The 60948-nt window shown below is 46.2% G+C and overlaps 1 protein-coding gene across 1 annotated transcript; it reads left to right on the plus strand.

Annotated features, from left to right (window-relative positions):
* Positions 1 to 27584: 27584 nt before the first annotated feature.
* LOC136572389 (kyphoscoliosis peptidase-like) lies at positions 27585 to 60706 on the plus strand. Its single transcript, XM_066572918.1, has 7 exons — positions 27585 to 27666; positions 39060 to 39690; positions 41244 to 41355; positions 41701 to 41818; positions 42031 to 42222; positions 51063 to 51253; positions 59348 to 60706. Exons 2-7 carry the CDS (start codon positions 39085 to 39087, stop codon positions 60661 to 60663), a joined length of 2535 nt encoding a protein of 844 aa, XP_066429015.1. The 5' UTR covers positions 27585 to 27666; positions 39060 to 39084; the 3' UTR covers positions 60664 to 60706.
* Positions 60707 to 60948: the final 242 nt, after the last annotated feature.

A 60948-nucleotide genomic window follows, 5' to 3' on the forward strand; every position in this document is an offset into this window, starting at 1 on the left:
CAGCACCAGTAGTAATAGGTGACCCCCTATTGCAGCCCCAATAGTAATAGTGACCCCTTGTGCAGCCCCAGTAGTGATAGATGACCCCTATTGCAGCCCCAGTAGTAATAGGTGATCCCCTATTGCATCAGCAGAAGTAATAGGTGACCCCCTATTGCAGATCAAATAGTAATAGGTGACTCCCTATTGCAGGCCCAATAGTAATAGGTGACCCCCAATTGCATCCCCAGTAGTAACAGGTGACCCTCTATTGCAGATCAAGCAGTAATAGGTGACTCCCTATTGTTGCCCCAGTAGTAAGAGGCGACCCCCCTATTGCAGCCCCAGCAGTAATAGGTGACCCCTATTGCAGCCCCAATAGTAATAGGTGAACCTATTGCAGCCCCAATAGTAAAAGGTGACCCCCTGTTGCAGCCCCAGTAGTAATAGGTGACCCCTATTGCAGCCCCAGTAGTAATAGGTGACCCCCTATTGCAGCCACAGTAGGAATAGGTGAACCCTATTGCATCAGCAGAAGTAATAGGTGACCCCCTATTGCAGATCAAGTAGTAATAGGTGACTCCTTATTGCAGGCCCAATAGTAATAGTTGACCACCAATTGCATCCCCAGTAGTAACATGTGACCCCCTATTGCAGATCAAGCAGTAATAGGTGACTCCCTATTGCAGCCCCAGTAGTAAAAGGTGACCCCCTGTTGCAGCCCCAGTAGTAATAGGTGACCCCTATTGCAGCCCCAGTAGTAATAGGTGACTCCTATTGCAGCCCTAGTAGGAATAGGTGACCCCTATTGTGGGCCCAGTAGTAATAGGTGACTCCCAATTGCAGCCCCAGTAGTAATAGGTGACCTCCTATTGCAGACTCAGTAGTAAAAGGTGACCCCGTAACAGCCCCAGTAGTAATAGGTGACTCCTTACTGCAGACCCAGTAGTAAAAGGTGACCCCTATTGCAGCCCCAGTAGTAAAAGGTGACCCCCTAGTACAGTCCAGATAGTAATAGGTGACCCCCTATTGCAGCCCCAGTAGTAATAGGTGACCCCTATTGCAGCCCCAGTACTAATAGGTGACCCCCTAGTACAGTCCAGATAGTAATAGGTGACCCCCTATTGCATCCCCAGTAGTAATAGGTGACCCCTATTGCAGTCTCAGTAGTAATAGGTGACCCCCTATTGCAGCCCCAGTAGTAATAGGTGACCCCTATTGCAGCCCCAGTACTAATAGGTGACCCCCTAGTACAGTCCAGATAGTAATAGGTGACCCCCTATTGCAGCCCCAGTAGTAATAGGTGACCCCTATTGCAGCCCCAGTACTAATAGGTGACCCCCTAGTACAGTCCAGATAGTAATAGGTGACCCCCTATTGCATCCCCAGTAGTAATAGGTGACCCCTATTGCAGCCTCAGTAGTAAAAGGTGACCCCCCTATTGCAGCCCCAGTAGTAATAGGTGACCCCCTATTGCAGCCCCAATAGCAATAGTGACCCCTATTGCAGCCCCAGTAGTGATAGATGACCCCTATTGCAGCCCCAGTAGTAATAGGTGATCCCCTATTGCATCAGCAGAAGTAATAGGTGACCCCCTATTGCAGATCAAGTAGTAATAGGTGACTCCCTATTGCAGGCCCAATAGTAATAGGTGACCCCCAATTGCATCCCCAGTAGTAACAGGTGACCCTCTATTGCAGATCAAGCAGTAATAGGTGACTCCCTATTGCAGCCCCAGTAGTAAGAGGTGACCCCCCTATTGCAGCCCCAGTAGTAATAGGTGACCCCTATTGCAGCCCCAATAGTAATAGGTGAACCTATTGCAGCCCCAATAGTAAAAGGTGACCACCTGTTGCAGCCCCAGTAGTAATAGGTGACCCCTATTGCAGCCCCAGTAGTAATAGGTGACCCCCTATTGCAGCCCCAGTAGGAATAGGTGAACCCTATTGCATCAGCAGAAGTAATAGGTGACCCCCTATTGCAGATCAAGTAGTAATAGGTGACTCCCTATTGCAGGCCCAATAGTAATAGGTGACCCCCAATTGCATCCCCAGTAGTAACAGGTGACCCTCTATTGCAGATCAAGCAGTAATAAGTGACTCCCTATTGCAGCCCCAGTAGTAAGAGGTGACCCCCCTATTGCAGCCCCAGTAGTAATAGGTGACCCCTATTGCAGCCCCAATAGTAATAGGTGAACCTATTGCAGCCCCAATAGTAACAGGTGACCCCCTGTTGCAGCCCCAGTAGTAATAGGTGACCCCTATTGCAGCCCCAGTAGTAATAGGTGACCCCCTATTGCAGCCCCAGTAGGAATAGGTGAACCCTATTGCATCAGCAGAAGTAATAGGTGACCCCCTATTGCAGATCAAGTAGTAATAGGTGACTCCTTATTGCAGGCCCAATAGTAATAGTTGACCCCCAATTGCATCCCCAGTAGTAACATGTGACCCCCTATTGCAGATCAAGCAGTAATAGGTGACTCCCTATTGCAGCCCCAGTAGTAAAAGGTGACCCCCTGTTGCAGCCCCAGTAGTAATAGGTGACCCCTATTGCAGCCCCAGTAGTAATAGGTGACTCCTATTGCAGCCCTAGTAGGAATAGGTGACCCCTATTGTGGGCCCAGTAGTAATAGGTGACTCCCAATTGCAGCCCCAGTAGTAATCGGTGACCTCCTATTGCAGACTCAGTAGTAAAAGGTGACCCCGTAACAGCCCCAGTAGTAATAGGTGACTCCTTACTGCAGACCCAGTAGTAAAAGGTGACCCCTATTGCAGCCCCAGTAGTAATAGGTGACCCCTATTGCAGCCCCAGTACTAATAGGTGACCCCCTAGTACAGTCCAGATAGTAATAGGTGACCCCGTATTGCATCCCCAGTAGTAATAGGTGACCCCTATTGCAGCCTCAGTAGTAAAAGGTGACCCCCCTATTGCAGCCCCAGTAGTAATAGTTGACCCCCTATTGCAGCCCCAATAGTAATAGTGACCCCTATTGCAGCCCCAGTAGTAATAGGTGACTCCTATTGCAGCCCTAGTAGGAATAGGTGACCCCTATTGTGGGCCCAGTAGTAATAGGTGACTCCCAATTGCAGCCCCAGTAGTAATAGGTGACCTCCTATTGCAGACTCAGTAGTAAAAGGTGACCCCGTAACAGCCCCAGTAGTAATAGGTGACTCCTTACTGCAGACCCAGTAGTAAAAGGTGACCCCTATTGCAGCCCCAGGAGTAAAAGGTGACCTCCCAATTGCAGCCCCAGTAGTAATAGGTGATCCCCTACTGCAAACCCAGTAGTAATAGGTGACCCCCTATTGCAGACACAGTAGTAAAAGGTGACCCCCTATTGCAGACCCAGTAGTAAAAGGTGAGCCCTATTGCAGCCTCAGTAGTAATAGGTGACCCTCTATTACAGACCCAGTAGGAGTAGGTGGCCCCTTATTACAGCTCTTAGTAGTAATAGGTGACCCCAATTGCAGACCAGTAGTAACAGGTGACCTCCTATTGCAGCCCCAGTAGTAATAGGGTCACCCATTGCCACCCTCCGCTCTAATCACTGCTGCAACAGTGTCCGGGCAGGCTGCTAGTGAGGAACTGGACCTGCCATGACATAGCAAAGCGGATCACATGACCGAAGCTAGCTCATGTAATCTGCCTGGATATGCCACTGCAAGTCCTCTTCCTTACTAAAGCCTGTCCGAACACTGCTACAGTGGTGAGTAGTGCTAGGAAACCTATACCCTCCGTTGGAGCCCCTGACTGTGGCTCACAGAGCCCAGTTTGGGAAATGCTGCTTTAGTGGATGTGCAACCAGTTTAGTAGCTAGTACAGGATAAAGACATCAGTGTAGTGACTGGCACAGGGTGGAATCATTGGTGCAGTGACTGGTGCAGCGTCCGAGGAGCAGGACCACAGCCGAGGAGATGGTGGGGTGGATAAGGGCCTTGTCACGGTGGCACTACCATCTCCTACCCTGGGGGTAGCTCGAGACCCAACCAAGTTACTGCAGGGGGAGTGTACAAGGAAAATGCAACCGGAGGTTACCTGCAATCTTCTTGTCACTAGTGACACCACTAGTGAATCTCCGTGACGGAAATAACTTAGTCCACATGCAGGGTAATGTCCGTTCACTGTAACTTCAGCAAAGTTTCAAGGCACAACAATTGTCAGGCTAGAAGGTAGTGTGACAGGGAGGACTTCTCGGGGTAATCCAGACCATCCACAGTCCCAGTTATCTATGTGATCCTGCTCCCAGCGACTCTCTTTCTGCCTCCAACACTCTACCAGTCAATACTCACGCTTCTGGTGCCTTTGTCTCTGAAGCAGTGTTCCTTCTCTCAATCTCTCTCTCTTAGTGCTTAGTGGTAGCTACGGCACGTCCTGGGTAGAGTAGGCCCAGGCCAAACAGAAGCATATCGCTCAGCTTCTTCTATTCTCCACACACAGACCGAGCAATGCCTGTGGGGTTCACTCGCTTGCAGATTGATTAACTGACTCCATATCTTTGCAAGCACTCCTTCAAGAGGACCACTATGACTCTCAATCTACTTGGAACTTGCACACACATATATATCACAATGCACACTACAACTAAGACACTGAGAGGACAATGGCTCGAGACAGACATTTAACATTATGGAGGGGCCCCGCTGGTTCTGGGCCACTACACAGGCACAAGGTGAAGACATCGTTGTAGTGACTGGCACAGGGTGGAGACACCGTTGTAGTGACTGGCACAGGGTGGAGATATCAGTTTAGTGACTAGCACAGGGTGGAAGCATCAGTATAGTGACTGGCGCAGGGTAGTGATATCAGGTTAGTGACTGACACAGGGTGAAGACATCAGTGTAGTGACTGGCACAGGGTGGAGGCATCAGTGTAGTGACTGGCACAGGGTGGAGAAATCAGTGTAGTAACTGGCACAGGGTGGAGACATCATTGTAATGACTTGCACAGGGTGGAGACATCAGTGTAGTGACTGGCACAGGGTGGAGACATCATTGTAATGACTTGCACAGGGTGGAGACATCAGTGTAGTGACTGACACAAGGTGGAGGCATCGGTGTAGTGACTTGCACAGGTTGGAGACATCAGTGTATTGACTGGCACAGGGCGGAGACATCAGTGTAGTGACTGGCACAGGGTGGAGACATCAGTGTAGTGCCTGGCGCAGAATGGAGGCATCAGTGTAGTGCCTGGCACAGGGTGGAGGCATCAGTGTAGTGACTTGCACAGGGTAGAGATATCAGTGTAGTGACTGGCACAGGGTAGAAGCATCGGTGTGTTGATTCGCACAGGGTGGAGGCATCCGTGTTGTGACTTGAACAGGGTGGAGGCATCGCTGGAATGAATGGCACAGGGTGGAGGCATCACTGGAATGAATGGCACAGGGTGGAGGCATTAATGTAGTGACTGGCACATGGTATAAGTATTGCTGTAGTGAATGGCACAGGGTAGAAGCACTGCTGTGGTGAATGGCATAAAGTGGAGGCATCGGTGTAGTGATTGGCACAGGGTGGAGGCATCAATGCAGTGGCTGGCACAGGGTGGAAGCATTGATACTGGACAGAAAAATGTACCTGGCTGCTGCATTCAGCATGGATTGGAGAGAAGAGAGTTTAGTGTGGAGGAGACCGTTCAGTGGTCAAAAGAAGAATGGATCAGCACAATATGGAGTTTTTGATGTATGTACAGTAAGAAACGTGCAGATTCTGGAGGTATCGTTGAGGTGCAGGTGACAGGAGCGGGCAAGAAACTGAATATAGGGAGCAAAGCTAAGGTCAAAGTTAAATAGTACCCCAAGACAGCGGACGTGCCATCTACCACTTATGGTGATACCACACACCAAGATGGAAGGATCAGCTTTAGTTTGGTCAATAGATGATGGAAACAAGAAGCTCAGTTCTTGAATGTTTTGGCTTAACCCTTGGTTTGTGGCATCTTCCTAGCCATTCAGATCCACATACTTGTCATATTAGTTATATTATTGTCTAGAGAGAGAAGAACATATAGAAGTACATGGAGATTTTGGTTTCTCACTAGAACTGCTGAATGGGCTTGAAACGTGTCAACTTTGGTGAGTCGGAAAGGTGCTCAGAGCAGTTGTCACCTCCCATCCCCCACTTATACAGAATGCACTACCCAGCATGGGGCAATAACGAGAGTCTTCTTCCTAAAAGTAAATTGTCCTAAATGCTAAAAAAGCGATGGGATTCATAGAGCCTAAAAAATATAGTACTGAAGTCTATATTTGAGATGTTTTGCAAAAACTGACCATGTCATTGGTTGTACCTGAGACTATAATTTCGCCCTGGATGTTTCATTATGTTGTCCACCTCCAGCATTTTACAGCAGAACATTTCTTTGGAAATCAATTAAGTACAGAGAATAGATTGCTCTCCTCAGACGTCTAATTAGTTTGATGGAAAACAACCAGACAATAGGTCACCATTTGGATCAGCTGCGGGGTGGGGGATGAGATGCGGATGAGATACATATTTGCATAGAATTATAGATAATTATACCGCGCTTCCGTGCCCGAGCCCTTTCCTTGCCCCCTGCAAAATATTCTCTTATCAAAAAAAACAAAAACATTGGCATTGTCGCCTTCCCCGCTGCTTGTCGAGAACGGAGGGAGCTTTGTGTATTGTGAGTCACTCCTTAATGTGAGCATAAAAGGTAGGACATTACCCCAGAGGCCGCCACAAATACACAATGTTCCCAAGATGGAGACTAGACTTGATTGTCTCAATAAGTTTACTTCAACTACTCCAGAGGATCTGTCTGCATCTACTGATAGGCGGCAGTGCCAGGGCCTATATACATCTCAGCCCTCTGTGGGGACAAATGAAATATTGTAATGAGAATGAAGGAGTGTAGATGGGGCCACGAGCGGCTCATTTGTGCAGTAGTCTCTCTTGATCAAGCACTGACCTTACCGTCCTGGTGGCCTGGGGGTACTCCTCTCAACTTTGTGTATCTCGTGGGGAGACTTCTTGGATCAAGTGAAGTTTATGTCCCCCTTAGACATACCACCTTAGCAGGGGGTATGCTGCATGTGCAGTCGGTTCAGGTTCACAAAGGTCCAGCAGTCTCCCCTCCTGATTTTAACTACTTTGGAAAGTGTGTGTGTAGAAAAATAAAAAACAGTCTATACTCACCTCTCCTGTTGTCCCTGGCCGTTTTCCTCCGCTAACTTCCAGGTTAGGTGCTGTCAGGTGCCTGGAGCCCCATGCTGAGGAGCAGCGTAGGAAAGGGTCCTGATGATCTGGGGGCCGAAATCCACTGAAAGGGCCCTGATGACTGGCAGGGGGCTGAAGCGGAGAACAAGCAAAGCAGCATGAAAGGAGAGGGAGTTTCCCTTCCCACAGGGGACTCAGTCACTGAAGAAGCAGATGGCACCAAGGGCTCAGGATGACGACAGCACTGCAAGATACATGAGACCAGCTCAATGACTATTTATTGTGTGCACAGTGAGGGACTATGATGGACCAGTACAGACTGGGAGAGCCCCTCCCCGAGGGGACTGTAGCTAGTTGGAAATTGTGACACTTTATTACGACAGAGAGTGTGACGTTTATTGTTAATATGCGGTGTGATGTGTAAAACATTGTGTAATGGGGTTGGCACATAAATGACAATGTGATGGGGACAAGGCATTTTGGGCAGTGGTGTTATGCCACACAAGAGTGTTCGGGAGATGCATTTCACCAGCAATGGTGTGTTGAGTCCACGATGAAGCACGGCTCCTAAAGTATTGATTATACTCTTCATCTATGGTGCATGAGGCGCGATGTGGCCATGCCGTGGACCCCTGAGGAAAAATATGAAATACATCTATAAGCATGGAGTACTAACGAGGACCATGGTTAGTCATTACCAAAATTCAGAATGCCTTTTCTCGCCAAGGTGTTCCATTTAAATGCACATGTAGCTGCAGGTGTCATAAATGTGACTTCCACCTAAAAATATGGAACGTTTATGTAGAAATAGTGTTTAGAAGGTTGTTGTTCAGTGAAGCATATTTTTGTAAAAAGTGCCTCCACCGCCGTCTGTTACAGCCGCGCCATCCATAACACCACTACCTGCTTCAATATCACCCTTTACATACCACACCCCAAGCCTTGCTGAAGACAACAACCAGTTCCTGCTCACCCCGTAGTTCCTCTCCAGTCCTGACTCCGTCTGTAGGACAAGAGACTCCTGAGTTGACGTCTTGGACAGAGAGGACATCTGCCCTAGGGAATGACTGTAAGACTACCCTCCTGTAGAGACTCCCAGAGTGATTGGGCTTGTGTGGCACAGGGATAGTTCCTTGAAGCAGTCTTTCTTCTGAGGGTCAAGAAGAGCTAAGTTGTAGGGAGGAGCAATGACTGCGTAGGGTGACCATGGCATTATGTCGGGATATGACAGAGAAACTGGAGGCTCAAACAACACAGAATGTCTTATTTAATACTAAATAGGTTTGAAACCAAAAGATTTAACAGAATACCAATTAACAGAGTGATGTAACAGCGGCTTATTGGTTCCATCATAAATAGATCCGCCTTAGGTGTGGGCACACACTCGCCTCCTACTAGTAGTTATAACAACTTAACAGTGCATGCTTTAACCAGGATAGTATAAGCCCTGTTTGATTAGTTCCATTATGTCATCCTTAGCAGGGTGAACACATTTGAGTCTGCTTGACACTTAGATTTTAAGAAAGCGGCCTCTCTTAATAGTTGAGGTGCTCCATACAGCTTGGAGAGCATTCTGCAGTACCCAGCATAGTGCATGAAGGCAGCAACAGTTCTAAACACTGACAATGGTGGGCCATCTTAGCTTTTCTTTACTATATGTCTTAGAGACCGCTCTCTACTTACACTTTTTGTAAAAGTTCAGCCGCTGTGCAACCACCAAAGATGTCCCCTGTAGTGTTTGCAGATTCCTGGGAGTCATATATGGCAGTTTAGCCCTGTTCTTCAGCTGGAATTAAAAATAAATAATAGTAATAATCACTGCTTCTTTTCTCTCTGGCCGCACCAACCTGTCTTGTCCCAAAACACTGCCCCTCACTGCTCTAAGCTCTCTGACTGAGCATTTCTTCCCCACTTTCAGCAGCTTCCTCTCAGCTCAAGTAGTTGTCTCCTTCTGCCAGCAGAGTAGACCTGCGGACCTCACACTCACTCCTCCTGAGCTACTCCAAAATGTACTGTGTTACCAGTCTTCTCAGGTTGGTTTGTGATGTATCTATGTTATGATCTTGGCTCTGGTGCTGTTTTTATGTTATCAGCTTGGCCCTGGTACTGTATTTATGTACAAGGCTTGGTTCTGGACCTGTGTTTATGTTAAGACATTGGTTCTGTTGCTGTATACATGTTATATTAGCTTAGTTCTGATGCTGTATTTATATGGAGCTTGGTTCTGGTACACTATTTTTTCACCCAGCTGTTCTGATTACGGTATGCTGCTCTCTTGATGTTTTCTGGAGAAGAAGAATACAAGTAGGCTGCCTATAAATGCTATATATATATATATATATATATATATATATATATATATATATATATATATATATTGCATATATATATATTTTTTTTTTTCTCATAACGACGGTGCCCAAAAAAATTCTGCACAAGGTGCTACCCAATCAAAGACTGCACTAGTTGCAGACACCAAAAGCAGACACTGAACATAGTGTGAACACAGTCTAAGGATGATTATGCTGTGTCTTAGAATTCTTCACATTGTCAAGATCTCTGCTTGAGGTCAGTGAATGGGGACATTTATATTTACATTGAAAGGCTGAAAAATCCCTGTTCCTTGTTCTGCTCGCACAGTTGATGGTTTGTTACAGTGCGTAAGCATAGACAGCGCTAACGCATCAACAGCAAAGCTCCTCCTGATGTTCTGCACCCAAGACTGATAAGTCTTAGTCTTCATGCACATGCCTGCCAAATATCTTAGATTTGGCAGGACAGTCCTGGATTTTAGGCACTGTCCCACCATCCCAGGAGGCATGCCAGATACTCCAATGTCAGCTTTATCTGTGTCCTCAGACCCTGCAGGGTCACCTCCAGCGTGGGAGTGTGAAGATCTTTATGTTTGAGGTTGGAAGCATTCAGAGAGCACTAAGAGTGAATCTGTACTGTGGGGACATCGCTGGGGGCACTAAGGGGGGATGTTTATTGTGGAGGCATCAAAGGGGGCACTTTTAGGGTATATTCACACAGAATCTGACACATTTTTCCTCGTGGATTTCGCATTTAAAGCACTGCAGTAATCCCCGGCTTAGTTGCGGGCTTCTGCTATGCATTTTCCCTTGGATTTGCATATGTATTTAACCCTGTCAATGGGCAACGTTTGCATACAGAATTTTCAATGTGTTTCCATATAGATCCACGTGAAGAAGTGAAATGACAATTTGTGCGGAATTGCGTTGGTCCGGCTAAATCCGTGTGCAGATCTGCAGCAGAATAGCCTTGGATTTCCGCCATGGTCTTATAGGTGGGATCCACATAGAAATGTCTCCATCAGTTTCCACTATATGAACACACAGAGGGTGTTATGAGAGTGTGCCAGGGAGGCACTACTACTGCGTGAGAGCACAAAGGGAGCACCGCTACTGTGTGTTACTATTGTCATGCGGGCCACCAAGGCTAGTAGGTGGGATTGGGTGGGGTTAATGATAAAAATGTTGCCATGGAGCGCTAGGTGTGCCACGTGGATTGTCCCCCTCGGGAGGTGTGCCTATGCTCATGGCTGTATTACGGATCTGTTTTGTACCAAGCCATAAGACGGCACCTTCAAATCCAGAATCATTTTAATTCCTTCGTGTTTTTTGGCTCTTTTGCGCTCCTCTCATACTCCCCGGACAGAATACAAGCCCTCCGTATAATTAGCGTGAAGATTATGGAGGATTCAGGTTAAGCTCATTTCCTCTTAGGTTTGCATTGATTTTGCTCCCTGCTGTTTCGCAGCCGATCGCGTCCCTGTGACATGACACAGCTATAATAATGGCTTCCATCATCTCGCCATTATTACGAGCCCCCCCCCCCTCCATCCATTAGTAAGAAAATCCTTGCATACTATTTAATAGACAGATAACAAGGGGGCAATTTAATGCATTTAGTGCAAATTATCCTCATCCTGAATTTCCGCTGTGCCGATCCATTTTAAAGATTAGAAAGTTGCTTAGTAGTAATCCTCCCTCCGCGCCGCTTCCCACCGATCTCAGAAAAATCAGCACTTTATGTGAGTTTCTGTCCTGTTATAAAAGCTGTTATTTTTTTTTGCATTGTTTGGTTTCTATAATCTGACCTGAACTAATTTGGTATCCAGTCAGTTGTGGTATTTGTGGTGCCATATCCCTGAGTGGTATTGATTGGTGGTTGAGTGGTGCCTACCAGCCTCCATCTCCAATGTACTGTCTACATACGGCCACTTTATTACAGACTGCCATCTAGTAGCGCATTGGACTCCTTTAACATTCAGAACCGCAGCAATTCATTGTGGTGTAGATTCCATTTTACAAGAATATTGGCCCCTGCGGACAGGAAGCTTCTTGTAGTCTGGCAGTTGCTGCAAAGTAAATGGTATTGGCAAGTTCTGATCAGCTGACAGGAAGGGGTCATCGATTCATGCTGCTTGTGCCAAATTCTGATGCACATGTAGTGACTTTGACATCCGCCATCGCCTCCATTTGCAGGGGTGTGGTAAACGATGAAATTGGACGCTACAGTGTGGAACTGGGTTGTCTTCAGCGATCAATCCAGGTTTAGTTTGGGCACTGACGACGACTGTGTTCGTGTCTGGAGACCTCGGGGTGAGCGTCTCAATCCTGCCTGTGCTGTGCAGTGGCACACTGCCCCCTGCTGGTGTGATGGTCTGGAGGGCCATCACATACAACAGTTGGTCACCCCTAGTATTTGTACAAAGGACAATGACAGCTCAGCAATATGTTCAGGACATCCTGCAGCCACGTGTGTTCCTCTCATGGAGGCTTCCATCAGGATAATGCTTGGCCGCACACACAAGGTCACAGGAATGTCTCCACAACATTGTCACACCTCCGTGGCTGCCCAGTCACCAGATTTATCGCCAATAGAACATGTATGGGACCATCTGGGACACCAACTTCAACAAGTTTACACGATCTAAAGGCTCAGTTACAGCAAATGTGGAGCGATATACCACAAGATACCATACAGAACCTGTATGTCTCCATGCCCACCCATATCACATCTTGTATCCAAGCTAGAGGCGGTACAATAGGGTACCAAAGCCTCCGTGCCTGTCTGTATTACATCTTGTATTCAAGCTAGAGGTGGTACAGCAGGGTACTAGAGCCTCCATGCCTGCTTGTATCACATCTTGTATCCAAGCTGGAGGTGACCCAACAGGGTACTAGAGCCTCCATGCTCACCTGTATCACATCTAGTATCCAAGCTAGAGGCAGCCCAACAGGGTACTAGAGCCCCATCCCCCCATATCATGTCTTGTATCCAAGCTAGAGGCAGTACAACAGGGTACTAGAGGTTTCATGCCCATACATATCACATCTTGTATCCAAACTAGAGGCGGTACAACAGGGTAGTAGAGACTCCATGCTGCCCGTAAGTTTTTTAAGTAGAGAATGAGTCTGGAGCAGAGAGGGCGCATGTAGACATGGATAGACCTTGAGCTGACAGTTCCATGTAGACCCAGTGAGGAGTTCCACCAACCACGGTTACTACAAAGAGAGAGAATGAGGGACAGTTCCAGAATGTCCTGTTAACGACAAGAGCAGAGCAGTTCCAACCAGACAGAGGGGCCAGCCAGTACAGAAGAGCGTGCCGAGTTGAATATAGTAGAGGCAAAGGCATTGTGATTTATTATATTGGGTGACAAGCCAGAGATCCAGTGATTGGTCTTTCTTCTAGCTACATGGTCAGTAGAGGATGCTTTACCATCCCTATGATGGTCCAGTACCGACAGCTCAACCAGAGGAGGCCACTTCGCAGCCAGAGCCCAGTAAGCCAACTGCTGTCTCTCTAACTACCCCTAGGACTATTCTGGCCAGAATCGAGACTCCATCACCGCCTTCCAGGTTTGCTTCAGGCTTGTATCTGCAGGACTGCAGCAAGAGTAGTTACTAACTGTGTATAGGGGCCAATTGAATATGGACATATTTGCTCCCTTGCATTGGCCTGATCTGTGCCTACATACTTTCCCAGATGATACTGTAAAACCCAATGAGTAACCCTGGCCGAGGGTTACTCATGCCTCTGTTTTCCAGCATGGTGTTTGACCCACCTGTTGGCTTCAGTTATTTTGTGTACCTATCCTGCATATGGCAGCCATATTGTTTTTTAACCAACAGAGTTGCAAAACGACTGAAAATGATTTTTAACAGCTTGCCAAGAGTCAAGGACTTGTGCCAGTCAGGAAGGAGCCGACTATTATTTCCGCTGTCGGTTGTCTTTGACTCTGTGAGCCGTACACTGTCCTTCTGACACTGTGTATAGCATAAAGTATTAGCTTTTCCTGGAGTGTTTTTAGATGGTGTATTAGCTGCAGTTACTAGCTGGCCCGGGACTGAACTTCTAGTCAAGGCTTGAAGGCTAGCTGTACGTGAAGCAGGTGGTGGCGTTGTGGATGGCGAGGCGTGACAGACGGAGGCGGCACATATAAATACTGATCTTTACAGAACGATGGTAGTTAATTTTGCCACGCCATAGAAAGCTGATGATTACTTCAAAATTACACCAAATAATTAACAGTATATGGTACGTAGCACTTAACCCTTAGCAGCTGCAAGTAATCTTTACAGCACTTACTGGCCATTGGCCGACACCGTCTCAGCTAAATACCCATAGCCCAAATGAATCTGCCCCTTGGGGGCTGCGTCCTTACACTAGGAGCACTTGACATCACTAACCCCATAATTTACCTCAAGGTCTTTTCTGCTAGAACACTTCTTACATTATACCGGTCAGGTGACCTGCAGCGCCATGACTTCCTACACATATATCTATAGACTCATTACCACCTAAACACTATATGCAACACATTCCTCTAAGGAACCCATAACTACTGCAGGCCGGCGAACCCTTCAAACATAGTCTTTACTGGTGTGCACACCGATTCATGGGAGCTCCACTTACTACTTGGCGGGTGATTCACCTTAACTGCACTTGGTCCTCCGTATCACTTGGTTCTCTATATCACTTGGTCCTCCGTATGACTCGGTCACTTAGTTCTCTATATCACTTGGTCCTCCGTATCATTTAGTCCTCTATATCACTTGGTCCTCCGTATCATTTAGTCCTCTAGATCACTTGGTCCTCTGTATCACTTACTTCTCTATATCACTTGGTCCTCCGTATCACTTAGTCCTCTATATCACTTGGTCCTCCGTATCACAGCTCCTTATATCAGGCTGCCCTTTTGCTAAAACCCTTGCTGGAGGGACTTGTCACTCCAAAGGCTGTAGGCCCTGAAGAGGTGCGTTTTTAGAGCACGCCTGAAGTTCTGTGAGTCCTGGATTGCTCAGGTATCCTTTGGTAGTGCGTTCCAGAGGACCGGTGCTGCTCTGGAGAAGTCTTGGAGGCGGGAATGAGAAGTTCGAATTAAAGAGGCGCTCAGTCTGGTTTCATTAGCAGAGCGGAGAGCCCGGGCTGGGTGATGGATTGAGATGAGGGAGGCAATATAGGGGGCGCTGCACTGTGGAGGGCTTTGTGGATGAAGGTAGCGAGTTTAAATTGAATTCTGAATTTAACGGGCAGCCAGTGCAGTGACCGGCACAGGGCAGAGGCGTCCGAGTAGCGGCTGGACAGGAAGATGAGCCTGGCTGCCGCATTCAGGATGGATTGGAGAGAGTAGAGTCTGGTGCAGGGGAGGCCGATCAGCAACGAGTTGCAATAATCGAGCCGGGAGTGGATGAGGGCAACAGTAGGCGTTTTTAGCGTGTCCACAGTGAGAAAAGAGCGGATTCTTGCGATGTTCTTGAGGTGCAGCTGACATGTTCGGGCCAGAGATTGGATGTAGAGGGTAAAAGAGAGATCAGAGTCAAATATGACCCCAAGGCAGCGGGCGTGTTGTGTAGGGGTTATGGTGGCGCCACACACTGAGATGGAGATGTCAGGATGAGGTCGGTTAGTGGAGGGTGGAAATACCAGTAAGTCAGTTTTAGAGAGGCTTAGTTTTAGGTAGAGAGGACATAGTGTTAGAGACAGCGGACAGACAGTCGGTGAGGTTTTGGAGTAAAGGGGCAGAGATGTCACGGGAAGAGGTGAATAGCTGGGTGTCATCAGCGTAGAGGTGGTATTGGAGGCCAAATCTGCTGATCGTATGTCCAATAGGGGCTGTGTAGATAGAGAAAAGAAGGGGGCCGAGCACTGAGTCCTGGGGGACCCCAACAGCAAGAGGAAGAGGAGGGGAGGTAGAGCCAGCAAAGGAGACACTGAAAGAGCGGTCAGATAGGTAGGAGGAAAACCAGGAGAGGGCAGTGTCCTTTAGGCCAATGGAGCGAAGCATACTGAGGAGGAGTTTGTGGTCAACAGTGTCAAACGCTGCGGAAAGGTCGAGGAGGATCAGTAGGGAGTAATCGCCCCTCGATTTGGCTGTCAGTAGGTCATTGGATACCCTAGTAAGGGCAGTTTTTGTCGAGTGTTGAGGTCGAAAACCAGACTGTAGGGGGTCTAGGAGAGAGTGCTCTAATAGATGGCTTACAAGGCGGGAGTAAACTAGGCGTTCTAGTAGTTTGGAGATGAAGGGGAGGTTTGAGATGGGTCGGTAGTTGGCAGCATCAGTCGCATCAAGAGTCGGCTTCTTTAGCAGTGGGGATATGATGACGTGTTTGAAAGAAGAGGGAAAGATGCCAGAGGTCAGAGAGAGGTTGAATATAGTGGTGAGATGGGGAATAACCATCGGGGAGAGGGATTGGAGGAGGTGGGAGTGGAGAGGGTCGCTAGCGCAGGTGGTGGGGCGAGCAGAGAAGAGCAATTTGGAGACTTCTTCCTCTGTCACTGGTCTGAGTACAGACAGTGAGCAGGAGCTAGATGCAGTGCTGAAAAAACTAGGGTCAGGGCTAGTCTAGGATTCGGAGGTTATTTCCTGATGGATGTCATCTATTTTCTTTTTGAACTAAGCAGCCAACTCTACAGCACTGAGATCCGTCACCGGGGGCTGCGGTTTAGGGCTGAGAAGGGAAATGAAAAGTATCAAAGAGACGTTTAGGGTTATGGGATAGTGAGGAGATGAGAGAGGTGAAATAGACTTGTTTGGCGTGATGGAGGGCGAGGTTGTAGGTTCTGAGCATGAATTTGTAGTGGAGGAAGTCTGCGGCCGTTTGCGATTTCCTCCACAGCCGTTCAGCACTTCTAGAGCACCACCGGATGAAGAGCGTTTGAGGTGTGAGCCAGGGTTGCCAGGTTCTACATCGGATGGCTTGGGTCCTGGGGGGGCGCCGCTTCATCCAGGGCATGTTTGAGAGCAGTGTTGTAGTGAGCGGCAGCCAGATTGGGGCAGGCGAGGAGAGAGATAGGGGACAGAGAGGACTGTAGGGATTCAGCAAAGTCCTGGGTGTGAATGGCCTTAAGGTTCCTGTAGGTACGGTAGGTAGGTGGGTATGGAGAGATGTTAGGGAGCGTGACAGAGAAAGAGAGGAGGTTATGATCTGAGAGCGGGAGAGGGGAGTTAGTGAAGTTGGAAACAGAGCAGAGACAGAAGAAGACCAGATCAAGAGTGTTGCCATCCCTGTGAGTGGGAGAGGCTGTGAGTTGAGAGAGACCAAGGGAGGAGGTGAGTGAAAGAAGCTGAGAGGCAGATGGGGAGTTGGGGTCATTAGTGGGGATGTTAAAATCACCTAAGATGAGGGTTGGAATTTGCCTATGAGGTCCCCATCCAAGCTCAACATGTGGACTCTGTCCGGCAACGGCCCCCGCTACTTTCTGTGTTGTACTTCGTTTGTCCCCCTTCTCATAGTCTTAGGGCATTCTTCTGTGCCAAGCAGCACACACACACTGCTGGCACCTCTAGCTGCGTCCGCTGCACTCTCAGCTGATGGTGCAGCTTTAATTTCTTATATAACAAAAATGGCTGCCAGTATCTGGCACCTGCGAATGTATGTGCAACCAGCCAAACCGCGAAGGGAGTGAGCAGCGTAAAATGGTGATTATCACGATGACTTAGCTGCTTGTCTCTTAGGTCCTGGCTAATTCTCTTGTTTTTGACTATTTTCCTCTAGGCTGCTAAAACTCCTATGTTAACTTTAATTCCTTTTACTTTTCTCTGTAGATATTACACAACTTTGGGTACTCACACTTTCTGTTCACCTTCCCACCACACTGTCTCTTGCTAGCACTCCATCCTCCTTCTTCTCTAGTCTTAGCTGCTATTACCCTGTAGAACTTAGAACTCTCTCGACTACCACACCCCTCTCTTATACCAATCTCTATTCTCAACCAACCCGTGGGGAGGACCTACCAATAGCAGGCTACCTATCTTCTGGCTACCTGATTCATACTTTTAGCTTAGGTTGAGCTTTTCTAGACAAAGTGTGGTTCAACAACAATAAATTGAACATTTCTTAAAATGACATTCACATACATAAGAGTCCACATTCTATTATGGAGTGTACAACTCCTGTATATGTTCATTCCAATGGTCGCTTGTATGTATAATCTTTCACACGTGAATATTCTCTCATTCCTTCATATCACCGATTTACATATTTTCAGTTGTGAAGAATAATTCCGTTTCTGGTTATTTTATGGCATTGTTTTGTGGGATATGACCTGTAATGGTTCTGCATGCAATTGGAGATATAAATGTAGGATGGTTCATTGACGCACGACAAGGTTCGCGGTTATCTTTTGTCTGTGTTTCTGAGCCATCATAGCAAACACCTTGATGTAAAGTGCATAAAATGTTCTATAGAAATTTTCTGAAAAGCTGGAGGCCATCATCTGTACACGTCACACTAGCGCAGCCTTGGGTTTTGTTGCCATATGCATTTCTTATCACGCTCAATATACCGCTCCAAATTTTATCTACAGTGTGGTGGTGTAAAAAGGACTTTATTTCAATAGTAATCTGTTGTGTTAACTGCGGGTGAAGACAGCAGACCGACCTTTGAAGCCATGCAAGCCCTACAATGTCATGGCAGGTGTGATAGGGATGGATGTTGGCTCTCTAAGGACACGATGAGGAGCGGAGTTGTGACGTCAGGTTAGCCGGCAAGATATTGCACGCATAGGGGAAGCTGATATAAGGAGGAGAAGTTTGCGGGGCAAGTAAAGAGTGTGGTCCAGGCAGCAACGCTGATCTTTTGGACGCTGAAGCAGCCATCCCACTAATCAGCCACGGTGAGCCACACGGAAGGCGTTGTCTAACATGGTTTCCGGGTGCTCACTGCTCCATTCCTCCCAACGCTCTACTGCTGTTGCTTCTTAAGGTCAGACTATAAATTAAAGTTAATAAGTTTTTAGGCATCACACTTGGTCATCATGTGGGCTTGTCCGGTGCAACCTCTTACCTCCACCTTACATGTCCCTAGCTCGTAGGATAGCATGACAGGGCATTTGCTATAAAACACCCCTGGATGCACCTGTATATTTCAGACTGCTTCCCCTATTTTTACCCCCATGGAGACATCCAGCATGGCATGGTTGAATATACAGTTTTATTACCGATGATCTTCCTGATGTGACCCCTCATAACTGATGTTTACTGACACTCAGATACAGAAGTTTGATATCAATGGAAACAGAAACTCAAAAAGTTTGGTTTCAGAAGATCAAAAATGTTTTACCCATCAGGGGTGATTTATGTGACCCCCTTTGTCACCCAATGCACATGGAGCCTGCAGTAAAGACTCTAACACCCCCTAGGGGAAACATCAGAAGGTATAAGGGCCGGGGAACATGGAGGAAGGAAGAAGTTCACCATCACCACCACCTGATGGCCAATCCATCTGTTTGGTAGTCGCCGCTCAATTCTGACCTCATTGTGATAATGGTGGTGGTGGTGGGGTTGTCCTGTTGGAAGATGAAATCTGGGATTTCCTGTTCCGGCTGCTGTAGAAGCCATATCTGTAGGACTTCCAGGTACAAAATCCCCGGGATCGTTCCCTCACGGAGAGAAAAATTCAGCCTTTGCCCAGCATATTGATTGCCAAAATCATTGACCCCTTTTGCACCATTTTCACAACAAAAATGTTCCATTTGTGCCCTTCACAGTGTCAACTAAAAGAAGTTATGTCGTATGCACAGGATAGGGGTGAAAGTATGCTGACTAGACACTAGATGACAGAACTGGACTTCACCTAAAGCAGTTGCCTCTCCTGGATACTAATGGTGTCTTCCAGTACCCAGACAGCTCAGGACTTACAGTAGAGCTGAATAGTGTTACAATTGGACCATTTTAAGAACAAATGTATGACGTATAGAGATGAGCGAACGTGTTCTTCCGAGCTTGATATTCGTGCGAATATTAGGGTGTTCGGGATGTTCGTTATTCGTAACGAACACCATGCGGTGTTCTGGTTACTTTCACTTCCTTCCCTGAGACGTTAGCGCGCTTTTCTGGCCAATTGAAAGACAGGGAAGGCATTACAACTTCCCCCTGTGACATTCAAGCCCTATACCACCCCCCTGCTGTGAGTGGCTGGGGAGATCAGGTGTCACCCGAACATAAAAGTCGGCCCCTCCCGCGGCTCGCCTCAGATGCGGTGTGAGTTAGATGAGGGACAGTGCTGTTTGTACCGGAGCTGCTGTAGGGAAAGAATTGGTAGTTAGTGTAGGCTTCAAGACCCCCCAAAGGTCCTTATTAGGGCCACTGATAGCTGTGTGTTGGCTGCTGTTAGCAGTGGCAATTTTTTTTTTCCTCAAAATCGGCTCTGCAGAGCGTTGCACCTGGCATTAGGGACAGAAGTGCTGCATAGGCAGGGAGAGTGTTAGGAGTGAGTGTAGCCTTCAAGAACCTCAACGGTCCTTTCTAGGGCCATATTTATCCGTGTGCAGTACTGTACTGGCTGCTGTTAGCTGTGCTGCATTTTTTTTGCTTCTCAAAATCGCCTCTGCAGAGCATTGCACCCTCCATTGATACTGCAGGGAAAGAATTGTGTAGGCAGGGCCACAACACAGTTATTATTCATTGAATATACGCAGTGCTGCCTTTTGCTTGTAAAACAAGTGAAAATAATTCTATTTGTCCTGCCTCTGTCCGTCCTAAGGGCGGTGGACACGTGTCGGCTGCGTGTGCAACCTGTAAAAATCAGACGCACCCAGCTACGTTTTACTCCTGGCTTCGCCATTTGCTTTCCTTAATTGGGAAAAAAAATACCTGCTCTGCCACAGTTAATAACTCTGCTACCCTCACGTTCTGTGACACATTAGCAGGAAAACAGCACAGTTATTAAACTTCTCATGTTCATAGAATATACGCAGTGCTGCCTTTTGGTGCAAAAAAACGGAAAATAATTCTATTTGTCCTGCCTCTGTCCGTCCTAAGGGCGGTGGACACGTGTCGGCTGCGTGTGCAACCTGTAAAAATCAGACGCACCCAGCTACGTTTTACTCCTGGCTTCGCCATTTGCTTTCCCTAATTGGGAAAAAAAATACCTGCTCTGCCACAGTTAATAACTCTGCTACCCTCACGTTCTGTGACACATTAGCAGGAAAACAGCACAGTTATTAAACTTAGATTATACATTCACTAGAGGCAGTGGGGCCTTTCGTTTTCAAAAAAGGGAAAAAATTATATTTGGCCTGCAGTCTTGCGCCAATTTATTAGCTGCCTGTGAAATCAAATCACTGGTAATACAGCATGCTGAGGGGTAGGGGTAGGCCTAGAGGACGTGGACGCGGCCGAGGACGCGGAGGGCCAAGTCAGGGTGTGGGCACAGGCCGAGCTCCTGATCCAGGTGTGTCGCAGCCGACTGCTGCGCGATTAGGAGAGAGGCACGTTTCTGGTGTCCCCACATTCATCGCCCAATTAATGGGTCCACGCGGGAGACGGTTATTAGAAAATGAGCAGTGTGAGCAGGTCCTGTCGTGGATGGCAGAAAGTGCTTTGAGCAACCTATCGTCTACCCGCAGTTCTGCGCCGTCCACTGCTGCAAATCCGAATCCTCTGTCTGCTGCTCCTCCTTCCTCCCAGCCTCCTCACTCCACTACAATGACACCTGCTCAGGAGCGGGAACACTCCCAGGAACTGTTCTCGGGCCCCTGCTTAGATTGGGCAGCAGCGGTTCCTCTCCCACCAGAGGAGTTTATCGTCACTGATGCCCAACCATTCGAAAGTTCCCGGGGTCTGGGGGAAGAGGCTGGGGACTTCCGCCAACTGTCTCAACAACTTTCTGTGGGTGAGGAGGACGATGACGATCAGACACAGTTGTCTTGCAGTGAGGTAGTAGTAAGGGCAGTAAGTCCGAGGGAGGAGCGCACAGAGGATTCGGAGGAAGAGCAGCAGGACGATGAGGTGACTGACCCCACCTGGTGTGCAACGCTTACTCAGGAGGACAGGTCTTCAGAGGGGGAGTCAAGGGCATCAGCAGGGCAGGTTGCAAGAGGCAGTGCGGTGGCCAGGGGTAGAGGCAGGGCCAGACCGAATAATCCACCAAGTGTTTCCCAAAGCGCCCCCTCGCGCCATGCCACCCTGCAGAGGCCGAGGTGCTCTAAGGTCTGGCAGTTTTTCACAGAGACGCCTGACGACCGACGAACAGTGGTGTGCAACCTTTGTCGCGCAAAGCTCAGCCGGGGAGCCAACACCAACAGCCTCACCACCACCACCATGCGCAGACATATGATGGCCAAGCACCCCGCAAGGTGGGACGAAGGCCGTTCAGCGCCTCCGGTTTGCACCCCTGCCTCTCCCCCTGTGCCCCAACCTGCCACTGAGATGCAACCCCCCTCTCAGGACACAGGCACTACCGTCTCCTGGCCTGCACCCACACCCTCACCTCCGCTGTCCTCGGCCCCATCCAGCAGTGTAGTTCAGCGCACCGTCCAGCCGTCGCTTGCGCAACTGTTGGAGCGCAAGCGCAAGTACGCCGCCACGCACCCGCACGCTCAAACGTTAACCGTCCGCATAGCAAAATTCATCAGCCTTGAGATGCTGCCGTATATGGTTGTGGAAACGGAGTCCTTCAAAAGTATCATGGAGGCGGCGGCCCCGCGCTACTCAGTTCCCAGTCGCCACTACTTTTCCCGATGTGCCGTCCCAGCCCTGCACGACCACGTCTCCCGCAACATTGTACGCGCCCTCACCAACGCGGTTACTGCCACGGTCCACTTAACTACGGACACGTGGACAAGCACAGGCGCGCAGGGCCACTACATCTCCCTGACGGCACATTGGGTGAATTTAGTGGAGGCTGGGACAGAGTCAGAGCCCGGGACCGCTCATGTCCTACCCACCCCCAAAATTGCGGGCCCCAGCTCGGTGGTGGTATCTGCGGAGGTGTATGCTTCCTCCACTAAAGCACCCTCCTCCTCCTCCTCCTCTGTCTCGCAATCAAGATGTGTTAGCAGCAGCATGTCGCCAGCAGTCGGTGTCGCGCGGTGTGGCAGTACAGCGGTGGGCAAGCGTCAGCAGGCCGTACTGAAACTACTCAGCTTACGCGATAAGAGGCACACGGCCCACGAACTGCTGCAGGGTCTGACAGAGCAGACGGACCGTTGGCTTGCGCCGCTGAGCCTCCAACCGGGCATGGTCGTGTGTGACAACGGCCGTAACTTGGTGGCGGCTCTGCAGCTCGGCAGCCTCACGCACGTGCCATGCCTGGCCCACGTCTTTAATTTGGTGGTTCAGCGTTTTCTGAAAAGCTACCCACGCTTGTCAGACCTGCTCGTAAAGGCGCGCCGGCTCTGCGCACATTTTTGCAAGTCCCACACGGACGCTGCCACCCTGCGCACCCTGCAACATCACTTTAAGCTGCCAGTGCACCGACTGCTGTGCGACGTGCCCACACGGTGGAACTCTACGCTCCACATGTTGGCCAGGCTCTATGAACAACGTAGAGCTATAGTCGAATACCAACTCCAACATGGGCGGCGCAGTGGGAGTCAGCCTCCTCAATTCCTTTCAGAAGAGTGGGCCTGGTTGGCAGACATCTGCCATGTCCTTGGTAATTTTGAGGAGTCTACCCAGGTGGTGAGCGGCGATGCTACAATCATTAGCGTCACCATTCCTCTGCTATGCATCTTGAGAAATTCCCTGCAAACCATAAAGGCAGCTGCTTTGCGCTCGGAAACAGGGGCGGGGGAAGACAGTATGCCGCTGGATAGTCAGGGCACCCTCCTGTCTATTTCTCAGCGCGTACAGGAGGAGGAGGAGGAGCATGAGGAGGATGAGGAGGAGGGGGAAGAGACAGCTTGGGCCGCTGCTGACGGTACACCGGCTGATTGCCTGTCATCCTTTCAGCGTGTATGGCCTGAGGAGGAGGAGGAGGAGGATCCTGAAAGTGATCTTCCTAGTGAAGACAGCCATGTGTTGCGTACTGGTACCCTGGCACACATGGCTGACTTCATGTTAGGATGCCTTTCTCGTGACCCTCGCGTTGCACGCATTCTGGCCACGACGGATTACTGGGTGTACACACTGCTCGATCCACGGTATAAGGAGAACCTGCCCACTCTGATTCCCGAAGAGGAAAGGGGTTCGAGAGTGTTGCTATACCACAGGACCCTTGCGGACAAGCTGATGGTAAAATTCCCAGCCGACAGCGCTAGTGGCAGAAGGCGCAGTACCGAGGGCAAGGTAGCAGGGGATGTGCGTAGATCAAGCAGCATGTACATCCCAGGCAGTGCAACAGTCTTTAAGGGCCTGGACAGCTTTATGGCTCCCCACCAAGACTGTGTCACCGCTCCCCAGTCACGGCTGAGTCGGCGGGAGCACTGTAAAAGGATGGTGAGGGAGTACGTAGCGGATCGCACGACCATCCTTGGTGACGCCTCTGCCCCCTACAACTACTGGGTGTCGAAGCTGGACACGTGGCCTGAACTCGCGCTGTATGCCCTGGAGGTGCTTGCTTGTCCTGCGGCTAGCGTCTTGTCGGAGAGGGTGTTTAGTGCGGCTGGGGGAATCATCACAGATAAGCGTAGCCGCTTGTCAACCGACAGTGCCGACAGGCTAACACTCATCAAGATGAACAAAGCCTGGATTTCCCCAGACTTCTGTTCTCCACCAGCGGACAGCAGCGATACGTAAGCAATACGTAGGCTGCACCCGCGGATGGAAGCTACGTTCTCTCTCACCATCCAAAACGGGGACATTTCTGCTTCATCAATCTGTGTCTAATATTCCTCCTCCTCCTCCTGCTACTCCTCCTGAAACCTCACGTAATCACGCTGAACGTGCAATTTTTCTTAGGGCCACAAGGCTCACTCAAATAATTTTTCTGAACAATTTTTATAAGTTTCAATGCGCTTAAAAGCGTTGAAACTTTAACTTGAACCAATTTTTCGTTACACTGGGCTGCCTCCAGGCCTAGTTACCACTTAAGCCACATTAACCAAAGCGATTAATGGGTTTCACCTGCCCTCTTGGCTGGCCATGGCCAATTTTTGGGATGTACATTAGTACTGTTGATACAGCAATATTTGTGGGCCCTCGCCTACAGTGTAATCAAATTAATTTTTAGCCCACCTGCATTACAGCTGACGTTACCTCAGCTGTGTTGGGCAATGCAATGGGATATTTTTGTGTACCGCCGGTGGGTTCCAGGGAGCCACCCATGCTGTAGGTGCACACGGAGTGTAACCTACATGTGTCCACTTGTAAAGAACCCCGGTCAGACTGGGGCATGCAGTGTGGGCCGAAGCCCACCTGTATTACGCACGACATTACTACCTCAGCTGTGTTGGGCAATGCAATGGGATATTTTTGTGTACCGCCGGTGGGTTCCAGGGAGCCACCCATGCTGTAGGTGCACACGGAGTTTTTAATACATCTGTACACTTGTAAAGAACCCCAGTCTGACTGGGGCATGCAGTGTGGGCCGAAGCCCACCTGTATTACGCACGACATTACTACCTCAGCTGTGTTGGGCAATGCAATGGGATATTTCTATGTACCGCCGGTGGCTTCCTGGCACCCACCCATGCTGTGGGTCGACAGGGACTTCACAATAGGGAGTTGTACCTGCCTGTGTCTATGAATTAAAAAGCCCGGTCTAACTGGGGCATGCAGACACCTTGACAGAATGAATAGTGTGTGGCACATAGGTTCCCCATTGCTATGCCTACGTGTGCAGCTCCTGATGGCGGTGGCACAGGATTCTATTTCTCATTGCTTCTGTACAGCATTGTGGGCTATCGCCCCGCCCCTTTTAAAGAGGGCCGCTGCCTAGCCATGCCAACGCTCTGCAGTGTGTGCCTGCGGTTCCTCCTCATGGCAGACGCACTTCTAAATAGACATGAGTGTGGTGTGGCATGAGGGCAGCTGAAGGCTGCGCAGGGACACTTTGGTGTGCGCTGTGGGGGGGAGGGGGGGGGGCGGTTGGGCAGCATGTAACCCAGGAGAAGTGGCAGTGGAGTGTCATGCAGGCAGTGATTGTGCTTTGTTGTAGCTAGTGTGGTGCTTAGCAAAGGTATGCCATGCTAATGAGGGCTTTTCAGAAGTAAAAGTTGTTGGGAGGGGGGGGGGGGCCCACTCTTGCCGGTATTGTGGCTTAATAGTGGGACCTGTGAACTTGAGATGCAGCCCAACATGTAGCCCCTCGCCTGCCCTATCCGTTGCTGTGTCGTTCCCATCACTTTCTTGAATTGCCCAGATTTTCACACATGAAAACCTTAGCGAGCATCGGCGAAATAAAAAAATGCTCTGGTCGCCCATTGACTTCAATGGGGTTCGTTGTTCGAAACGAACCCTCGAGCATTGCGGGAAGTTCGTTACGAATAACGAACACCCGAACATTTTGGTGTTCGCTCATCTCTAATGAGGTATGTATCAACAAAAATAGGCAACACAAATGCAAGACTAAGAGCTCACCAGTCGATAACAGGAAGAGAATGGCAGTGGTAATTGGATGATGATGATAAAAGTCAGGTAATGGCGCAAAAGGTTGATGGAAACAAAAATAACAACCCAATCATACCTAACTGTAACTCTCTGAAAACCACTGTACCTGAGTGACCATCAGCTATCTCTAAAGGCATACCCTATCTGAAGTACCATTCCTGAAAAATAATGCAAGGGTACTAGGACAAACAGACAAGAGAAACAAACTGTAGTAGAAGCAGAGAAGGCAGATGTGAACTAGAAATAAGCAAATAAAATACAAGCAAGGATTGGACAAGAAACAACCACAGGAACAAAACAGCACAGATAAGAAAACAAAGCTAGCTTAGGAACAAGATACTAGAAGCATACAAGGAATACCTAATTCAGAGTCACACAGCTTACACTATAACCAACAACACACTGCAGAAGCCAGGAACATTTAAAAAGAGGCAGACCAATCAGACACTCATCATGAAACAATGCTAGTCTGCAGCACTGTGGTCAAATGCCCCACTCTAATGGATCAGCTGTGAGCCATTGGATAGCAACTGTTCCAACAATAATTAGTAATCAGTAGAGTACAAAGCAGCAAGAAAACTCCTAATAATTGTGACGAGGTGATAACAATTTGATCAGCGGATAAAACTACCTATTGTTGGGTCCAACCGGACGTGCAATATCCAAAACAAACGAAAAGGCACAACTGTGCAAAGGAAACATAAAACTACGGGAAATCCTCTCCCTGTAAACCCCTAACCCGGGAGGGGGCCCTGCCTACTCGGCAGGCCGATCGCTCCGACAGGTGCGGACCCGCACGCGTGCCTGGGCCACTGACAAGTCCCTATCAGGGAGCCCTAGCACAAAAGAAAGGGAAACAGAAAACCAAACAAAGAAGACATAGGAACTTAGCTAGTACGGAGGAGCTTCAGCCAGGATGTGTTCCTCAGCAGCTGTCCAGCGGCAACTGAAGCATTGACCAGCACTGGGGTCAATGCTAGCACTGCTTAAATAGGAGCAGAGCTACTCAGCACCAGGTGAGGACTGACATTACTCTTGCAACCACCACACCCCTCAGCTCCAGGAGAGTTAGGAATACTGCTAAACCCTGGTCTGGCCTGAAAGCAAGGTGGGAACCTCCGAACGGCTGCAACACCTATTATAAGAATAGCGGTCCTGAAGGTCCCCAAATGAATGTGACAGCAGTTGAGCATGCTCACCATAGCCAAGTTCAATTGCTGTTTAGTTCATTCATTTAGAAAAATGCGGTGTCCCTGCACCCATGACTGGTGGGTGCCCCAAAGGTCAGAAAATGTAATGTTATGCATAATAAGAACATAATGTAACACTGCATTCCTCTTTGCCTCTCATTTGAACTCTGGTCATGTGGTCACTTTTTCTTAATGATTTTAATTATTTTCCAATTTATTTTCCTTCCCCGTTAAAATCCACCTAAAGTGTCTGTTACGTTACTAAGTAACCCAACGATCAGCAGGTATTTACGTTCAAACTGTCTTATCACTACAACTAACTGTGTGTTGTCCCTGGCAGGGCACGGAGAGTATATAGCGAGCCTTTGATGTATTTATAGACCTTTCTGAACATGTCAAGTGTGTGAGAGGAAAAAACAGGCCCGGCTTGTGGGGTATATAAGGACTCCTCACTTGCACGATACTGAACACCCAGAAGAGCCGTCCCGACCTTACCGCTGCTCTCTGTATACCTTGGGTGGTAAGTACTTTAATGTATCATCTACTACTCCACCAGACCATCTTATTAGATGAGCAAATAAGTATAAAATGTTATATAAAAATATTAACAGAACAAACATATAAACAAAAAATGTAATGAACTATTAGTGATAATAAAAATATGTATATATTAAAATAATGTAAAAAAAATAGCTATGGATCAAATACATATAAAGAAAATAAAAAAAACTTCTGGGGGAAAACGTTAAAAACTAGGAGGTCAGAACGACCCAGTGTCAGACCTTCAGAGGTGCACTACAGCATGTGGACTTTTCCGTTTGCTTCCAGTGACTCCGCTAAATCAGAACCTTTGGCGAAACATCCCAAATCTGGTATCTTTCTTATATTTCCTTCTTGTGTATGCCTGTATGCCTTATCTACACGATAACATCCTTTTCTGTATATTTTTGTATACATATAAATATTGAGCACTGCTAGTCTTCTTTAAAATAAATCTGCAATTTATTAGTCAAACCTTGTCCATTTTAAAATGCACCATAACTGCGAAAATTGTGTTAATAATTCATAGTCCTGGTTCCAGCTTACCTGGAAAGCAAAAGCTGGTGGTGTCAGCGAGTGTGTGTGGATATTGCAGAGTGCTGGAGGAGTTAGACTGTACCAGGGGGGGATTTGAGCTTTCGTTTTGCATGCGTGCAGAAGCCTGGGAAAGCTGAGTACAAAACCGCCTGCATTCTAACAACTCCACACTTGCAATCCCGAAAGTGCTCGGATCAGTCAATCCGTGACAAATTGGTGATAGAGGCGAGATCGATTGGGACCCACATCTCTCTCCCTGACACTATCTATCTAGCTATCTAGCTATTTTCTATCTAATATCTATTTATCTATCTAATATGTATCTATTTATCTATTTTAAATCTACTTATCTATCTTTCTAATATCTATCTATCCATCTATCTATGTCTATCATATCTATCTAATATCTTTATATCTGTCTGTCATATCTATCTACCTGTCAGTTTTCTATCTAATATGTATTTCACATCTATCTATCTCATATCTATCTATCTATCTCCTATCTATATCTATCTATCTATCTATCTCATATCTATCTATCTATCTCCTATATCTATCTATCTATCTATCTCATATCTATCTATCTCATATCTATCTCATATCTATCTATCTCCTATCTATCTATCTATCTATCTATCTATCTATCTATCTATCTATCATCTATCTATCTATCTATCTCATATCTATCTAATATCTATCTATCTCCTATCTATCTATCTATCTCCTATCTATCTATCTATCTATCTATCTATCTCCTATCTATCTCTTATCTATCTATCCATCTCCTATCTATCTATCTCCTATCTATCTATCTATCTATCTATCTATCTATCTCCTATGTATCTATCTCATATCTATCTATCTCATATCTATCTATCTATCTATCTCCTATCTATCTCCTATCTATCTATCTATCTATCTATCTATCTCATATCTATCTATCTATCTATCTATCTCTCTCATATCTATCTATCTATCTATCTATCTATCTATCTCATATCTATCTATCTATCTATCTATCTATCTATCTATCTATCTATCTATCTATCTATCTATCTATCCATCTCATATCTATCTATCTATCTATCTATCTATCTATCTATCTATCTATCTATCTATCTATCTATCATCTATCCTCCTACCCCTCCTCCTCCTATCTTGACAATGCTGGAAAATAGAATGTAAGTTTTGCTGGTATTGATCAGTTTTGGCATCCACTGTCAGTGGTGAAGCTGTTAACATCGCCGCCCTCACAAAGCCTTTTAATTGAGACCTACTTTCCAGTTGGAGGTGATTGCATTGCCAGCAGATCTTTTGGCACTGGTTTGGCAATTAAGTTCTTAACTAGATAAACATCTGTGACTGCGCAGCTCCTCCTGCCAAAGACCTGAACGCTTCCTCCATGCAGACAGGTTACGCAGCTGGCAGCCTTGTATTAGCGCCTGTAGCTCTTAATAAGGGAGGACAAGCACCTTCATCATATAGATTTGTTCCTATCGGCTGTGAGCCGTATCATTATTTTTATCTGCTCTGAACCCAATAGTCTCACATTTCTGGGTAATGTAACACAGGCGCAGCGACACTAGTAGCGAGGCAGCGGTTGGCTTAATTAGCCGCCATGATAGACCAGACCGCTGTAAAATCCCGACCTCTGAGTCTCTTTACTAAGAAAAAAATAAGGTGCAAACTAAAGCACGCGCTGCGGCATGTGAGCCGCCGAAATACCAACCGCACAAAGTGGGTCATATTAATACTGTGTCATGTAAAAACGCGCCTTGTCGTCCATAGGAACTGATCAGACCTCAGTTCCTATAAGAAAGCCGGTCATAAGAACCTACCAGCTGTTTAGTGATAGGGAGAAGAAACCTTGTATTGATTTTAGTTCTAGCCCTTTCTTTGCATTGCCAGCCCATTGATTTCAATGGATATTGTGTAATACTTTATCTCACCTGTGGGGGTGCTGCAGAAGACCTGAATACTTGCTGCTATGCCCCAAAGAATAAAGTTCTGGTATGCATAGGGCAGGGGTGCGAAAACTGCAGCCACAGTGTCCATTACCATCGGGACACAGACATGTAGGGCAGCCAAAGGAGACAGATATGTAGGGCTCCCTGCGATGACCATACATATTAGTGCAGATCTTGGAAGATATACGTGAGAACTCTCTGGTGGCTGCTCTCATATCAGAGAGGAGTGCCAAGCAGTGGTGCACAACTGGCACTACTGGCTAAAATGTGGCTGATAGGTGCACTGTGTGCCTGGCACTAAGGGGCAATGTACAGCTGGTACTGTTATGGGGTGCTCTGTGGCCGGCCCTAATAAGAGAGATACTGTTGGACCATATGACTTCTATTTTAGGCAGCTTAATAGAGCAACACAAGCAAAACAGGATAGGGGATAACTTGCTGATAAGTGGGGGTCTCACGACTGAGACCCCCCATTGATCCCGAAAAACAGGAGTCTCATGCCCCCTGTCCACCCGTTTAGATTTTTCAAAAGTACTTGCAAGTCACTTTCTTAAACGCTGTCATCGACCCAAAGTCTTACACAAAAATGACACTTCCTTTAGTCACTAGTACACTGGGGGTTGGTTAATCCTTATACATAGGTAACCAGAGGATAGAATTATCTATACAGGTTTTGCCTTGCAAACTCCACGACTGCGCAGAACCTTTTCCAGTGTTAGTGAAGTAACACACTTAGGATGGTACATCTCTGGATTTATACACTCTGTTTTAGAGGCGCTGGGGTCGGCTTATTTTTAAGTAGGGGGGAACTGTAGTGTCCCAGAACAACATCCTGGTCCCCTCCATAATTGTCATACATGTTCTGTCTTATGTGGATGCACTGTGCAAAACTGTCATGTCAATTTTCTGTATGTACGTTGCACAGCTGCAGCGTCTGAAGGGTTAACTCCCCTAAAATCATTGCCTGTCAGCTCTGCTGCTGAATGTATCTATTCTACTGTGTCATGTGGTACAAGTGAGGTGATAAAAGTGAGTGTCTGAAAGCGGGAAGATGTCTCTTTTCTTCAATCTGTTTTAGAGTAGGGTTCCATCTTACCTGCTGTGGGGACTAACACTGAGCCACATGGAAGCACCTTTAGCTTCCATGTTGGTGAAGATGGAGGAAGAGGAACGAGTACCCGTAGCGCCTGGAGAGTGGCTGTAATAGGAGTAAGCCCTGTCCAGAGAGAGAGAGCCCAACAAATTCCCGTCCACTAAAACAGGTACCCATTCACACTACAGGCATTAATTTTTCCTGTGTGGCCGTCCGCCATTAGGATCACCACACAGAGGTACGTGATTGTGGTACCCATGAGGATGATGTGCGGGGTGCATCTAGGCTAAGCCTTTTTCTAAGTGATTTCTTGCCAGAGAGTATGTGGAGAGGATCCTGTCTTTTACCTCCTCCGGAGTATACTTAATATCCAGGACCGGTGACATATAGATAACGTGGACTATAGGGCCGTATTGTTCCTGTGTATTTTACCTCCCAACTTCTGAGCTCTTTCCTGTAACTGCTGCCGTGAATGGTACCTGTAACTACCTTTGTCACTGTAGGGTTCAGAACTAAAATATAACTTTTATTAAATCTTTATAAAAAAGAACTTGATGAACAAGTCTCAAATAGGACACACATATAGCTAAAAGAGAGTACTCCTTAAACAAAATTCCCAGAGATGACGGAATGGCCGTATTTCGGGATAGAGAATTTAAAGCTATACAGCTTTAAAAGGAGTAGACCATAGAAGGTTCAAAACAATCAGTGATTTGCTACAGAATTATGTAGTGTAGCTATAACCTTTTACTCAAAGGGTCAAACTAGCTAGTACGTTCAGAAGTTTCTCAGAACACCAACAACCTCGAGAAGTCTCCGTAGCCCTCTAAACGAGGGGTTAACTCGGTGATTGGGTTCAGAATTTTTGGAACTTCACACGTTACCCCAGCCTAGTTTAGTGCACAGAGGTATACATAAATCCCTCTAAATTGCACTCCAATAGAGACTTCAGGGTAATCTCAGCAGAAAAGAGAAGATCCACTCCTCCCAGATCTAGTCCACTATATATAGATAACTTCCCATGTGGCTATATCTGATGGAGAATAGACCATTGATAACTTAGAAAAAATTCCAAAATTGATTACTTCCAATCCAAAATAAGGAGAGGAAAGATAATCCATCAATTATATGGAATAGTCTTAGGACGTCACTTCTTAAGAAAAATTACGCGGTTCGACGCGTTTCTGCTACAGTTAGAGTAGCAGGAACCAAATTCCATATCTGGACGTCAAAAAGTCAGTAAACAACGTCCTTAAACTGCTCGACAAAAATTAGATTGTAGCGGAAGTTGTAAAGGTAAAGGAGAGGTAGACAATGCTAGCATTCAAAGGGTTAAATATCCCCCAGAGATTCCCCCCTAGAAAGCAATAAGAACGAGAGAAGGTAGCAGCACCAGCCTCTGTGGTAGGCTGGCGGCTAATGACCCATAGTGTGTCTCAACAGGGTTTAAGTAGTGGATAACTCCTCCCTTGATTCAGGGGTGTGTCGTCATATAGCCTATTAAAATAGAGTGCCTTGTAGCTCCACCTAATCTGACATCATTCACCTGTCACTTTTTTTTTCTTTTTTTTTTTTTTCTATCTCCTATCTTTATTTAATTCACCTGTCACATTTAACTGGTTGTTGTACTGATCCATATTAATGCTGTGGGGTAGCTGGTCAGTTTTGGAAGTATTCCACAGACTGTCCAGGGACTTGTTTATGATGCACCTCCTTGTTGTGATCCTGTTGTAAGCGTGCCGTTGTTATGGGGGCTCACTGATGCAGTGGATTCCAATGCATTTGTTCAGATGAGCGATTTTCTGGTGCGTAAAATGGGCCGGACGGAAAAGATAGCTCTGGACTTATCTTTACAGCAATAAGCCGACCAGTCCCATAGACTCCTATGGGAGCCTATGAGAGCTGTCGGAAAAGGGAGGTGGGTGGAAGTTTTGCTAAAATCTCTCCCCCTCTCCGCCTCTTGCCGCAAAGGGAGGGGGTGGGAGATTAGCACACTAGCTCTGCTAAGCTCCCGCTGTGTCCCTCTGCTGGCAGCCAGCATGGGGCGATAAGGGTGAGGGAGTTTAGCAGAGTTAAACTCTCTCCTCCCGCCTGACGGTAATCCCGGCTGCAGCGTATACATGCTGCAGCCCCGATGTCTGAATGGATATTAAAACGGGAGATGCAGCTGCCCGCGACAAGGGCGGCCGAAAAGTGCAGCGCCCGTGTGAAGGAGCCCTAAGGCTGTGATCACATATCGCTGATTTGCTGCAGATTTTGTCACAGGTTCTGGTGCAGATTTCAATTGAAGGGCTGAAATCTGCTGCAGACCTGTACCAAAATCTGCAGCAAATCAGTAATGTGTGAACGCACCCTACAAGAGGTACTCCCATGTGTGACATCTAGCACAGCCTCTCATCTCTTGTGCAGCACCTCAGAGAGGAGGTAAGCAGGTTTATGATTATGGCATAGAATGGTGAAGGGTTAATGGTGGTGGTCTTGGATGTGGAAGTGTCACTGCTCCCAAATCCATGTAGCAGACCTCCATTTTCCTGCCTCCCCATACACAACCATAAAGCACAATGGGTATACAGCAAAAAATAGCTGGCAGCTCCGTAAGAAAACCTCCAGCCTTTATTAACAAGTGTTTTTTACATGGAGTGTCCACTTGACTCTACGTGAAACACTCGTTAATGAAGGCTTGACGTTTTGCTCACAGAGCTGCAGCTATTTTCTTGCTATATACTCTTTGGAGTGCCAAGAAGGACTGCACGGCGAGACTGCCAAACGGAGAATCCCGCCTGTGGAGTGCAGCGGTGTCAGACGGACTGAGGGGGGGAGCTTCCTTTTTACTTATTTTTCCATTTCACATAGAGCACAATGATATAATTCTGTCTTCCTGCAGCCACCACTGTGAGGCGCTCACTGCACAGGGATTTATATTGGTCCCATTGCAATCACTAATAAATCAGTATGCATGAGCTGCCTTCACAATTACGAGAAAAATCGCACGACTTTTGAGTGATGCAGGAGAGAGAAAACGCAGAATTATGAAACCAATGATGTTCAACATTTCATTCCCATTTGCGATGTTTTTACTCCTGCGATATGGAGTGAAAAAAAATCGCAGCATGCCCGATCTTTCTGCTTTTTTTATCTCCCATGTTTCCCTATGGAGCCTCCTTTTGATGCGCAAGAATCATGGGAAAAAAGTTGCGATATTGTGGCGATTTCCCGATGTAATATTGCAATCGCCATTGTGAAGTAGCCCTAGTAGCAACACTTTTTTACATTCAGCTCAATCTAAAAGGGAGTTTTTCCAGTTACTTCAAACCCCCCCTAAGTTCCCCATACAGTATATCTATATATATAAATGTACAGGCCGTTGTAATATTTTGTATTGTACTTTTGTAAAAAAAAGCAACAAAAAAGTGATTGAACATAAATCTGCATGCCCCCCCCCCCCCTATGAAGTATCACCCTTGTCTTATGGATCTCTATACTGACATTAAAAATAAGTCACAAAATAACTTCATATCAATGAAGAAGGCCAAGTCACTGATGTAGGGTGTATCTAGGAGGGTCAGGCGGGGCATGTGCCCCGGGCGCAGGGATAGGAAGGGCTGGGACATAGGTAAGTCTTACACTTAGGTCCTCCTCGCAGCTTTCTTGACTCTCCCTCCTCTAATCCAGTGGATGCTTCTTGCACCCCTGTAGCTGTGTTTTCAGTGTGTTCCTTCGGTCCTGCAACAGATTCCTTTCCCTCTCCTGTCATTACTAAGCGGAGCTTCTGCCGGCTGTAAGGCTCATTTCACTTCTGCATTAAGGCTTCAGTCAACTCCATTTCTCTGTTTCATTTTTGGAGCAGAGGAACAGAATTAAAATGGAAATAAGCAGGTTGGTTTTGTCCCACATTGATTTCAATTGTTTTTTTTAAACAGAAAGCTTTCCATTTCCTTCCATTCGATCAGGATTGCGGTTTTTAAATGGCAGACATTGCACAGCGCGCTTCAGGGAGATTTATTAGGGCTGAGCTTCAGTCAGCCGTATGTGCAACAACAATCCCGAAAGTGAAAACAAAACCACTGAAATCAATCGTCCTGTTATACTGCCGTGATTATAATGGCCGCATAATGGGAGGAAAACACATTTGTCTGTTAAGGCCCGTTTAGACACAACGATTATCACTCAAAATTCGCTCAAAAGCCATTTTTTAAGCGATAGTCGTGCACTATTCGTTCGTTGCTGACTTTAAGCAAGCTTAAATTCAGCGATGAGCCTTATCAGTGCCGCACACTGAGTTCTCAGCGAGATACCGCTGATAGTATTCTTTCAGCTGGTATCCCGCTTGGATTTCTCAGCGGGATACCAGCTAATAACTCCGAGAACAAAGAAGCTGTTTGCAGATAACAGCGCTCCTGCTGTCATCTGCATACAGCAGGAGCCTTCATTTACTCGCTAATGAACTCTTAAGTAGCTAATTAACTACTTAAGAGTTTATGCAAAGTGATCGCTCAAAATTGTTACTCAAACTACTGTTTAAGCGAATTTTGAGTGATCATCTTTCAGTGTAAATGAGCCTTTAGGGGAAGTAGAGATGTAGTGGGTTTATGGTGCCGATTCTGCACTTCAAACCTGCAGCCAAATACAGCATGAGGGCTTCTTCACGTGACCGTATTTGGGTCTGTTTTTGCATGTGGAAAAAGCTATATGTGGAGAATAGAAGCCAATGATTTCAATGGGTTCGTTCTCATTCTTTTCCTTTGCGTGTGCGGTTCTTACACACAAAAAAATTGGACCTGCTCTATTTTGTATGCATTTGCGTACCAAAAAGCCCCACAGAGGTCTTTGGGGGGGGGGGGGGGTGGCACAAATGCGCAAGTAAAAACATGCGTGTATGCGCAATACGCTGCACAAACCTGCGCACAGAGGCACCTCCCTTGGCCTAATAGCCATTTAAATTGGCAGGCGGGTGATTCTTCTCACGTGAATTAGCGATGTCTACGCAGTATTTGGCGCAGGAAGTCATGCAAAGTACCCTCGTTCACTGCACCAAAAGTTGGACAGGAGTGAGCATATTTTGCAATCCGCTCGTCTGCTGCCGTCCTTATACTTGTGGGCGGGTTGTGAAAAATGTTATTCATAAATAAATCCACAAATTTTTAATTGTGGAAAAATGAAAATGTTGCAGATTTCCAAACCCGCGGCGTGCGCGTTCTGCTGCGGAAATACTGCAGATTCACTCCTTCAATGTACAAGGGTAATCTCCGCAGGAAATACACAACACAGTCCACAGGAAAACACTGGGGACACGGGGAGAATCAACAGACAATGTATTATACCCTTAGGGCTCCTTCACATGGAAGTATGTGGGTATCAGTCACGAGGCACACGCTAAGGAAATGGTGGGGGTAGAGATGGTGGCTTTACCAACTCCTCCCGAGGGATGCACGCAACCTCTGCCAAGGCACCGCTAGGCCTCCTCCAGGCAATGCAGTGACAGCAGTTACCTGAATAAGTGGTATGGTGGACTTGAGAAGTTGTCACGGGTGATGCCACTATTCCTTTACTCCGTTGGATGTCCAAAGGGCAAATAAAAGAGTCCACACACAATTGAATTAGGAACCTCAATCACTGGGAATGGACAGTGACTGGAACTTTACTTCTCCACCTTACAACTTTACACAGCAGTGCAGGAAGAACAGTTCAACAAGGTCAGGGAGGAGAACACAGGATGACATTGTGCCTACAGTCCTAGTTATCTGTATGACTGGACTCCTGGACACACACACTCCGGGACACAGGATGACTCCATGCCTACAGTCTTAGTTATCTGTATGACTCCGCTTCTGGACACGCACACTCCAGCACAGGAGGACACCGGGCCTACAATCCTAGTTATCTGTATGACTCTGCTCCTGGACACACACACTCCGAGACACAGGATGAGACCAGGCCTACAGTCCTAGTTATCTGTATGACTCTGCTCCTGGACACACACACTCTGGGACACAGGATGACACCGGGCCTACAGTCCTAGTTATCTGTATGACTCCGCTCCTGGACACGCACACTCCGAGACACAGGAGGACACCGGGCCTACAGGCTTAGTTATCTGAATGACTCTGCTCCTGGACACAAACACTCCTTGACACAGGATGACACCGGGACTACAGTCCTAGTTATCTGTATGACTGCACTCCTGGACACACACACTCCGGGTTACAGGAAGACACCGGGCCTATAGTCCTAGTTATCTGTATGACTCCGCTCCTGGACACACACTCTGGGACACAGGAGGACACCGGGCCTATAGTCCTAGTTATCTGTATGACTCCGCTCCTGGACACACACACACTGGGACACAGGATGACACCGGGCCTATAGTCTTTGTTATCTGTATGACTCCGCTCCTGGACACACACACTCCGAGACACAGGAAGACACCGGGCCTACATTCTCTGTTATCTGTAAGTCTCCAGTCCTGGACATACACAGTGGAGGAGGACACAACACTCCACTGACACTCACTTGCAGGTGGATACTTGAACACTGCACAGCGGCTCCTTCTCTCACTCTCACTTAAGGTAGGGGTCCTGGAGTTGAAACATCAGGGTACCTCTCCTCGGCTGCCATCCTTCACCACATGAGGGTTGAAAGTACCCCCATGTGGCTGGCACTCTCCCTCCTCACTCTACGGTTGAAGACAATAGAACCTCTCCTTGCACACACTGCACTCCTATATATATATATATTCCATACCCACGGGACATGACAATTGGTTACAATTTCCAGACATATCCCAGACATTCATACACATTAACCTCTTGCATGCTGCAGCTGTGCAATACACATAACTAGAGACAAGACAATTTGCAAAGAGCATCCACATGAAGGACATGACATGTATGATAATTATGGAGGGGCCAGATATATGTACTTCGGGCCACTACGTAAATATCCTGCGTTTTTACGTAACTGAAAATCACATTTGCCCACATATTTCGCCGCTCTGGCAGGATTTTGTGTGTGTATATACACTGCGTGTTTGCGCATGCAAAAAAGTACACAGCAGTTATCATTGATTTGCTGCGCCAATACCCAGTGAATATCTGTGGTTTCCTGCGTATTCACTGTCTATTTCGCTGCCCACACACTTCGGTGGCCTATAGCGGTGCGTAAGGGCTTCTTCAGACTATTGTATGAGCAACTGCGCACGCTTCAGTGCAACATTCTTTCACAATGAACAAGGTCGATTAGGTTGACTTGCACGCATGTCTGCACATAGTACTACACTTTTTGTGCATGCAGGAACTGTTCACACACACGTGCAAGACACCCCCGCCCTGATTTAACAGGTTATTAGCCTAATGAGGGTCAGGTGTGTTCTGTTTGTCATGGAATTATTTTTCATGGAGACTTATACGGCCATGCATGCTCCTATGGGAAATATATGCAAAGGGCAGATAGAACATTAGCTTGACAGCTCCACCTATGGGAAGGCAGCATTCCTGCAACTCAATGTTGGACCTTTTAACAAGCCTTCTAACAACGATGAGGGGCAATCACCATGTTATTTAATGCATGGGGTACCCGGTGACAGGGGTTTCCTTAAGTCGAACAACCCCTTTAACAGAAACCAAAAGAGCTGATGTGAACATGCCCTTACTCTTGCTTCCTGTCATCAGAAAACCATAAAAATAAGTATTTCCCCCATCAGCAGCATCGTGGTTTATTGTTACTGAGCAGGGGCCAGGCTCTCAGATATCGTCTTGACCATTTGCTTTTCCCCACCAGGTTCCTCATTGGTCTTACCGTAAAAATGGGTCGTGGTAACAGCATTGGGACAGAAAATGTCCAACATGAAAAAACTCTTCCCATGAAATTCCCTTTATTAAAAAATGTTACTAATAACAACAATTATAAAAAATGTGTGAAGGGAGAAGCTCAGCGCCGTCCTGAAGATGTGGTCCAAGGCACAAGGAACATCAACTGGTCCAGCAAGGCTAAGAGTCTAGACTTCCAGAATGGCAACATATACGAGTTACATAAGAGAAACCACAGCAACATACAAACCTCCAGCAGGACATCCAAGCTACTGGTCGCCGACCAGAGGTCCGGAACCTTCCAGATCACCAGTCAGCAAGACAAACTGAAGAGAAGTGCAGGAAGTAGGAAGGAAGTCTTCACGTTCTGGTCAACAAAGGTCGAGGTTCAAGGAAGAACCATGCGCAAGAACTTTCCTGCCAAGACAAGTGGAGATCACAGAAGTGTTACCTCTAGGGAGCCTGCAGACAAGGCCGGGACCTGCCAGCTCTGTGACACTCCTCAAGATACAAGTCCCTTTAAGAGGATGAGAAGACGAGAACTGCTATCAGCAGCAGATTTTACCCACATTGATGATCATGTTCGGTCTGTGAGCAGTCAGGTATTATCAGGGATGTCATTGGCAAATAGTGGATGGGTAGGCTGCATCCTCAGTGATGTCACTGCTGTGTAGTGAATGGCTAGGCTGCATCCTCAGTGATGTCACCAGTGCTGCTCTCTAGTGAATGGCTAGGCTGCATCCTCAGTGATGTCACCAGTGCTGCTCTCTAGTGAATGGATAGGCTGCATCCTCAGTAATGTGACCACTGCTCTCTAGTGAATGGATAGGCTGCATCCTCAGTGATGTCACTGCTGTGTAGTGAATAGATAGGCTGTCACTGTTTTAGTGAATAGGTAGGCTGCATCCTCAGTGATGTCACTGTTTTAGTGAATGGATAGGCTGTAATATTAGTTATGTCACTGATGCTCTATAGTGGATGGATAGGCTGCATCTTCAGTGATGACACTGGCATATAGTGGATGGATAAGCTGCATCCTCAGTTATAGTTATAGGCTGCATTCCCTATTATCCCACTGTTGGCCTTTGACAATAGATAGGCTGCATCCTCAGTGTTGTTAACGCTTCTCTCCAGTGATTGGTTAGTCTTCACGCTCAGTGATGTCACTCCTGTCTAGTGAATAGACAGCTGAAACCTCAGTGATATCGTCAATAATTTATAGCAAATATAGTATGTATCGTCAGTGATGTCACCATTGGATGCTCTGTAGTGCATAGATAGGCTGCATAATCAGGGATGTCATTGCTGCCTAGTGAATGGATAGGCAGCAATCTCAGTGACATCACCGATGCTCTATAATGAGTTGATAGGCTGCATCCTCAGTGATGTCTCCACTGCTGTCTAGTGAATGGATAGGCTGCATCCTCAGTGATGTCACCACTGCTGTCCAGTGAATGGATAGGCTGCATCCTCAGTGATGTTTCCACTGCTGTATAGTGAATGGATAGGCTGCATCCTCAGTAATGTGACCACTGCTGTCTAGTGAATGGATAGGCTGCATCCTCAGTGATGTCACCACTGCTGTCTAGTGAATAGATAGGCTGCATCCTCAGTGATGTTACCACTGCTGTCTAGCGAATGGATAGGCTGCATCCTCAGTGATGTCACCACTGCTGTCTAATGAATGGATAGGCTGCATCCTCAGTGATGTTACCACTGCTGTCTAATGAATGGATAGGCTGCATCCTCAGTGATGTCACCACTGCTGTCTAGTGAATGGATAGGCTGCATCCTCAGTGATGTCACCACTGCTGTCTAGTGAATGGATAGGCTGCATCCTCAGTAATATCACCACTGCTGTCTAGTGAATGGATAGGCTGCATCCTCAGTGATGTCACCACTGCTGTCTAGTGAATGGATAGGCTGCATCCTCAGTGATGTCACCACTGCTGTCTAGTGAATGGATAGGCTGCATCCTCAGTGATGTCACCACTGCTGTCTAGTGAATGGATAGGCTGCATCCTCAGTGATGTCACCACTGCTGTCTAGTGAATGGATAGGCTGCATCCTCAGTGATGTCACTGCTGCTCTCTAGTAAATGGACAACAGGGAACTTTATAAAGTATAATTTGCTTTTCTTTGTACTTTTTCATAGATGGAACCTGGAATTACATCTGTGCAAGAAATCGTACATAAAATCACAGCGAGGTCCACTAAGGACATTGACAAAGTGCGGGCGATATGGATTTGGCTTTGCCACAACATCAGTAAGTTTCCATCATATCGTGTATCTTGCTCAGTCCTATAACAAGGATGTACTGATGATATTCAGCTACATTTCTTGTTTTGGGCCATTTATAGGATACAAGATATGCAGGCCTTAGAGGATTCTAATGCTAATGCTTAGCCCCTCCCACTTTTGGAGAAGGTACCAGGGCGTAAAAAACCCAAAAGTCACAATTTTGGCCCCAATTTGTGCTTGACTGCTCATATTTACACAATTGCGTCCCAGCGGACGAGCGCAGCACCCGGGCGTCCCAATCTAACCTGTCTGCGGTGTATTAACCTACAAGCGCGCCTTGTATCATCCTCAGTCATCTTCTCCTCCCAAGGTTACGACGTTGAAGGATTTCTTGGAAATTCTGAGAAATTGTACAGAACAGAGGATGTCCTGCAGAGGAGGCGAGGCGTGTGCGCCGGGTACGCCGCGCTGTGTGCGCACATGTGCAGGTAGGGTCACCATAGTCCTCACAATGCAGCAGACCTCTTATATCGCCTCAATGCAGTATATTAGCTTATATCAGTAACACACAGATGTAGCAGAGCTGAACTTTTGTTTTGTAAGATATCACAACTCTATAGAAAACCGTAGAGATGGCGCCGGGGCCTGGAGACCCGCGGGGGCTGAATACAGTTATGGAGGGTACTTTTCTTTCCCACAGGGAAGCAGGAATACGCTGCAGAGAGATCCCGGGGTTCAGCCGCGGCGCCGACTCCTGTGACAGCGGCAGCTTCCACCGGACGAAGTCTAATCACATGTGGAACGCGGTGGAGCTGGCAGGAGATTGGTACCTGCTGGATGCCTGCTGGGGGGCTGGCACTGTGGACCTCCAAAACAGAATATTTATACCAAGGTGAGATTAAAGTAATGACCCCCGGGCACAATACTGGAGGTGCCATACCATAATATTGAGGAAATTCTAATCATAGTGCCCGGAGGGCACCACTAGTACCAGCAATGATATAGGCAGCACATCCATTGTCTGGGGGCATCCAGCACAGAGGTCTGATGAGGGACTGCTGATTATTGTGACCTTGTATAGATGAGGACATCACTGTACAGCATTGGTATTTAGTCCCTGTGTGGCGGTTGTATAGATGAGGATATCACTTTACGTCACTGGTATTTAGTCACTGTGGGGCGGTTGTATAGATGAGGACATCACTTTACGTCACTGGTATTTAGTCACTGTGTGGCGGTTGTATAGATGAGGATATCCCTTTACGTCACTGGTATTTAGTCACTGTGTGGCGGTTGTATAGATGAGGATATCACTTTACGTCCCTGGTATTTAGTCACTGTATGATGGTTGTATAGATGAGAATATTACTGTACAGCACTGGTATTTTGTCACTGTGTGGCGGTTGTATAGAAGAGGACATTACTGTTCAGCATTAGTATTTAGTCACTGCGTGGCGGTTGTATAGATGAGGATATCACTTTACGTCACTGGTATTTAGTCACTGTGTGGCGGTTGTATAGATGAGGACATCACTTTACGTCACTGGTATTTAGTCACTGTATGGCGATTGTATAGATGAGGAAACCACTGTAGGACACAGGTATTTACTCACTGTGTGGCGGTTGTATAGAAGAGGACATCACTGTTCAGCATTAGTATTTAGTCACTGTGTGGCGGTTGTATAGATCAGGATATCACTTTACGTCACTGGTATTTAGTCACTGTGTGGCGGTTGTATGGATGAGGATATCCCTTTACGTCACTGGTATTTAGTCACTGTGTGGCGGTTGTATAGATGAGGATATCCCTTTACGTCACTGGTATTTAGTCACTGTGTGGCGGTTGTATAGATGAGGATATCACTTTACGTCACTGGTATTTAGTCACTGTGTGGCGGTTGTATAGATGAGGATATCCCTTTACGTCACTGGTATTTAGTCACTGTGTGGCGGTTGTATAGATGAGGATATCACTTTACGTCACTGGTATTTAGTCACTGTGTGGCGGTTGTATAGATGAGGACATCACTTTACGTCACTGGTATTTAGTCACTGTATGGCGATTGTATAGATGAGGATATCACTTTACGTCACTGGTATTTAGTCACTGTGTGGGGGTTGTATAGAAGAGGACATCACTGTTCAGCATTAGTATTTAGTCACTGTGTGGCGGTTGTATAGATCAGGATATCACTTTATGTCACTGGTATTTAGTCACTGTGTGGTGGTTGTATAGATGAGGATATCCCTTTACGTCACTGGTATTTAGTCACTGTGTGGCGGTTGTATAGATGAGGATATCCCTTTACGTCACTGGTATTTAGTCACTGTATGATGGTTGTATAGATGAGAATATTACTGTACAGCACTGGTATTTTGTCACTATGTGATGGTTGTATAGATGAGGATACCACTTTTCAGCATTGGTATTTAGTCACTGTGTGGCGGTTGTATAGATGAGGATATCACTTTACGTCACTGGTATTTAGTCACTGTGTGGCGGTTGTATAGATGAGGACATCACTTTACGTCACTGGTATTTAGTCACTGTATGGCGATTGTATAGATGAGGATATCACTTTACGTCACTGGTATTTAGTCACTGTGTGGGGGTTGTATAGAAGAGGACATCACTGTTCAGCATTAGTATTTAGTCACTGTGTGGCGGTTGTATAGATCAGGATATCACTTTATGTCACTGGTATTTAGTCACTGTGTGGTGGTTGTATAGATGAGGATATCCCTTTAGGTCACTGGTATTTAGTCACTGTGTGGCGGTTGTATAGATGAGGATATCACTTTACGTCACTGGTATATAGTCACTGTGTGGCGGTTGTATAGATGAGGATATCACTTTACGTCACTGGTATTTAGTCACTGTGTGGCGGTTGTATAGATGAGGATATCCCTTTACGTCACTGGTATTTAGTCACTGTGTGGCGGTTGTATAGATGAGGATATCACTTTACGTCACTGGTATTTAGTCACTGTGTGGTGGTTGTATAGATGAGGATATCCCTTTAGGTCACTGGTATTTAGTCACTGTGTGGCGGTTGTATAGATGAGGATATCACTTTACGTCACTGGTATATAGTCACTGTGTGGCGGTTGTATAGATGAGGATATCACTTTACGTCACTGGTATTTAGTCACTGTGTGGCGGTTGTATAGATGAGGATATCCCTTTACGTCACTGGTATTTAGTCACTGTGTGGCGGTTGTATAGATGAGGATATCACTTTACGTCACTGGTATTTAGTCACTGTGTGGCGGTTGTATAGATGAGGATATCACTTTACGTCCCTGGTATTTAGTCACTGTATGATGGTTGTATAGATGAGAATATTACTGTACAGCACTGGTATTTTGTCACTGTGTGGCGGTTGTATAGAAGAGGACATTACTGTTCAGCATTAGTATTTAGTCACTGCGTGGCGGTTGTATAGATGAGGATATCACTTTACGTCACTGGTATTTAGTCACTGTGTGGCGGTTGTATAGATGAGGACATCACTTTACGTCACTGGTATTTAGTCACTGTATGGCGATTGTATAGATGAGGAAACCACTGTAGGACACAGGTATTTACTCACTGTGTGGCGGTTGTATAGAAGAGGACATCACTGTTCAGCATTAGTATTTAGTCACTGTGTGGCGGTTGTATAGATCAGGATATCACTTTACGTCACTGGTATTTAGTCACTGTGTGGCGGTTGTATGGATGAGGATATCCCTTTACGTCACTGGTATTTAGTCACTGTGTGGCGGTTGTATAGATGAGGATATCCCTTTACGTCACTGGTATTTAGTCACTGTGTGGCGGTTGTATAGATGAGGATATCACTTTACGTCACTGGTATTTAGTCACTGTGTGGCGGTTGTATAGATGAGGATATCCCTTTACGTCACTGGTATTTAGTCACTGTGTGGCGGTTGTATAGATGAGGATATCACTTTACGTCACTGGTATTTAGTCACTGTGTGGCGGTTGTATAGATGAGGACATCACTTTACGTCACTGGTATTTAGTCACTGTATGGCGATTGTATAGATGAGGATATCACTTTACGTCACTGGTATTTAGTCACTGTGTGGTGGTTGTATAGATGAGGATATCCCTTTAGGTCACTGGTATTTAGTCACTGTGTGGCGGTTGTATAGATGAGGATATCACTTTACGTCACTGGTATATAGTCACTGTGTGGCGGTTGTATAGATGAGGATATCACTTTACGTCACTGGTATTTAGTCACTGTGTGGTGGTTGTATAGATGAGGATATCCCTTTAGGTCACTGGTATTTAGTCACTGTGTGGCGGTTGTATAGATGAGGATATCACTTTACGTCACTGGTATATAGTCACTGTGTGGCGGTTGTATAGATGAGGATATCACTTTACGTCACTGGTATTTAGTCACTGTGTGGCGGTTGTATAGATGAGGATATCACTTTACGTCACTGGTATATAGTCACTGTGTGGCGGTTGTATAGATGAGGATATCACTTTACGTCACTGGTATTTAGTCACTGTGTGGCGGTTGTATAGATGAGGATATCCCTTTACGTCACTGGTATTTAGTCACTGTGTGGCGGTTGTATAGATGAGGATATCACTTTACGTCACTGGTATTTAGTCACTGTGTGGCGGTTGTATAGATGAGGATATCACTTTACGTCCCTGGTATTTAGTCACTGTATGATGGTTGTATAGATGAGAATATTACTGTACAGCACTGGTATTTTGTCACTGTGTGGCGGTTGTATAGAAGAGGACATTACTGTTCAGCATTAGTATTTAGTCACTGCGTGGCGGTTGTATAGATGAGGATATCACTTTACGTCACTGGTATTTAGTCACTGTGTGGCGGTTGTATAGATGAGGACATCACTTTACGTCACTGGTATTTAGTCACTGTATGGCGATTGTATAGATGAGGAAACCACTGTAGGACACAGGTATTTAGTCACTGTGTGGCGGTTGTATAGATGAGGACATCACTTTACGTCACTGGTATTTAGTCACTGTGTGGCGGTTGTATAGATGAGGATATCCCTTTACGTCACTGGTATTTAGTCCCTGTGTGGCGGTTGTATAGATCAGGATATCACTTTACGTCACTGGTATTTAGTCACTGTATGGCGGTTGTATAGATCAGGATATCACTTTACGTCACTGGTATTTAGTCACTGTGTGGCGGTTGTATAGATGAGGATATCACTTTACGTCACTGGTATTTAGTCACTGTGTGGCGGTTGTATAGATGAGGATATCACTTTACGTCACTGGTATTTAGTCACTGTGTGGCGGTTGTATAGATGAGGATATCACTTTACGTCACTGGTATTTAGTCACTGTGTGGCGGTTGTATAGATGAGGATATCACTTTACGTCATTGGTATTTAGTCATTGTGTGACGGTTGTATAGATGAGGATATCACTTTATGTCACTGGTATTTAGTCACTGTATGGCGGTTGTATAGATGAGGATATCACTTTACGTCTCTGGTATTTAGTCACTGTATGGCGATTGTATAGATTAGGATATCACTTTACGTCACTGGTATTTAGTCACTGTGTGGCGGTTGTATAGATGAGGATATCCCTTTACGTCACTGGTATTTAGTCACTGTGTGGCGGTTGTATAGATGAGGATATCACTTTACGTCACTGGTATTTAGTCACTGTGTGGCGGTTGTATAGATGAGGATATCACTTATGTCACTGGTATTTAGTCACTGTGTGGCGGTTGTATAGATGAGGATATCACTTTACGTCACTGATATTTAGTCACTGTGTGGCGGTTGTATAGATGAGGATATCACTTTACGTCACTGGTGTTTAGTCACTGTGTGGCGGTTGTATAGATGAGGATATCCCTTTCCGTCACTGGTATTTAGTCACTGTGTGGCGGTTGTAAAGATGAGGATATCACTTTACGTCACTGGTATTTAGTCACTGTGGGGCGATTGTATAGTTGAGGATATCAATTTACGTCACTGGTATTTAGTCACTGTGTGGCGGTTGTATAGATGAGGATATCACTTTACATCACCGGTATTTAGTCACTGTGTGGCGGTTGTATAGATGAGGATATCACTTTACGTCACTGGTATTTAGTCACTGTGTGGTGGTTGTATAGATGAGGATATCACTTTACGTCACTTGTATTTAGTCACTGTGGGGCGGTTGTATAGATGAGGATATCCCTTTACGTCACTGGTATTTAGTCACTGTGTGGCGGTTGTATAGATGAGGATATCCCTTTACGTCACTGGTATTTAGTCACTGTGTGGCGGTTGTATAGATGAGGATATCACTTTACGTCACTGGTATTTAGTCACTGTGTGGCGGTTGTATAGATGAGGATATCACTTTACGTAACTGGTATTTAGTCACTGTGTGGCGGTTGTATAGATGAGGATATCACTTTACGTCACTGGTATTTAGTCACTGTGTGGTGGTTGTATAGATGAGGATATCCCTTTAGGTCACTGGTATTTAGTCACTGTGTGGCGGTTGTATAGATGAGGATATCACTTTACGTCACTGGTGTTTAGTCCCTGTGTGGCGGTTGTATAGATGAGGATATCACTTTACGTCACTTGTATTTAGTCACTGTGGGGCGGTTGTATAGATGAGGATATCACTTTACGTCACTGGTATTTAGTCACTGTGTGGCGGTTGTATAGATGAAGATATCCCTTTACGTCACTGGTATTTAGTCACTGTGTGGCGGTTGTATAGATGAGGATATCACTTTACGTCACTGGTATTTAGTCACTGTGGGGCGGTTGTATAGATGAGGATATCACTTTACATCACAGGTATTTAGTCACTGTGTGGCGGTTGTATAAATGAGGATATCACTTTACGTCACGGGTATTTAGTCACTGTGTGGCGGTTGTATAGATGAGGATATCACTTTACGTCACTGGTATTTAGTCACTGTGTGGCGGTTGTATAGATGAGGATATCAGTTTACGTCACTGGTATTTAGTCACTGTGGGGCGGTTGTATAGAGAAGTATATCACTCTATGTTACTGGTATTTAGTCACTGTGTGGCGGTTGTATAGATGAGGATATCACTTTACGTCACTGGTATTTAGTCACTGTATGGCAGTTGTATAGATGAGGATATCACTTTACGTCACTGGTATTTAGTCACTGTATGGCAGTTGTATAGATGAGGATATCACTTTACGTCACTGGTATTTAGTCACTGTATGGCAGTTGTATAGATGAGGATATCCCTTTACGTCACTGGTATTTAGTCACTATGTGGCGGTTGTATAGATAAGGATATCACTTTACGTCAATCGTATTTAGTCACTGTGTGGCGGTTGTATAGATGAGCATATCACTTTACATCACTCGTATTTAGCACTGTTTGGCGGTTGTATAGAAGAGGACATCACTGTATGGCACTGGTATTTAGTCACTGTATGGCGGTTGTATAGATAAGGATATCGCTTTACGGCCCTGGTATTTAGTCACTGTATGGCGGTTGTATAGATGAGGATATCACTTTATGTCACCGGTATTTAGTCACTGTGTGGCGGTTGTATAGATGAGAATATCACTTTACGTCACTGGTATTTAGTCACTGTGTGGCGGTTGTTAAGATAAGGATATCACTTTACGGCCCTGGTATTTAGTCACTGTGTGGTGGTTGTATAGATGAGGACATCACTTTACGTCACTGGTATTTAGTCACTGTATAGCGGTTGTATAGATGAGGATATCACTTATGTCACTGGTATTTAGTCACTGTGTGGTGGTTGTATAGATGAGGATATCACTTTACGTCACTGGTATTTAGTCACTGTGTGGCAGTTGTATAGATCAAGATATCCCTTTATGTCACTGGTATTTAATCACTGTGTGGCGGTTGTATAGATGAGGATATCACTTTACGTCACTGGTAGTTAGTCACTGTATGGCAGTTGTATAGATGAGGATATCTCTTTACGTCACTGGTATTTAGTCACTGTGTGGCGGTTGTATAGATGAGGATATCCCTTTACGTCACTGGTATTTAGTCACTGTATGGCAGTTGTATAGATGAGGATATCCCTTTACGTCACTGGTATTTAGTCACTGTATGGCAGTTGTATAGATGAGGATATCCCTTTACGTCACTGGTATTTAGTCACTATGTGGCGGTTGTATAGATAAGGATATCACTTTAGGTCAATCGTATTTAGTCACTGTGTGGCGGTTGTATAGATGAGCATATCACTTTACATCACTCGTATTTAGCACTGTTTGGCGGTTGTATAGAAGAGGACATCACTGTATGGCACTGGTAGTTAGTCACTGTATGGCAGTTGTATAGATGAGGATATCTCTTTACGTCACTGGTATTTAGTCACTGTGTGGCGGTTGTATAGATGAGGATATCCCTTTACGTCACTGGTATTTAGTCACTGTGTGGCGGTTGTATAGATGAGGATATCCCTTTACGTCACTGGTATTTAGTCACTGTATGGCAGTTGTATAGATGAGGATATCCCTTTACGTCACTGGTATTTAGTCACTGTATGGCAGTTGTATAGATGAGGATATCCCTTTACGTCACTGGTATTTAGTCACTATGTGGCGGTTGTATAGATAAGGATATCACTTTAGGTCAATCGTATTTAGTCACTGTGTGGCGGTTGTATAGATGAGCATATCACTTTACATCACTCGTATTTAGCACTGTTTGGCGGTTGTATAGAAGAGGACATCACTGTATGGCACTGGTATTTAGTCACTGTATGGCGGTTGTATAGATAAGGATATCACTTTACGGCCCTGGTATTTAGTCACTGTGTGGCGGTTGTATAGATCAGGATATCCCTTTATGTCACTGGTATTTAATCACTGTGTGGCGGTTGTATAGATGAGGATATCACTGTACGTCACTGGTATATAGTCACTGTGTGGCGGTTGTATAGATGAGGATATCACTTTACGTCACTGGTATTTAGTCACTGTATGGCAATTGTATAGATGAGGATATCCCTTAACGTCACTGGTATTTAGTATCTGTGTGGCGGTTGTATAAATGAGGATATCACTTTACGTCATTGGTATTTAGTCACTGTATGGCGGTTGTATTGATGAAGATATCCGTTTACGTCACTGGTATTTAGTCACTGTGGGGCGGTTGTATAGATGAGGATATCACTTTACGGCACTGGTATTTAGTCACTGTGTGGCGGTTGTATAGATGAGGATTTCACTTTACGTCACGGGTATTTAGTCACTGTATGGCGGTTGTATAGATAAGGATATCACTTTACGTCACTCTTATTTAGTCACTGTGTGGCGGTTGTATAGATAAGCATATCACTTTACGGCCCTGGTATTTAGTCACCGTGTGGCGGTTGTATAGATGAGGACATCACTTTACGTCACTGGTATTTAGTCACTGTATGGCGGTTGTATAGATAAGGATATCATTTTAAATCACTGTTATTTAGTCACTGTGTATAGCTGAGGACATTAATATGAATATTAATACTATTGTATGGCATTGTTAGGAAGTCACTATGTGGCTGTCCTACATTTTACTATTATTTACTGCAGTATTGCCACTCTCCGCACTGTGTGGTGTTATAAAACAAACTACATGGGGACGTCCATTATGTATTTCTTTCCTTTAAAGCCCTGTGATATAAGTGGCCACTGAAGGGTTAACCGCAGCCCCCTTAGCTTCTGTGTCAACTCCTGTCATTTCTTGCAGATATGAAGACTTTTTCTTCCTCACCGACCCCGAGGATTTCATAGAAACTCATTGGCCCGATGACCCCACTTGGCAACTGCTTGAGCCTACAGTTTCGTTTGAAGATTTTGAGCAAAAAATCTTCAAGACTTCGGAGTTTTTCAGGTTTCAGCTTTTCATCATCTCTCCACAAGTTTTCTACCTTAGAACAGGTACAACACGACGAAGAGTCGTTTCATCTCAAACCTTGTGAGGTCAACTAAGGGGAAGATTAAAGAGATTCAGATACCAAATTATCAAGACGCATTAGAGCCGCCTGGAGCGTCTGGGGCTAATATATGGGAGAAATGCAAAATACAGTCCGCTAATGTCATCAGATCAGCGGAACCCCCCAACACCAACCTGTCAGCAATCCCCAAATTACCTTCTACTCTGTAGGCAGAGGCGGGCTGTTCTATACAGGTCGGCGCCCCCTAACATTACCATAAGCAGCCGCCATGGAGGTGGCAGGACATCAGCAAAAATGGATGCTATTATCAGAATGTTCCCACAGCTAAATTATAGATTTATCAAAATACGGCTGTATTAGGGAGTGAATACTTCTGTAAGCCCCCTATAATTGTTCAAAAGCATCCTCAGAGGTTGAGCTTAGCTTAAAAAAAAAAAAGGTAAAAAAACAATATTTGTTAACGGTGCTACAAGATATACTATAACTAGAAAGATTTGCCATTCAGATTCAAGGACGTTCGTAACACCCATATATATATATATTATTTTTCGTATTTTGGGTGTACATCTTAATCCCTTCATACTACGTAATGTAATGGAATACTTCTAAGGGCTTTTACCCACTAGCGGTTTTTTTTCTTGCCCTGCTTGTAATTGGCTGAGAACTCAGCCAATCAGCACAGCCCTTTCAGGAGGCGGGGATGTTTAAGTTCCCGCCCGCTGAAAGAGCTTGACAGCAGTGCAGGGGAGCCAGCCAGAGGACGCGTCTGAGCGGCGGAGAGGTGAGTATACAATTTTTTTTTCACCAGCTAGAGATGATTTTTAGGGAAGGGCTCATATTTCAAGCCCTTCTTCGAAAATCATGCTGCAGGGATTGCCTACAACCCACTGCTTTCATTGGGGCCAGCAGCAGCACTGACCCCATTGAAAGCAATGGTATAATATCGCTGATTTTTGCCACAGCTGTGACAGCTATGGCAGAGGATTCCTTAATCCCCGCAGTCCCCACGGGGATGAAGGAAACCCCTGTGACAGCTGTGGCAGAAGTCCACGATATACTCCCTATGTTTTCAATTGGGCTGGCGCTGCTACCGCCGGCCCCATTGAAAACACTGAGCGATATCACAAATTTCTGCTCTGCGATGCGAAGCTGGAGTGAAAACTTGCAAATGAGTATGAAACCACTGAAAATCATTGCTGTCGCATCTCAGGGAAAAATATCCCTAGTGGGTAAAAGCCTTAAGATTGACAAAAAAAATGTTATTGCGCCATTTTAATTTGGAGTGGGGGGTGTTTTTATGGCATTCATAGTGCAGTAAAAATGACATGTTATGGTTAATCTGCGGGTCCGTACGATCACAGTGATAACAGTCTTACAGGGATTTTTTAATGTATACTTACTTACTCCGGCTCCACACAGGACACCAAGCAACCTACCTTAATGCCATGGAAACTACTTGTTTCTCTTTCTACGCTGCACATTAGATCACCTCCCCTACTCTCCAGCTACTGAACACTAGCTCACCTTCCCTTACAGTACCCCCTCCGGATCACCTCCCATACCCTCCCTCCACTGGGTCACCTTCCCTTACAGTACTCCCTCCTGATCACCTTTCATAACCTCTCGCCGCTGGGCACCAGGTCACCTTCCCTTACAGTACCCCCTCCTCACTGGACACCAGGTCACTTTCCCTTACAGTACCCCTTCCTGTTCACCTCCTATACCCTCCCGCCATCGGACAACATGTCACCTTCCTATACTGCCTCCTCCCTGGACACTAGGTAAACTTCCCATACCCCTCCTCACTGGATACAAGGTCACCTTCTCTTATCGTTCTGCACTGATCATCCAGTCAGCTTCCAATACTAACCCCTCACTGGGCAAGGGGTCACCTTTCTATAATTGCTTTTCATTGGACAACATACCTCCTTCTCATATTTGCTCCTGACTGGACATCAGGTTATCTCCTTATAGCCCCTCCTCTGTGTTAGACACCAGGTCATCTCCTTATACACCCTCCTCTTTGGACGCCAGGTCATGTCCTTATACCTCCTTTTCTTTGGACACGAGGTCATCTCCTTATACCCCCTCCTCTTTGGACACCAGGTCATCTCCTTATACCTCCTCCTCTTTGTTGGACACCAGGTCATCTCCTTATACACCCTCCTCTTTGGACACCAGGTCATCTGCTTATACCCCCTCTTCTTCGTTGGACACTAGGTGATCTCCTTTTACCTCCTCCTCTTCGTTGGACACCAGGTCATCTCTTTTTATCCCCTCCTCTTTGGACACCAGGTCATCTATTTATATCCCCTCCTCTTTGGACACCAGATCATCTCCTGATACCTCCTCCTCTTTGTTGGACACCAGGTCATCTCCTTATACCCCCTCTTCTTCGTTGGACACTAGGTCATCTCCTTATACCTCCTCCTCTTCGTTGGACACCAGGTCATCTCCTTATACCCCCTACTCTTTGGACACCAGGTCATCTCCTTATACCCCCTTCTCTTTGTTGGACACCAGGTCATCTCCTTATATCCCCTCCTCTTTGGGCACCAGGTTATCTCCTTATATCCCCTACTCTTTGAACACCAGGTCATCTCCTTATACCCCCTTCTCTTTGTTGGACACCAGGTCATCTCCTTGTACCCCCTCCTCTTTGGACCCCAGGTTATTTCTCCTATACCCCTTCTCTTTGGACATCAGGTCATCTCCTTATACCCCCTCCTCTTTAGACACCAGGTCATCTCCTTATACCTACTCCTCTTTGTTGGACACCAGGTTATCTCCTTTACCCCCTACTCTTCATTGGACACCAGGTCACCTTTCCATATCTCCTCCTGATTGAACAACAGTGAAATCGCGAATAAAAAGGAAATGACCAGCGTCCAGGAACCACAATCTATGATGTAGCAGATAGACCTCACCCAGTGTTCAGGCGGTGACACTAGTAGTTGGGGTCCATCATAACACCAAATATGCAAATGCACATTAAGGACAAAGGGACATCACAGACTGCTCTTCTGCCATCACCTATGGATTCAAAGAATGCCCAGGCGGCACAAGTCCTGGGAACAAACCTCGCTATGGGCCTGATGTTGGTCTTGCTGCGACTAGTGATAACTGATGGTAACGGTACAGCCCTTATATTTGTCTGCGATACCCTACTCTATGTAGGGTACATCTGTTTCCACATCCCCCCAAGTGCACATTACCTGTGGGGGGCTGACCGTACACACTGACCTGCCTCATCTTCCCCTTTCGAAGAAAAAATATGGTTGGACATCAGTGCATTCAATTCTTCTGCCTCTGGTTGTTTGGACTACATGGTTGACATCCATGACACTGAATGATCAAACAGCTCCTCAGACTGATCCATACGGACTGCTTTGGAACATGCAAGAGTGAAGTAGAAGGGGGATGCACATGGCTGACTGATGCAGACTGACTGCTGTGTGTCTGTGACTGGGAGGAAGGGGTGGAGGTGGTAGTTGAGGCTTGTGTGTCATCCACTCTAAGACCTGTTCTGTGTGCTACGGATATAACACATGGACAGAATCACTTCACAGGAATGGCAGCGGGCTTGCCTCACCTCCTGCTTGAAATACCAACTTGGCCTGTCCTCTGCCAACATCTGGGGCCGCTGACACACACTGTGTGTATTTGCTGTTTCCCTGTTTGGTTTTCTTTTTGTTTTATATTAACAAAAAAAAAAAGCATCACCAACTAAATAATCTGCAATCCCTGGGGGACACGATATGTGAGAACAGGAGGCCACACAGTACAGCTTGTATATTTGTGAGTTGTCTGTTTGGCTCAGAGTAATTGAATTCCCCAAACCCCACTGCTAGCTATGTAAGGTCTGCAAATAATTCTTTGTGGCCGGACTGGTGTCTTTGAATGACATCTGAGGCCACAAACAGAGAGCTGAAATATTCCCCACACCAAAGTGTAGTTTGTCTGTCTGCTTTGCTGCTATAAAGGTTGACAGCAGCAGAAATACACCGTCTCCCAATGTACAGACCATGTTTGTATAGGCATATTAATGTGATGCAGCTTCTTTCTCTGCTCCCTCTGAAAGGACTCTGTGTACATTCTCTGCTGGTATACACGCTTTCACACCCAGCAGTAATATATCCTCTGCAGAATATCTGTCCCTAACAACAGACCACGTGTTATATAGGCATATAAACATGATGCAGCTTCTCTATCTTGAGCTCAACTGTAAATTACCCGCTGGTTACACTGTGCCTATGTTATATACGGCTAGATCATGTGATGCAGGGGTCCAATGTAACTGCTGCCCATATGCAAAATGGAGGGCACATTTTGTGACCTCAGCAAAGCACCCTGGCTGTTGATTGGCTGCACGCTAACGTCTGCAGCAGACATTATGGGAAATTCAATTTTTCCATGATTTTCGTCCAAAATCAGTTCAGACTAACGCCATTCGATTATGCTAAAATTCTGACAATTTTGTCGTCCGGCCAATAAAGATAAGCAACACTAGTTGTAGGGGATATAAGGAGATGACCTGGTATCCAACGAAGAGGGGGAGGTATCAGGAGATTACCTGGTGTCCAAAGAGGAGGGGGTATAAGGAGATAACCTGGTGTCCAAAGAGGAGGGAGTATAAGGAGATGACCTAGTGTCCAACAAAGAGGAGGAGGTATCAGGAGATTACCTGGTGTCCAAAGAGGAGGGGGTATAAGGAGATAACCTGGTGTCCAAAGAGGAGGGAGTATAAGGAGATGACCTAGTGTCCAACAAAGAGGAGGAGGTATCAGGAGATGACCTGGTGTCCAAAGAGGAGGGGGTATAAGGAGATAACCTGGTGTCCAAAGAGAAGGAAGTATCAGGAGATGACCTGGTGTCCAAAGAGGAGGAGGTATAAGGAGGAGATGACCTGGTGTCCAAAGAGGAGGAGGTATAAGGAGGAGATAACCTGGTGTCCAAAGAGGAGGAAGTATCAGGAGATGACCTGGTGTCCAAAGAGGAGGGGGTATGAGGAGATAACCTGGTGTCCAAAGAGGAGGGAGTATAAGGAGATGACCTGGTGTCCAAAGAGGAGGAGGTATAAGGAGGAGATGACCTGGTGTCCAAAGAGGAGGAAGTATCAGGAGATGACCTGGTGTCCAAAGAGGAGGGGATATAAGGAGATGACCTGGTGTCCAAAGAGGAGGAAGTATCAGGAGATGACCTGGTGTCCAAAGAGGAGGGGGTATAAGGAGATAACCTGGTGTCCAAAGAGGAAGGGATAAAAGGAGATGACCTGGTGTCCAAAGAGGAGGGGATAAAAGGAGATGACCTGGTGTCCAATGAAGAAGAGGGTGTATAAGGCGATAACCTGGTGTCCAAAGAGGAGGGAGTATAAGGAGATGACCTGGTGTCCAAAGAGGAGGAGGTATAAGGAGGAGATGACCTGGTGTCCAAAGAGGAGGAAGTATCAGGAGATGACCTGGTGTCCAAAGAGGAGGGGATATAAGGAGATGACCTGGTGTCCAAAGAGGAGGAAGTATCAGGAGATGACCTGGTGTCCAAAGAGGAGGGGGTATAAGGAGATAACCTGGTGTCCAAAGAGGAAGGGATAAAAGGAGATGACCTGGTGTCCAAAGAGGAGGGGATAAAAGGAGATGACCTGGTGTCCAATGAAGAAGAGGGTGTATAAGCTTTCAAATTATATAATTTTCAATGATGTGAAAACAAATTCAGAATGTAAAGCCAAAAAATTATTCCCCCTCGTATTAACCCATAAACCATCCTAGAGTGCCAAGGATATATCATTAACCCTGACCAGCTCTATATCCCTTCTATGTTCAGCATCATCCCCATAGCCATCGCATGCATTCATTTTTAACCCTTGAGCCACCCTTGCCCCCCTGTAGCTAAAGTATTCAGCTGGCATGTGAATTCTATAAAACTTTGGCTCTTCCATGTGACCTTCAGCCAAAGCAGACAGCCCTGCAAGCGCTAACAGGATGATGTCATAACATCTTGGGAACGGGCCGCGCAAAAACAAGGCCCTTTATTATTACCATTGCCAACTTGAAAGAGTGATGGCAAACAAAATCTAAAGGTCGCCCACAATGAATTATTCTATGGAGCATCTGCTTATTATGCCGGTTTTACAGGACATCACTCAGACACTCTTGGCAGCGCCTGGCATCAGGTTAGTCCCCCTTCTCCTTATCTCTGCTTCACACCCTCACCCAGGGCTGATAAATGCCAGCGAGAACCGCACTGCCACGGGCGCACTCCGATGTACCGGGTGAAGCTCTGATGATTAATGTTCTTTCTTCCATTTGTGGGAAATGTGTTCAAACTTCACCGTTATTAGACAAATTAGAAACTTTTTCTGTACTTTGTGTAAATTTCTCACTGTTTTAAGATCTCTACTTGCTGTCTGTGAATGGAAGCATTCATTGCTAATGTCCAGAGCCTCAAACCTAGTGCTGCTGGGCTTGTTACAAGAGAGGGGAAGGAGATCCAATACACTGTAGCAAAGTGCTCCCCTGTGTCACTAGTTGATGTTCAAGAAAGATTTTCAAAAGTTTATTCTGGGGAGAGGTGATGCAAATAGGAGATGTAAAACCTGCTCTGAAGAGTCATCTATTGAAAGGTAGCTTCCCAATAAGTCAATATTCATCCTTTTTTAACCTTGTAACATAACTAAGGATATATAAGTCAAACAAGAGTAATCTCCTTAAAGGGAACCTGTCGTGACCTATGACCTCCGTTAACCCCATTATGGGTCTCAAAGGTGAGAAAACACGGAGTCCGAGAAGTGGTGTTTTATACTCGCTGGGCGCCCCGTTCCTGCACTGTGTAAGCCCAGGCGTAAATCGACAAAAAAAAAAGCATTTTAGCTCCGTTTTTTTGGCGTTTGATATACAGGATAAAAAGTGTGTTCAATTTATTGTACGGGTCGTTACAGATGTGACAATACCAAACATATTTTTTTAAAGCAAAAAAGGAAAATGAGTAAAAAAGGTTGTTTTTTTTAAACTATTTATTAAAAAAAAAATATTTCCCTATAGGGGATTTGAACCGGCGATGCTATGATCACTCTGATACTACACTGCAGTACTTCTGTACTGTAATGCATTTTTGCCTATCATAGCGATCACAGGCCATGACAGACCCAGATGTCATGATTACGGGGCAGGTTAACTGACGATTAGAGATAAGCGAGCACCAAAATGCTCGAGTGCTCGTTACTCGAGTCGAACTTTCAGTGATGCTCGAGAGTTCGTTTCGAGTAACGAACCCCATTGAAGTCAATGAGTGTCTCGAGCATTTTTGTATATGACTGGTGCTCCGCTAAGGTTTTCATTTGTGAAAATCTTAGCAAATCACCAAAAAACACAGAAATGGATAGGGCAGGCGAGGAGCAACATGCAGGGCTGCATTTCGGGCTCCGAGGTCTCACTATTAAGCCACAATAGTGGCAAGAGTGAGACGGCCCCCCCCCCCCCCCCCCCCCCCCGTGACCAATCAGAGGCAGCTCATTCAGCAGGCGGGGATTTTAAATCCCCGGCTGCTGAGTACTACTCTCAGCAGTTCAGGAGAACTGCCGGCCGGCCGCAGCTGAACTCCGTCTGCCGGGACAAGGTGAATATATATATTTTTTTTAATTTTTACACAGTCTTGGATGATTTTCAGGGAAGGGCTTATATTTTTAAGCCCTTCCCGAAAATTCATACTGAGATTGCCGGCAGCCCATTGCTTTCAATGGAGCCGGCTGTATTGCCGGCTCCATTGAATTCAATGGTCAGTGCTCGTTTAATCGAGACGAGTACCGAGCATCTCGAACACCCTAATACTCGAACGAGCATCAAGCTCGGACAAGTGGGCTCGCTCATCTCTACTGACGATGCCACAGAGGGAGTGCCCTCCCAGTGTGAACCTTTTATGCCATAATCAACATTGATCACAGCATGTAAGGGGTTAACAGTAGCGAACTGTCAGTCACAGCCGACTCTTGCCCTTCATCAGAGGTGATTTTCCATCTCCCATTTGCAAAGATTTCATCAATGCCCTATTGTTTAATTGATTGTTTACCCTCTTCTCTCTACAGAAGATGGTGAAGTCAAAATAACACTCGGCTGCTCGCACCCAATGGAATATAGTTATAAGATCTACAAGCTCTTCGAGAACAGTAGAAGTTTTGTAGAGAAGACCTTCGGGATACTCACCATCCAAGAGTCCTTCATGAGCCTACGTGTCTTTCCCCCTTTAGTTGGACAGTATGAACTAATGATATTTGCGAGGCCCGTTGATGCTGAATATTCGTACAAGTGGGTTTGCTCCTATCAGATTGACTGCCCTCAGCCAAAAACATCTTTAAAGTTGCCTGAAAATCCATATCACTTCTGGGGGCTAAATCACAAAGCAAAAGACTTTGGGGTCAACGGCTACAACTTCGAAGAGGACCTTATTAAGGCAGAGACCGGCAGCCTTAAGGTTACGTTTAAGACATCTAGACCCCTGCTGGCAACTTTCCAGCTTGCCCACCCAGATCTGTCAGAGGCTTTCAGTAGAAGGTGTCTAGTCTCTCAGATAGAGGACAACCAGCTTGGATGTTGCCTTCTCCTGCCGTTCCGTGGATCCTATAGATTGTCTTTATTTGTTAAAGACCTGGAAACCGACAACTTTCAGAATGTGGCTAATGTTTTAATCAAATGCAAAAACCCGATAAACCATAATGAGCTCTTCCCACCCAACCTTGGCGTTCACTGTGGGCCCGGAACTAACTCAAGATGTCATGGTCTCACCAACCCTAGCCATACGTCTCCAATCATCACGACGACTACTGGTAAATGTAATATCACCTTCCATACATTGTGGGACTTGGAGTTATATCCCGTTTTGGAAACTAGTAAAGCAGTTAATGGCTTGTGCTCTCTGGACAGGCACTCTTTCCTTACCTACGTGGACCGTAAGATCAGTTTGACGGTTCATCTCCCAGGGTCCGGACGTTACAAGCTGAGCATTTTTACCAAACATCAAGGTGTCCAAGAGGCTCAGGAGTTTTCACATGCTTGTGACTATGTCATTGACTGCTACTCCAACAAGAGCTTGCTGCCCTTCCCAAAAGTGTACAGTGCCTGGGGACATGGTTGTGCCTTACTACAGCCACGGGTTGGACTCCTCCCAGCTGATAGCTGGGAAATATTCAGAGTAAGACTTCCTAGCGCTTGCAAGGTCATTGTCATTGGTCCTGTGAAGACGGAACTTCAGCTTACCAAGAACAAGATCTGGGAGGGGAAAGTTTTTACGGGGACCGCTGGGTCCATTATTAAAATCGCCGTGAAGGTTGTAGCAAACTCTCCTACAATGGACATTGCTATGTCATTCAAAACCCAAAATGAAGGACTTGATACTTCAGGGTAGTAAGCAGATGGTGGCTGCAATAAAAGTTGGAAAAGTCAAAATATTATAGTCTCTATGTATCGGTCCTGTATACAGTGCTGTGTGAAGTCTTTAGAGGGTCCATATTTAGCCAGCTCGACTGCGGGGTTTCCTAGCCCTAATGCGGAGATCACGAGGACCAATGATGCTCCGAGCTTGCATCAGTAAACCCCGCGGCCGGGACTCACATCCGTGTTACAGACACAGAAATGCACCCGTAATACGCTTATCTGAAATCCATCACAGATCCGGCAGAAAATCCCAGAT

The sequence above is a fragment of the Eleutherodactylus coqui genome, chromosome 7 (assembly GCF_035609145.1).
Source record: "Eleutherodactylus coqui strain aEleCoq1 chromosome 7, aEleCoq1.hap1, whole genome shotgun sequence".
Lineage (NCBI taxonomy): Eukaryota > Metazoa > Chordata > Amphibia > Anura > Eleutherodactylidae > Eleutherodactylus > Eleutherodactylus coqui.

What these genes read in the sequence shown, in the direction of transcription:
- LOC136572389 (XM_066572918.1), top strand. Translation starts at nt 39,085, where the DNA reads ATGGGTCGTGGTAACAGCATTGGGACAGAAAATGTCCAACATGAAAAA. An exon ending in TTGGCTTTGCCACAACATCA is followed by an intron (nt 41,356 to 41,700) that starts GTAAGTTTCCAT and finishes TCTCCTCCCAAG; the next exon opens with GTTACGACGTTGAAGGATTT. An exon ending in AACAGAATATTTATACCAAG is followed by an intron (nt 42,223 to 51,062) that starts GTGAGATTAAAG and finishes CATTTCTTGCAG; the next exon opens with ATATGAAGACTTTTTCTTCC.